General features: G+C 36.5%; 3 protein-coding genes across 3 annotated transcripts; 1 reads left to right on the top strand and 2 right to left on the bottom strand.

Annotated features, from left to right (window-relative positions):
- Positions 1-5208: 5208 nt before the first annotated feature.
- Positions 5209-8157, bottom strand: LOC149955539 (zinc finger BED domain-containing protein 4-like). Its single transcript, XM_090166677.1, has 6 exons — positions 7948-8157; positions 7147-7680; positions 6916-7042; positions 6372-6658; positions 5924-6299; positions 5209-5732 (listed from the first exon to the last, which is right to left on the bottom strand). The coding sequence occupies exons 1-6, from the start codon at positions 8155-8157 to the stop codon at positions 5209-5211; spliced, it is 2058 nt and encodes a 685-aa protein (XP_090022803.1).
- A 27952-nt stretch (positions 8158-36109) lies between these two features.
- Positions 36110-36544, bottom strand: y (L-dopachrome tautomerase yellow). Its single transcript, XM_090166676.1, has one exon. It carries the CDS (start codon positions 36542-36544, stop codon positions 36110-36112), a length of 435 nt encoding a protein of 144 aa, XP_090022802.1.
- Positions 36545-38651: 2107 nt separating this feature from the next.
- Positions 38652-40826, top strand: LOC149955537 (glycine receptor subunit beta-type 4-like). The gene is made up of 2 exons (XM_090166675.1): positions 38652-38903; positions 40515-40826. Exons 1-2 carry the CDS (start codon positions 38652-38654, stop codon positions 40824-40826), a joined length of 564 nt encoding a protein of 187 aa, XP_090022801.1.
- The last annotated feature ends 31263 nt before the right edge of the window (positions 40827-72089 follow it).

The raw sequence follows: 72089 nt of genomic DNA, 5'->3' as shown, positions 1-72089 counted from the left end.
ATCGTAATTTTGAGATATTTGACTTTTTCAAAACCTAAGTTATAAGATTTTAACGTGGTTTTTAATGCGAAAATTATAAAATCCAAAACCATTTTTTAAGTCATAAATAGTTAAATTTTTATGACTTTTACCTGAAACTTTTACAGTACTTTTGTACATGCCTTAGTAAAACTGATGCGTAAAAATCAAATTTTTCCAAAATTTGGTGGTTATAAGGTTTTGCCATGGGACAGCTGTTTTGGTCTTGACTGAATATCTTAGTGAAAAATAGGCCTATTTCATCAGAACGAAATTTGGTTTCCGTGTATGATTTCCACTTTCTAGTTGAACGTTTTTTCGGAAATTTCCCAATAATAGAGTTCCCATTCTAGTAAATATAATAGAGTTCCCATTCTAGTAAATATAATAGAGTTCCCATTCTAGTAAATATAATAGAGTTCCCATTCTAGTAAATATAATAGAGTTCCCATTCTAGTAAATATAATAGAGTTCCCATTCTAGTAAATATAATAGAGTTACCATTCTAGTAAATATAATAGAGTTCCCATTCTAGTAAATATAATAGAGTTCCCATTCTAGTAAATATAATAGAGTTCCCATTCTAGTAAATATAATAGAGTTCCCATTCTAGTAAATATAATAGAGTTCCCATTCTAGTAAATATAATAGAGTTCCCATTCTAGTAAATATAATAGAGTTCCCATTCTAGTAAATATAATAGAGTTCCCATTCTAGTAAATATAATAGAGTTTCCATTCTAGTAAATATAATAGAGTTCCCATTCTAGTAAATATAATAGAGTTCCCATTCTAGTAAATATAATAGAGTTCCCATTCTAGTAAATATAATAGAGTTTCCATTCTAGTAAATATAATAGAGTTCCCATTCTAGTAAATATAATAGAGTTCCCATTCTAGTAAATATAATAGAGTTCCCATTCTAGTAAATATAATAGAGTTCCCATTCTAGTAAATATAATAGAGTTCCCATTCTAGTAAATATAATAGAGTTCCCATTCTAGTAAATATAATAGAGTTCCCATTCTAGTAAATATAATAGAGTTCCCATTCTAGTAAATATAATAGAGTTCCCATTCTAGTAAATATAATAGAGTTCCCATTCTAGTAAATATAATAGAGTTTCCATTCTAGTAAATATAATAGAGTTTCCATTCTAGTAAATATAATAGAGTTTCCATTCTAGTAAATATAATAGAGTTCCCATTCTAGTAAATATAATCTGGAAGTTTTAAAATTCTAGATTAAAAAGGTTGTCAGACAAATGTCTGGGTTTATAAAAATCCAACACCCTATTTAATTTCCCAAGGCAACCAAATTCATCCCTATTAATTGGTGCAATTTTAGTTTATCGTAAGAACCCTTACCAGTTTAAGAGTGGGTGCTAATGCCGTATACTAATTGGTCAATCCAAGTATTTATGTTCCGGAAAATATGAAACAAAAGCGAAGCCAAATTAAAATAAGGGTCAAAAGACTTTATTTTAATTTTTCATAAAGCCATTTTCTTTCCTTACTCAGAGACTTGAGCAACAACCGACTCTACAAATTTCAATTGAACGTATTCGTGGATTTGTCATCACTCACCTCCCTGTAAGTTTTTATTACATTATTTATAAATGTTACTTATACCAAAAACATATTAGATCAACTGGCGTAACTTAATCCGCCAAAAATATTTTAAACTAAAAAATTTACTTTTGAGAAAATTGGTAGTAAGCCATCTGTTTTAATTGGTCCGTAAAATAAGGAATATGATTGATTTACCCTTCAAGCGATTCTCAAAAAACAGTTGCGTTAACAGACCCGGATGGGGCCTGTTGAATCGAGTGCCCAAAATTATTCCAACTAAATAAACTGCTTATATTCAAATGCTCCTGAAGGTCCTTTAGATGCGTTTGCACTTTCTAATTAATGTGCGCGTAGGATTTAGTTTTAAGGTCTTTAGTGACAGTACACTGTAAAAGGACGAACTCATCTGGATTTCGTTGGGAAATTAATCAGTTTATAATTATAAGTAGAACAAAACCAATATTACCCCTTCGCTCCCGCGTTTTCGTTTATATTACGACGTAGCAGTGCGTTGATGATAATAAGTAAAAGAAAGATGATAATGTCGGACAGTGATTAGGATACTCAATGAAACTTTGATTGAAATGCTTTTATTGACATATAAAATAAAACAAAAATGAACACTATAAACGAAAAGTTAAAAATGGGATTTCTTACATAAATCGGGTGTATCCTCGAGATACCTGGCAGCCATGGTGAGTAATAACACTTAAATTGGGGCGGTAAAGAAAAATAATAAAGAAAAAGGAACTTGCGTTAGGCGCTTAAATTTACTTGGAGATTTTAGAAATTTTATAGGGGAGAGTAGCTCTAAACTTATGACTGGCGTGGAGAAGGTAAACATCGGTTAAGATACAGTTATGGATTGGGGGCTCAGTTTTTATACTGGTTGAAAGAAAGGGGTATTGTTAGGGACTCGCGACACGGGGTTTTTCTCGCTCTCGGGACAGGAAATTAACAAAACACTCTTAACTTAGTATTGGAGGAATCATTGGGGAGTGTCGATTTAACATGGTTTTTGGGGTTCTAGACTCAATTTTTAACTTGTCGGGGATTGGCGTATATGCCTAAACGTAGTTTTTCCGTCTCAGGGAATAGTGAGGGGGGTTTTTTAAGGATATTTTCAACGTGACGGTTTCGCTGTCAGGGGATGTTGTCTTCTTTCTGCTGGCTCTGTTTCTTGGTGTCTCGAATATTTGGTTACTGCAAAAGCGACTTTGGACGACTTTATTTCTCGATAAAGAAGGGGACGCTACCCATGATACTTCGACGACAGGTGGATTTGGAGGGGTGCCTTTAGTTGACTCGATCTGCTGATAGTTTTTCCATAACGGGGAAAACGTTCTTGGATTTTGGGATTCATTTGAAATTAAACGCGATGGGCATTTGACCTCTTTTGGGTTGACCGTTAATTTTGTGCATTATGCATCTTTTATTTGACTACGTTCTTGGGATATCGCGGCCTAAGCCCGGACTGGGTTGGGGATCTCTTCTAGTTCCGATTCTGTTCGAACTCTTCCTGTTAGAATCTTTATTCTCCCGTTTTCCTTCGCATTCTCTGGTTTTGTTGTTCTTCCGTCTAGGGGGGGGGGGGGGGAAGTCGGGTGTCGGAAGTGTAGGCTTGGTAGTGGTTTTTACTTGTAGTTATGTTTTCTTGGGGGGTTGGAAGGCGGCATGAATGGATTCGTGAAATTACGGGTTTGAATAAACTTTTCAGATTTTTAGGGGTTTTTCATTTGAAAAAAAAAAGTATAGTGTAACTAACCCTACGCATTAAAATACTGAATAAAGTAAAATCAAACCACTTTTGCATAGTAAAAATTAAAAGAACATTTTATTTAAAATGCTGGTCACGACTAGTTTCGCTTACCGTTCGGTAGCATCATCAGGTGTGTGAGTGAAAGCGAAACTCGGTTACAATTTCCACAAAGTGGCTAAAAAATTATTTGGACCTTCGTCACGATTAAAGATTAAGTTTGTTTTTTTGTGGTCTAAAATTTCCAACGATTCCCTGAGATTAAGTTTTATATAGTTATCAATTTTACATATTATTTTGCTTTCATTAAACATAATGGAGTGGCTGGGGTTATTTTTTATATGTTCGGAGAGGGCGGAAGAATAGGTTTATAAAATTCCTCGTTCATGTAAAGGCATATATATTGGCCAAACAAAACGCAACTTTAAATTTAGATTAAACGAACATAAAAACGATGTAAAAAATAATAAAACCTATTCTTCCGCCCTCGCCGAACATATAAAAAATAACCCCAGCCACTCCATTATGTTTAATGAAAGCAAAATAATATGTAAAATTGATAACTATATAAAACTTAGGGAATCGTTGGAAATTTTAGACCACAAAAAAACAAACTTAATCTTTAATCGTGACGAAGGTCCAAATAATTTTTTAGCCACTTTGTGGAAATTGTAACCGAGTTTCGCTTTCACTCACACACCTGATGATGCTACCGAACGGTAAGCGAAACTAGTCGTGACCAGCATTTTACATAAAATGTTCTTTTAATTTTTACTATGCAAAAGTGGTTTGATTTTACTTTATTCAGTGTTTTTCATTTGATTTTAATATTTAGAATTTTAAATTATATCCATCTTCTGGGATTTTTCTGGGGCTTTCTGACCATACCACCTCATGGCATACCAAGTATAGTAGGGGTTAATTAAGTATATTGAAGGCTTTTTAATTAATTGGGGATTTTTTATTAAACTTTATGTATAGGAAATTACCAAATATATGATTATTGGATACACAAATCGAATGATTTTTAAAAATACAAAAAAAAAATATAAACCAAAAAACTTCTTTCTTTTTTTCTCTCTCGCCATATGGCGCCACAGGGGTAACACCAACGACGTAATATGCAGCGAATAAATTCATATTTATTCATAATTTATATTATTAATGACGTACATCGTGGGCAAAGATGGGCACTTTGTGATATTTCAGTAACAGCTCACTCTTCTAATGAGCGACAATCAGGCAATAGGATGAACTCACCTCACGGCACACGATATTTTATCTAGGCAGCCTATAATACAAAATTTAATCAAGACCGCTCTGATAATATTTCCGTAAATGTGTAAGTGATGACGTTACTCTTATATTCTCATGGGAGAATAGTTTCGACTTAGATCAAAAAACAAAATCGCGAGGTGATACGACTAGTAACAATAAATATCACATCAATACGTTGATATTTTTCACTCGGTATTAGAATTATTTGAAATATATTTTATATATTGATTTAATAGAGGGAATGAATAGCGTCGGAATAAAAAGTTAATTAAAAGTAAGAATCTTTTGCGGAAGATAATACCGCCATTGGTTTTTGAACTTTTATTTTTTTTTCACTCGTTCCACGACACATTGCCTTCATAGTGTGAACTATTATCGTAAGCATATGCGTATTTATTATTCAATGTATCTTTGTGGTTAAGATATATTTTAACAAAGTGTAAAATACCTACCAATGTTTTCAGACGTTGGTATACATTGGAAGAACAGAAATAACTTATTATAATGGGTAAATAGTTATTAAGTTTTTTAACGAAAAGACAGACATTGATGCTCAAATTTATTTATTACTTTTTGATAATAATCATTACATATTATTTTGGATTTCAATTTCGTTGTCCTTCTGCAATATTTTTTCTATATGCGGCATTCTGTATTCTCGATACAACAAACAATCCTCTACTATATCAATACCTAGTCTCGCACGCCTTGGCCGTTTAAGTGCTCCACCCAGAGAAAACATCCTCTCGCAAGTAGCTGAAGTTGGCGGCGCGGACAAATACTTCTGCGCAAGAGCAGCTATTGCTGGGTATTTATTGCGGTACTGTCGCCAATAGGATAGTGGGCAGAATATATCGGGATTGATAGTTGGTTCTTGCACGTAGGAATGGATGATTTCCTGTAGGGAGCCTGGTTCCAGTCGTGGTTTCTTTCTACGCATTAGAGCGAAATAACTCGAGTTAAGATCTTCAGCCTCTATCGTCGTGCGTCCTTGACTAGATGAATCAAAAAACTCTGATGCAAAGGTCGTTAGCATTGCTATGGCATCGTGTTTTGACGGCGTTTTGAATTCAGGGTAGATTTCTGCCCAATTCGGAGCGTTAAAATCACCTATAATTAACACGTCATACATTTTAGAGAATTTGATATTAAAATATTATGTTTAAAAGTAAAAATAACCGGTTTTGGGTAACAACTTACGCACCAATATTAAAACTTCATTTAAGATCTACCCGTACAATATATTGTAAAGTTTGAGTTACTTTTACTTTCATCGTAGATATTATTACTAATACAATTACCTTCAAAAATAAATAACTTTTGCCTTGGGTCAACCATGGCTGGTATTAAATAGAAAGGGTCAGAGAGGTGGGTGCTAAATCGAGACTCCAAGTCCTTCAAGATATTATTTCTAAGTACTGGAAATTTGGTGGTATTATTGCCGTAAATAGTTTCAAAGGTTTCTAATAACTTCATTGCGACCATTGAAATTTGGGGTCCGTCTCCTTGTAGACAGTCTGTAGCTTCTTTCAGCGGCAAAAGCAAGTTGTGAATGTCTTTAATTTTAGTGAATAGTCCGGGAGACGGTGCACTCGTAACACCATGAGTCGCCAAGGAACTATCTTTGGAATTAATAGCTTCCATTATGGTTTTCGTTAATGCCGTCTTCATTCCAGGCTTCAAGAAATAACAAATATTTATAATGCAAAGAACGTTTTTACCGGAAACTTTAAGTACGTCTGATGATACCCTTAGAAAGCGCTCCATTGCGTGGCATAAAGAATTCCATCTCGTTTTTACCGGACAAACTAAATCCAAGCCGTCGGATTTGGTTCGAAGAATTTCGGTCCATTTTGTTGACCTCCGAAAAAATATTATTACGCCGTTGACGTAGTCACAAACGGGCTTGGACGACGTGTCATTTTTGAGATTGTTAACTACAACCAGCTGCAATGTGTGGGCAACGCAGCTTAGCCGAGTCCATTTAGCTTTTGAAATTGTATCTTGAACAAGAATCCAGCTGTCGTCGTTCCATGCTAAAACGATTTAATAGACTTTTAAACGACTTACATTTCAATGTTCCTGAGGTGAGGTAACTCTTTATACATAGACATAATAATACAGTAACAACAGGTACATATATTTGATTACACCAATGGCGCACCAGTAAATTACTTCTAGACCTGAGAGACGCTTGGTTAAAAATACTTAACACTTATTAGCCCTGAAGGGAGTCGGTCATCCAGCCCTTCCCCGTGCACCACTAGATGGATTACAGCCTCACTATTATTACCATCATCTAATTGCTCGTTGGAATCATCGTCATCAGACTCTCCATCCTCCCAGGGCTCTGAATAAAGGGCTTGAAGATTAAATGCCTTAATCATGTTGCTGGCGTTGTCCGCGCAAACTGTGACAATCTACATTAAAAAATAATTGAGTGTTATTCCGATTTTATCGATCGTGGGGGTGAAAAGTACTATTACTAAATTAGAAAATTGAAAATACGAAATAATAAAATTACCTGAGTAGAAGCAACCCCAAGGTTTCCAAGAATTTCCTCTATTTTTGAAAGGATGTTTTCTCCAGTGTGCGCTGCGTGGAATTGCGCAAAAGCGAGGGTGCGATTCTCTAAGTGGAATTTATCGTTAATAAATTGGCATTTTATCCCCAGTACCGCCTCTCTTGATCGCGAGCTCCATAGATCTAACGTCAAGTGCAAGTAAGACACACCGTTGAGCGACGTTTTTAACTTGGGTACGATATCTCCGGAAACAAAACCTTTTAGGTCCCTCGTTAAGGTTCGTCGAGACTGGAGTCGAATATGTGGCAAGAACATGTTTATAAAAGCTTTGAAAGCTTTTCCTTCGACAAATCCGAGTGGAAGGCCGTCAACAGCCACCAGATCTACCATGCATTGTTTAAAACATAATTGCTGGGCGGACGTTTGTGAAGTCTTCTTAACTGTCTTTGGGCAGAACCCATGGGATACCAAAAACCGACCGTTATTTTGTACTACGTCCTCGCGTGGAGAGAGTGAAACATCTTTGTGTTTTGACTAAAGTAGTAAAATAAAAAAATCAGCTTTACGGTGAAATGCAATACATCAAACTACTACCGATAAAATATGCCATCAGTAGCCTGGGTAAAATGTCCATAGACTAGTTTTTACATATAAAAACGTAAGACTACACAAAAATTCGCTGTAAGTGACGCTTACATTAATCCCCCGCCACCCCATACTTAATTCGAGGAAAGCCCCTAATGCTGTACTTAAAACCTACAAGCGATAGAACCATAATTACCTAAACGGAAAACAACGTACCTGTAAGTGCCGTTCAAAGTTTCCCGGTCCAACTCCTCTTTTCTGTTCATTACACAGTTTACATGTGAGCACTTTGTTGGAACCTGGTGTACTATTGCCAATAGGAATTGATCCATTGAAAACAAAATACGCGTTGAGATTGTACTGTCCAAAAGTACCAGAGTCGAACTTCGAAGTGAAGTCTGGGCATTTAATCAAACTATCAGCCATCGCTTGCTTGTAGCTAATGAAAACTAACCAAATTACACGGCGACTTTAAATACGTAAGTTACAAATGTATAAATCATGAGGTTAACGATAAAGCCGCAGTAGACTTGGTCATTTTTTAAATAGTAGAAAATAATTTATCAACACTACAGTTATTAATATATTTTGACGTAATATGTAGTAGGGATATTGTTCGCGTGGATTTTTTCTAAATTCGAATCCGACTTGTTGACATTTTAATTATTAAAGAAGTATAATCCGTAAAGGTGTATATATTTGATAAAATTTTTTATATGACCAAACAATATTATTTGGTAAGATAACAACAGTATTTGTCGACTTTGATATTGTTTCAATTGTTCACGCGATAATTAAGTTCATAATTTAATGAAAATTAATTCGCGGCAGTAATTTGTACATTGATCGCGATTATTAATCTAATACTATTCGATCACCTATTTTGTTCTTAAAACTCGTCTTCGTAGGCATATTTAAACTTAATATCGAGTGATGAATTAATATTCGAAAGCTTGTCATTAAGCTCAAGTCTGACGTCATTCGTTCAGTATATTCTAGCTGTGATTTTGGCGGGAAATAATATTGTGACTCGATATCAGATATTTGGCTAACTGATACGGAATTTCGATCCTCGGTGAGCGAAAAGTGCCCATCTTTGATCGTGGGCGTCATATTAAATTTTTTAACCGGGTTCGCCACTGTGCGTTAACTGATCTGATCAAATAATTATGATAAATCAGATCAGTTGATATGAATCAAAATGAAAGCCATATTTTTTAAACTCAAAACTAATCAGCTTTCATTGCAAATCGATAGACGATCGTGAAAAGAAATGCCTCACAGTTATCGAATTTATAAATGTCCCTGTTAAATTACCTTTGAATTGAAACAGATGTTCAATAACTACTTGAAAACAATTTTATAATAAACCTAATTTGGGCTCATAAGTACTGTGTGAGATATTTGGCCGAGTACGTTAGAGCTTCTACAAGTTAACACGCTCTAACGATGTGATATTCTTAAAACAGTTCCTGGTTCGAAAATAGAGTGTTATTATATATATCAAACCTCATTGCAGTAAAATTTTGATATTAAAATTGCTGGTAGGAGCGATATTTTTCTGGTAATTTTCGTTACAAAATCATAACGGTGTATTAATATTGTACCATGGCAGTTCATAAATTTTCGGCAAAGCATATCATAAGCGTGGTAACTGTAAAGGGCATATAATGTACCCCTCAGCCGGGCTGGAAATTTAGTTTTTCTAATAGTCTATCCATAGCTCAAAGGCCGAGTGCAATGTGAGAGTCCCAGCCACGCTCATCGTTGAATTGCACTTTCTTTTGAATATAGTGACCTCAGAAGGAATCCTTTCCGATCTTTAGAGGACGGGCTTTTCGATCACCTGAACAATCTAGAACACATGTAATCATTTGTCGTCTCCGTCTGGAGAAATTTCATATTTAACGAATAATGTTGGAGAGGTTAAGCAAAACACTGTTGAAGTTTTATCCGGGTATTGAGATTGCTTTCGTAACATTGCATGGCCTCCTTTTTCCCAACGAAGGAAACTTTAATGAAATTAAAAAATTGTACCGCGTGTCACGTGGGTTGCTTAACCTCTTAATTTTAAGGCCACATCCATGGAACTAATCAACGCTAGGGACGGTTTGCAGCCGTATATTTTACTACACCTCTCGTGAAAAACGTTCGTTGACAAGCCACCCCCCCCCCCCAGCTAGAAATTTGGTGATTCAATTCGGAAACGATTTAGTTCTTAACGCCGTCTATCGTTCGGTTTTTAAACTAATATATGGTATTTTACCCGCCAAAATAGTCAGTCGTCTGCTAAGTTTATAAATGTCGAGGTGTCGGACACTTTCCATTATTTTGTACGGGATTTCGGGATTTCGTAGAGATTTTGGCGATTTTATCATTACTTTTTGAAGTGATTTTGGGATTTCAATGTTAATTTACCATAGAGAGAGTTAAAAGATTTTGCCATTTTAGACAAAATGTACGGGATTTTGGTAAATGTCCGACCCCTCGATAAATGTTTTATAAATGATTTGTCATTTCTGACAATGCATTACTTTCCTATATATCATTCCAATTACTTAAATTAGCAAATCTCACTAGATTATCATCGCTGTCATATGTTAAAATAGTTTAATTAACTTCAATATCCTATTAGCCAAGGTCTTAGGCCAAGGAATAAAATCGACATAACTGAAAAACTTCCTCATCACAAGGTGCTCTTTTTTTAATATTCCCTAGGTCTACTTCAGGAATACCTAACGTTTCATACGTATTTGCACTAAGCATTATCACAGCTAAAAAGAAACTATTATAATATATTTAATATAAATATAATATATTATACATATGAAAGGTTTTACCACAAGTTCGCAACAGTACTGTACATTCTTAAGCCTTAACCAAATCATCTTAGTCTAGCCAAGAAAGAAGGATTAGACAAGGAGAGGAAAAGTGGGCTGCGTGGAGTTAGAGAGGGAAATTCCTAACTCCCACTCGGGTGGAAAGGGGGGTAGGAAATTGTCGTGGTAAAATGTTGTCACGTGGTCACTAGCGTGTTCGGCCACCAAAGAGGCGCACTAGGTAGTGTCCTCTCGCGAGAACTAGTGGAAGTAGCGATGGCGCGAAGTTAACGAAATACTACAAGGCCAAAAATATATGTCGTTTAAAACTTAATATGGATAAATATTGCGTATATAGGTCGTGCAAAAGCCATCAGTTATCGAAGGATTCGCGTGCTGATGATGTCGTTTTTTTCCCGTTCCAAAACCGAAAAAATAAACTATGCAAAATGTTTACGTTGGGTAAATGCTATTAATCGGGATGATATAACGGTTACTAGTGTGAAAGCTAATCATAACGATTTTTCTAAACATTTCATTAATGGGAAGGGTCCAACCCCAGAATACCCAGACCCAGTGAAAGATTTCAAACAAGTAATTAAGTTAATTTTGATATTTTACAAATTGTTTGTACACTTCACTAAATATTATGTTCTATTAATTTATAGTCTTCAATAACTCTCGATCACAACTATGCTTATTGCTTTACGGATACTGATATCGGAAATCATGATAGGATTGATGCTCAATCAATGGAACCTATTGAGGATCAACTGGTTGTAGCACAAGCCCATTTTGGTGAAACCGTGCAACCTAATTTGGCGAAAACCGTGAAGCCTAATTTGATGGAAACCATGCAGCCTAATTTGGTTGAAACCTCATAACCTACTTTATTCGCAACGCTGGATAGTGAAGATTGTGTGAATAATGTTGTAACATCATTTGTTGATCTTACAGAATGTGAGGAAGCTCCAGATATGACTCTATCGACGTACACCTTCTTAAAAAAGTAGCGCATGAATTTTTGATTCATCAAGGAAATAATTTTGATATATGTGAATGGTCAATTGACGTAGTTCAAGAATCCAAAACTTATTCAACTATTCCAAAACTATTAACCCTCCGAAAAATTTCAAGCGATAGCCTAGTATCTCTTGAAATATTACCAACACTAAAATCCACTGTGAAATTTTGCAACAAACCAATTTCTCGTGGCCACATTTTATTTTCTGCGAGTTCTGTAGATTTTGACAAAGAAATTACTTGTTTGGAAGATTTAAAAATTATTCTTTATGAAATTGAAAATTGGAGAACCTGCTACGGTGTTCAAGGGGAGTTATTATCTCATTTCAAAGACAAGTATTTGAAATCCGCCCGTTTCTGTTTTGAAAGTCGGTCAATCCGATTGGAAAAATGCCATCAGCTGGTAATGGGTGTAACAGCCAAAATTTGTCAAGCTTGTCACTTAACCAAATAAATATTGGTTAGTCGGAGGAAAGGAGAAACACAAAAAAAATATATTAGATGTAAAAAGAACTACAAACATCCGCTACATGTTTCCTGATCAGGTGAGCGGAAAGGTCGCTATTTTGAATAAGAAAAATGTTGCGTTGAAAAGAATGGTCAAGTTATTGGAATCCAAACTGAAAAAGAGCTTTAAAAAAGAAGGACATTTCTCAACAGAAGAAGAGAGTAGCAATTCTGAAAAATTAATAGCGAAAAACCCATTTCAGTCGAGGACTGTTTTCCATAAGATTTTAATGCGCGAACAACTAAAACTCATAACATCAAAGAGGAAAAGACCAAAAAATGGCATCCGGCTATAATTCAGTGGTGTCTTTCAATAAAGGCTAAGTCTTCAAGTACGTATGAAGCAGTCAGACAAATAATTCCGTTACCATATCAAAGGACCCCTTTCAATTACTCGGCAAATTTAAACACCACAAGTGGTTTCAATGATGAAGTGTTATTTGAAATGCAGCAAAAAATAGACATTGACAATTTGGAAGAACAAAAAAAATGTTTCGCTCTCATCACAGATGAAATACAAGTCAAGCAAGACTTGGTTTTTAATAGTACTGGTGAGTTGATTGGATCTTCGGTTTCCCCTTCCATAAAAACGTGTTGAGGTTAACGGTAATAGTTAGTGTAGGGAGCTGTTGGCTCGAACGCGTGGCATGCAGGGCTTGCCACCACCCTCCTACGCATTGTAACCCGGCTACCTGAATTAATGGCTTCAAATTCACTTGACGACTTAGGCCTAAGGTGGTGCCTTGGGTATTAGCCTAGCCTAGCTGACTTTTGACTTTTAACAAATTTGAACGAGTTCAGAAATAAGGTGAATGAGATGGAAGGCCGAATTAAAGAGTCTACTAATGATTCGAACAACCAGATCAACTTAGCTTCACACATCCTTCAGTTGATGGTTCGTGGAATAACGACAAATATCAAATTTGCTTATGCCTATTTTCCATCTAGTAATAACAATGCTGAAGCTTTATATTCGATACTGTTGGAAGCCGTAGAAAATTTTCATTCCGCTGGAATCTTCATTCTGGCAGTCGTGTGTGATAAGGCTAGTTCGAATCAAAAATTAATACAAAAATTTACAGAAACGGAACGAAGATTAAACCGCCACAAAGAAGGCTTCCAAAGTAAGAACCCATTTATTAGTAACGGAGAGCCACTATATTTTGTCTCGGATGTTTGCCACAATATAAAAACTGCACGAACTGGACTGAGCAACAGTGGAAAACTTAAAAAACAGAAAGAGACTAATTAGACGAGGCCTCAAAGACAGTAAAATTTTTGCGTTATTTTGACACATTTTTTGATATTCTGAATGTTTGAAATGTATAATCGTGTGTGTTCCAAAAGAAACCAGCTTTGGCTCCCTTCACAAGCAAAGATGATTGGAGATTTAAGGTACTTGAGGTGTTTTGTAAAAAAAAATTGTACTATAGGTGTTTTCATAAAATCCGGCTATTTTGTTCCCCCCCCCCCCGACAAATAATTTTCTCCTCAGTCTTTGTTGGGAGTTCAGTTCAGTACGTTCCAGTTCTAAAACCGCCGGCGCGACTAGCATGAATATACGTCAACAAGCCAGCAAACATGTTTCCCGAAAAATCAATAAAAAACAAAGACTACAGTCTGTTGCATGTCCCTTCCTAGAGTATACCAACTCCTAGGCAGTTCTTTGATAGGGATTTTATGAAAACACCTATTCTAACAACTTTTTTATTCAGTGGTTAGTTGAGAACTTCCTCGTTTATTTAGACGAATGGGAGGCCGAAGTCGATCAGCTGGAAGTTGATGATGAATTTGAAAAATCCAAAATGTTTCTCAGTAGAGAAACGTTGGACGGGATTCGAACCACCGGTGCGTATCATAAGCCTTTTTCATCTGTCGTTTCACAGTTTAAAACATTACACGTTCTACTTTCAGTTTTCTCAACTATTTAAATCATACAGTTCTTACTAGAAAAAGAAGCTCCGTTCGTTTTGACGTCTAGATTAAATCAAGACCCTTTAGAAAATTATTTTGAGACACAACGAGGAGCATGCGGGTCCGGTGAGAACCCAACCGTAAATCAATATGGTCAAGGGACAAAAAGAATAAAACTCCTGAAATCTTTAATGAAAAAAGTTAAAAAGGGAAATTGCACTGCCACGAAGACAAAAAGACTGAAAAGACGAAAAGCTGCTAGCGATGCTTTACGAGATCAAATTTAAAATATTTATGATGTTTTCACATTAAACACCTTTTTAAACACCCTTATTATTAGCTTTTTGGGTTATCACTTTTGAGCTCTTTGCGAATGCCACTGCTATTTAGGTAATCCCTTTTTACAGCTGGGAATGTATTTTTTACGCTTCGCGTTAAATCTTTCAAATGGCAATTAATCAGTATACTATAGCACTTCTGCTTAGCAGCGTTAGAATTTTCTTTCTCTTCCCCCCACAAACTATCCCAAGTTTGATTTATGGAGCAATTGTCTTTTAACTCATTAACGATACTCTTCTTTCCCACATCATTGTCTTTAAAGGGATTTTCTGGGTTTACAAATGTCCTAATCACTTTACAAATTTCATCAAATAATTTGAAAGCTTCACTAGAGAGATAGAGCAATCCCCCTCTATTTTGCTTCAAGCCCCATTCGTGAAACTCTTCTATCGCTTCCAATTTATTTACAAGACAGTTACCCAAAAATGTTGGACATTCGTACAAACTAATCAATTTGCTCATAGAATATCCCGCTATTTGGTGTATTACTTTTGATTCTTTACTTCGAATTTCCTGTGGGCTTAGTTTTCTTTAAGTTTCGGTTGAGGCTGACCCAAATTTCCTTCCTTTTCCAGATATTTGCTGTGTATTTCATTAAACAAGCGATTCCAAAATATTGTTGTCAAGACGTCCTTTTCCTTCGGTTGCGAAGTGTTAAACAATGGCTTATTTGTGAATGATTTCTTCAATTCCGAATTAAAATCAGAATCAGTCATTAGCACGTGTCTATTGCTAGTAAATTTTCCTTTATCTAGAATTCCAGTTTTGATAGGTAATCAACAGCTTCATCAGTCATAGTAGTAATTGTTGATGTCTTTATGTCTTGCATTGCATCCTTAAGAATTAAGAAGAAAATGATCAATTGAAATTGTTATAGCTGGTCCTTAGTTCATATTAATACTTACAATCATTCTCTTTGAACTCCCAACGTCAGTCACCTTGTATAATTTAGAAGCATTAGCAAGAATGCTACTTAAATTTTCAATTAAAAATTTCCTGTTAAAAGTAATACCTATGATGAAAGAAAATTGATTTGTGAAAAGGCCAATCTGCTTGTAAAGATTTCAGAATAATACTAATTTCTTACCTTTATCTATTTTCCGTTGCTGGTTCTTAGTAGGTTTTTAATATTTGCAACTTTATAATAATTATGATAGATAAAATCCATTTTTAAAAGACCAAAAATTAAAACCGTCTTGCAGTTAAAATGTATTCAAACATCGAACACGTGGGTTTTATATGCTTTTACTATAACCAAGAGCGTCTAGAAAATTGAATTTTGATAGCGGAGAGAGGGCGCTACATTGTGATCCATTTTACCCCCGTGACAACATTTTACCACAAAACACCTCTACCCTCTTTCTCCCAAGTGGGAGTTTAGACCTATGCATTTGGAACCGCGCCAGCCCCACTTGGTCTAGCAGGCAACAATTTGCTTTTCCCTCTGAGTGACGTCCCTCTCTCCAAAAAAAACTGAATCACCTTTCCGGCGTTGTCAATGAAATTTTTTTCAGATTTTGCTGCCTGCAAACCGTCCCTAGGGTTGAATAGTTCCATGCCACATCCAACATTTTCAGAGGGTCACAGAAAGATGAACAGAAAGGGGTCAGTTTTGGCGGAAACCATGGTGTTGAAAAATTTATAATAACGAAAACTACATTCGTTAATATTAAATTTTCGTCAAGCCATTTTGGCTAAAATCGAAATTAGTGGAACTCTGAGCATTTCATTGTCCGAAATTGTCGTACGATGACTCGATGGATTCGTTAGTGTACACGTAAACGCGATTTAAATACAAACTATGAATCTAAATAACGAACTCAAATAACTGTTCCGAACGACCGTGACAGAAATTGAGGTCAGATGAAAAACAGAAGAGACTACTTGGAATAGTTAAGTCGCTAAAGATTTTCATATGGGGTGAATGTGGTCAAATATTTTAATGGGGGAATCCTCCATTATCAAGATGACTTGAGCCTAAGGTGGTGCCTCGGGTATTAGCCTTGCTGATTATTGTTATTTATATCTTTCTAAACAAATTCAACTTGGTTTTCGTCAAACTGACAAAATTAAAATGGCTGTCTTACATGTATCTCCCTCACCTACATACAGATACATGCCCGAATTTTCCGTGTGTGGCTTCGTGCTGAGAACCCAAGTTTGCGAGCCTAAATCCGACGGAATCAGCAGTGTTTAGGATATGCTGGACAATCCCGTTCTGTGGCTAGGCGTTTGGCTGATAGCCTGGGTGGCCTGCCTGGGCAACGTGTTCGTTCTCGTGGGGCGGCTCGCGGCGAAAGAGCCAAACAAAGTGCACAGTTTCTACATCAAAAATCTCAGCGTGGCGCACTTTCTCGCAGGCATTTATTTATTAGCCATCGCCGCCCAAGATACATGGTACAATAACGTCGTTTATTTCATAAATAGAAATTAGGAAACTCTACAAATATTCAGAAAAAAAACTGCTCCATATAATGATTTTTATTCGTCAAAATCGGAATACTGAATATTTATGTCTATGGGTTCTTATTCCGCCTCTGGACGTTGGCAGTTAGTTAGAAATAACTCTACCCTATTTTCGAGCAGGTTTCGCGGAGACTACCTTCATCATGACAGGATCTGGCGAAAAAGTTGGTTCTGCCATCTACTGGGGAGTGTTAGAACGATTAGCGGAGAGGCTTCCGTGTTCATTCTGGTCGTGATAACGGTGGACAGATACATGTCCCTTACATACCCTTTGGACCTACGCAGGAGAATCAACAAAGTAAGTACATGCACTAGAGCATTAATCTCTCGTTTCTAATTTAGATTGCATCACGAGAGCTTTTACATGAAAACTACCCATTATCCCTATCAAACGCTGATGGAATGCGTATTCCTCTAAGTTCATCCTATCTTATCGTCAATGAACGTCAGTTACCGATCGAATATCACGATAATAAAATTATCAAGGAGTTATTACAGATTGATTACGGAACGATTACGAGAAAGATTACGAAGTGATTACGGAACGAATATGGAATGATTACGGAGTGATTACGGAACGATTATTGAATGATTACAGAATGATTACGAAACGATTATTGAATGATTACAGAATGATTACGAAGTGATAACAAAATGGCAACCGGAATATGACGATCATTTCAGAGCGTCTTCATTTCAGCCAGAGTGTACACCGATTATGGCAAGTGGTCAGCCCATAGTTAATTTAGTTAAACAATCAGATTTCAAACTTTAAGGTCAGAGTTTTAAACTCCCTGCAACAGAACGCAGTAGATTGACTTATTTCAAAACTATTAAGTAGGGCAACTTATCATTACGATTTTTTTGTATCAGATATTTTATGCCATAAAAATGCGCCAAGCTGCGGTGGTCTGACAGTCTGCCAATCTGAAAACACTGTGGTGCACTAGAAAGACACCGCACTCCCTAGCAGATTTTCATGGCAAAAAAAAGAACCAATGGAAATGGTTTTAAATAAGAATATTTTTTTCTCTCCAAATATGGAAAAGGCACATTTCGATAGTTAGAAAGCCTAATCGTTTATTTTCTTTTACTCTAGGTTTCTTTCTTGACGATGGGGTTTTCGTGGCTCGTGGCGTTGCTGCTGGGATTCTTGCCGTGGACGCATCTCCCATATTTTTCGGACACCTTCTACGGGCAAAATGCCGTGTGCTTCCCATGGAACATGAATCAGCCTTTCGCGCCCACCTGGGAGTATTCGTTATTCGCCTTCTGCTGTTTAAATTTGGTGGCTTTCATGGTCATTGGCGTCACCTACTTCAAAATATTCGTCACCGTCGTAAATTCTCGTTTAGCCCCTCGCTCCTTGTATCAGTGGCAAGAACAAACCATCGCTAAGAGATTCGCCTTTATCGTAGGCACAGACTTCATCTGCTGGTGCCCGATCATTATCATCAAATACTACACATTAGCAGGTAAGTGTTTGCTAGCCCTAAGACCATTAAAAGACAAGACATTCATCATCCGCTTCACGCAGGTTATCAAGTTCATGAAACCCTTTTCGGATGGGTGACCGTGTTTCTACTGCCGGTCAACGCGGCTCTCAACCCAGTCTCTTACACTCTGACTACTCTTTTCTTCAAGCAGCATTTTGGCAGGGTAGTCTTTACTTGGAGGTCTCCCAGTCTGTCACCACTGTCTGACGAGTCGTCATGCTCTACCACCCGTACGGTGTGGTACAATAATCGCTTTCAAATCACCACGATATAAATAGAAACAACAAAGTTGTCACGTTGACGATTGAAAACAAATTATTTGAACACCCACTTAAATTCTCAAAATTGAACGACTAAACAGGCCAACTTGGAACAGATTAGTGCTCAACTTTGATCAAAATGCTGCCAACTTTGAACATTAAACCTTCCAACTTGGAGCGTATAACTTTGACAGAAAACCTCTTAAGTGAGAAACTGATCAAGTTTGATCCGATACGAACATAAACTGTCGTGACAAAGAGCATAGAATCTGTTAATTTTTAAAAGAAAATCGGACAGCCATGGACAAAAAGTTTTTAAGATTGAATCGACCAATATTGTACCAAACATAGCAGCTTTGATCCGTAAGAATCCTAAGACGGAGAAGAAAATCAGAAGAGTAAAAAGTAATAAAACCAAATTATAAAGAAACAAATTCGTTACGAAATGGTTTTGTATGACCAAAGTTGGCTTCCCGGATGATAGTTTTTTAAAAACATCAAACCGAACTGATGCTCAATAGTGATATGGAAGGTTATGATATTATTCCGGAAAGAAATATATTTTTAATTTAATCTTTTAAAATAGTGGTAGTAACGCTTTTTTCTGTAAATAATTATCTTATCAGAATAAGTTTTGAAATGGTTTTATCATAAAAATGTAGCTCTCTTTTATGTAGCATAGCAAAGCAAAGTGATCTGATCTTGTCAACCTCCAGGTCATTTTATGACTTGCATGTAGAATTGGCCAGTAGCGTCAAATGTGGGTAGACTATTGTATAACTTGCCTACTAAACGTCGACAAAGCCGTCCAACGGTTGAGTGATGATACTCTAAATAGTGCCAAATTATTAAATGGTCTCGCGTAAAAAGGGTAAAAATGAACAGAACTATCTGAAGTGCCTAGATAATATTAAAGATGTTCGCATTGTTTATGACAACAATGAGGCCTCCAACTGAAAGCTTTAGAAACAGACAGTGATCTCGTTGGCCTTCATAGCTACTTAAGCTAAAGCACTCTTCAAAAAATTTGTTCGTAATCGGATGAAATGTTATCCAAAGTGTTGAAACTGATAAGCCAATATTGCACAAATTATGTCTAACATTATATCTTCCTCTAATCCATAGTTATTTTAATTTTTAGGGAAAAATTGGCATTTTTGGGTTCTTTAAAGGACATTTAAGCTTTCAATGCCTATTTAAACTACATTATCAGCTACTTATATGTTCAATATTAAAGAACATTTGTGTTATATGCTTTTAAAGCCTTTAAGTATCAGCTGTTTAAATGTCATATATTTACAGCTTAGCTACAGCTAAGTTTTTATTCCTTTGCAACAACGATATTGCAGGCGCATTACAGCCACGTTAAAATTGTTTACAGTAGCGATACAGCTAGCCTATTACACCTACTTTTCAGTTACTTGACAACCTATTTGGATTAACGTTACAATTATTGCAACCTCATAATTTATTTTAGTGTACAGTGTCACGGAAAAATAAATGTTTTATATGTGCAGTGTGTCCATATCATGAATAACCATGAACTCGCTTCATACTTAGTGAAAATATTAAAAAAATTGTATTGAAATACAAATTACAAACACAAGTTGATCATTGAAATTTACTACATGTTGTCCCATAAAATTTAAGTTAGCTTGACAATATCAAAAAATGTTGCTATCTCGAGTATTTCAAGGAAGTTAATTTAAGTATTCACCATCAAAACAATATTTAAATCCTTGCTCAAAAAGTCATTCACATTTTTCCTTATGTGCATTTAAATTTATACTAATACTAATATGGAAAACTAAATTATTGTACATTTTTGCACGTAGGTATAAAACATGTTTCTAGCCAATATTAACATATTCTCAACAGTTATATTACCATCCGAGATAAAAGGTTATTTTACAAATTACAGTCCATAAACTCTATCTGAAAATAATAAATCAGATTTTGCGTACAGTTGTACAACTGAGAAACCCTTAAAATTGTTATATACATTTATGCGATGGTAATATCGACTTGGTTTTCATATGGCAATCGCACTCCGAACTTCACGCTTTAATCATTTTGTTTGTATAGTAAATCCAACGAAAAATGTTAAGGTAAGTAATTCATCTTAATATTTAGTAAGCTTTATACAAACATTTTCGAGATTATATAGTTAATTTACTTGTTTAAAACCATTGATAATTATTTCTCGATTTTTGAACATAGCAATGAGAACCTTATACTTTTTATCGGGGCAATATCTAACTAAACTAGGGCATCGCAAAAACCGAAAACGGCTCTTTCAACAAAGACCTGAGCGGAGCGAGTTGGAAATTCACTGGTTAATTAGGCTTAAGTTAATGATACCCTCACCCCAGCAGAAAAGGAAAAGCGGTGGAAAAGAAAACTGCGTTTTATTGGAAATGGAAAAAAAACAATACGGCGTTTGCCAGTTTGCCACACAGCTTGCCCTATGTGGTAGTGCTCCAAAGGAGCTTAAGTCTTTCAAGTTCAGTTTTTTTTGGCACACAACCCACTTTTGTTGTTGATTTCTATAAGGCACCCAATGTTACAACCCGGGTCAAATATAATCCCATCAAAAGTCTTAACTCGCGACACGGCAACATAAGTCATTCCGAGGGCAAATTCGTTAGGCCCAAAGTCCGCAACTGCTTTCTCCAGAGTTAAACCTTGGGAACGGTGAATACTTTAAAAAAAGATCTTCCGCAATAAATTTCATTTAAAAAAATATGTTAACTTCCGCAATAAATTTCATTTAAAAAAATTTGTTAACTTCCGCAATAAATTTCATTTAAAAAAATATGTTAACTTCCGCAATAAATTTCATTTAAAAAAATATGTTAACTTCCGCAATAAATTTCATTTAAAAAAATATGTTAATTTCCGAAATAAAACAAAATAAAATAAAAAGAAATGTTAGACTCCCAGTCTCTTTCCCACACCCGTTCACGACTGGCGCTTAGTGCTAACCCCTCTCTTCCCCCCACCGATCGACGACGATTTTGCTCCAGCCGCTTAAATCGGGGATCCCCTCCTTTTTCTACTCACCCAGCACCCGACGTCCACGACGATTTTTCTCCAGCCGCTTATCGTGCCTCCCCCTCTCTTTACCTACCCACCCAGCACCCGACATCGGACAGCAAGAGATTTTTCTCCAGCCGCTTATCGTGCCTCCCCTTCTTTTTCTACCCCCCCCCCCCCAGAACCTTGCGTCGGACAGCAAGATTCCCTATCAACTTTCCACAGTGAGAGCTTCGCTCAATTATATCAATAGACTGGAAATAGTATTTAAATTTTGAATTAAGTCCTTAATTTTACCAGAACAAAACCCAATCGAGTTACTTATGTGATCTATTTTCTGGGTATAGGTCCAATTGGTCGATTGTACCCTGAAGTGATCGAAAATTAAATGATCGATTAGCTTTTGATCGGCACAATTTTCGATCTGACTTAAATTTTGTAGAATGGATCGAACGTTTGTTTGATCAAATGGTATTTAAATACGGCTTGGTCGATATTTCAGTAGCAATTTTGCAGTAGGAAATGTTGTTTAAATAGATCGAATTATGCATTGATCGAAAGAAAAATGCAGTAACCATTTGGTTTAATAAAAAAGTGAACGGTTAAACGGAAATATGTTTAAAAAATCTATCGAACCACTGTGGTTTGGGAGATGAACGCTAGACTGGTGATCGCAACACCCAGGATCTTAGAGGAAGGTAAGCTAATTAATAAATTGAAATTTGTTGCTGTCGATGGAAATATGGGATTGGTTGGGTTAGGTTCGATTAATTATCGATTCCATCTTTCGCACCAGCTTTTGATCAAATTCAATTCAATCATTAATACACAAACCATTTTCTGGACCTTACTTCAATGTCCTCGAGTTAACTTAGTTTGATATTTATCTAATAAACGGTAGCAATTAAGATAGCTCACTTGTTTAATGGTAGATTTCTTCTAAACAATCATCAGCTTTAGATTTTGTTTGCCTTTTTTTTTGCACGCGTCGAATTTCCAAATCGCTTTTCAAGATGCCTTCTTCTGGAAAACTTCGTCGGATTTTATATCACTGCATGATGATCATTGTATACCTTTGCGTTTAGAATGGACTCAGCACACTTAAAACACTGAGGCATAATTGAATAAACGTATTACTTCAGTACAAATTAAATATCTTGATTTTTGTCCAGATTTAGGTGAAATGATTGCAAATTCATTCAAGTTCAAACCATTTTACTGAAATAATTAGTTGGAGTCAAACACATGCAATTGTAACTAAATTACAGTAGTTCGTAAACTTGCCAAAAAAATAAGTGTACTGTTAGGACATCGCTCTGGAAACTGAAAAACACAATATCATAATACCTTTTAAACCAGAGGAGGTAGATGACAATTTGACTTCCCACAAGTACCATTTACCTTTTAAACCAGGGGTTGTAGATAATAATTTGACTTTCCCTGAAAACCGTTATACCTTTAAACCAGGGGTGGTAGATGATAATTTGAATTCCCCTAAGTACCATAATAAATTTTAAACCAGGGGTTGTTGATGATAATTTGACTCATCATAAATACCATAATACCTTTTAAACCAGGAGTTATAGATGATAATATGACTCATCCCGAATACCGTTATTCCTATTAAACCAGGGGCTGTAGATTAATTTTGTAGCCCGATTCAGATTATCCGTCTTAATTGAACTACGGGTAACTGTGGTTTACAAATCCAACTTTAAAATTAAACGATAATCTTTACTTACATAATAGTCCATCACGCTGATGGACGAATTAGACATTACAATGCCCCGATATAATTGGCAGTTTGAGCCAAAATTAAAGATCACCAATAACTGTTGATACGCGAGACGTTTCATTGATTTACGTTATTTTATGATTTTAAGCTCTTTCAACGTCGTGGCGGCGGAAGGATGGTATTTGGAGTGGTACAAAAGTAAAAATTCGGGGTGGTCCACAGCGCTCCGAGAAAGTTACATATTTTGTTAAGCCAAAAATGATGATAATTTCGGTTTTCTGTTGGTTATTTTTAAATATGTCCATATTTGCTAGTGGTTTTCACCACAATAGAGAAGCACTTAGCAAATAACAAGTCTATTTCAGTATTTAATTAAATCACTTTATAATTTAAAGAATTATATATTTCTGAGGGTTTTATAAAAATATAAGCCAAAATGTGATTTATGAAATTTTGTAGGGGCAATTTGGGGGCGGGAGGTACAAATACATTGATTATACCTCCCTGAAAGCTAGGAGGTTATAATATACCCCTGTACTACCTTATTCCGCCGCCACTGATTAACCGTAGTAATAGTCATTTTCCTAAGCCTATGCAGCTGAAAAACAACAACGCATCGCCAGTTTATTTGTTTTCAATTTCGTTCCTCCAGCATGTACGTTAGTGAATTGCAAGTGTGAGGTATCGTTGTGTTTACGAATACATAAACACACATTAATTACTTTTCGAGTATTATTTAAAATGCAATTTACTTAAGCCTTTACACACACCCATGGACTACCAAAAGCAATCCTGGGTTGCTTATATAAATGAAACTGAATTCATGTAATAATTCTCAAAAGCAATTTATTGTTAAAGAATGGATCTAGGACGAAATAATAATCAGGTAAAATAGCCCAGACAGATGAAAAAATGACGGTATCGTCGAAGAAACATTGAGGGTTATTTTAATAAAGTATAGAGCTTGTTAAATAATTATAATAATTAAGTATAATTTAGTACAAGAGTTCGGTAACTAGTGCTTAAAACCGCGGTAAGTTACCTGTTATTTTGTCCAATAAAGCCGCATTCAAACTATCCAACTTTAGTCACTTGACTATGTCTGTCTGACTAGTCAGCCCGACTAGGCAGGTCAGCTTTCGCGTTCATACTATCCAACTCGTCAGCTTGGTGTTGGATGCGTTTTGTCGGGTAGTTTAGTTCGAACGTTAGACGCATGAGGTCGTTTATATATCATTTACCAATCAGAGAAAGGAAATTTAGGTAGAAGCTGTCTGCTTGTTTTTCTGATTTGGGAATGTTGGCTTTGGCTCAATATGGTGGCTTGTTAAATTTATTGTTTTGAGTAATAGTAAATATGGAGTCTGATGAAAAAAAGAAAATTGCTTAATTAGGTATTGTTTTGATCGTAAATAAACCAAGGGTGAAAAAAGAACGAACAATTAGATTAATTCCGTTATAATTAAAAAGGGAAAGAAATAGTTATAAAACTTACGGTTTCTTTTACTATCAAACTTTCTCCAGACAAGGATCAATACGTCGAAATTTAACGTCGCCCGCTCACTGCGATTTCACACGTGATCGCATTGACGTCTCTTTTTTTCGGTTTCTATTGGCTGATGTCACCTGACTAGCTAGTCTGCCTGATTTTAATCGCCTCTCTTCCCGATTCAAAGTCGGAAGCTTCCCCGACAAAAATCTTACCAGGTGAAGCATTCACATTACCGGACTTGTCGGTCAGACAAAAATGTGGCAGCTTGTCAGCTGACTAAAGTTGGATAGTGTTAATGAGCCTTGAGACCAACATTTATCGTGCTGATCTACTTTGCTGCTTACCCTCGAGCAAGCATCAGGGCTGCTAGCAACGACTTGGGATTATTAAGGGTTTATGTCTGGATAGCTTTAGACCACCGACTTTTACATCCCTTCCAAGCAAGCTGGGGATATGGCACAATGATTTGATTTTAGAAACTAGCTCATGAAAATTACCCACAAATATCCTTATTTTCTACGACTACTGGTAGTATCTGATGAATGCTCTTTCTCAAGAGATGACTCTTTCAATCACCAGAACCAACACATGTGGAGAGATATGAATCATCACCATCATGATCAATTTAGTCTAAACGTTGGAAGATCCGGTCGAAAATCGTGTTATTAGATTCGACCTCGTCTTAAAGGGCAGAACTATTTGACCTTCTTACAAAATGAAATGGTGATCGAGTAAAAAGAACTTTCATTGGCCGATGTTCGATGACTTTGGACCCAGCATGTCTGTGCTTCAGCACATCAACAGCGTGATGTTGTGGGATATCTCAACGCGGAGTTCTCCCAGCGATAAACTGACCGAAACGCTTGCGTTCCTTGACCTGCAATATCGCCAGACTTAAACCCGCTTGGCTTCTTCCTGTTGTGTTTCATCTCGGATCACGTATATCTAACGCCGGTCATAATATAACCATTGACGCTTGCCTATCGTGAATGATTCAGAGATCATTCCGCAATATGGTAACTCGGTCCGAGATCTGCATCGCAGCAGAAGTAGGATTTATTGAACAGTACCCGTAATTAATTATTTTGAACTTTTAACTCTTTTGGGCTTTATTTCCGTAACATTTTTGGTTAATGTCAAAAAAACACAATATCACTGTTTTGATCATGGACAAATAACATTTCCTGATGTATCTCGTAGGCTTTAATGTTTGATTCTTTGATTGAATAAAAAACTTATAAGCATTGCGCTACTTAGTGTACCAAAAAATAAATTAATTTAGAACTATGGCTCTACAAAAGCTGTTTTAGGAACAAACTTTATATGTAGTTTCAAGAGTACGCTCTAAAACTTTATCATTGAAACTTTAGGTCTGACTCCTATCAATACCAAAACATTTTAAAGAAAACCACGAAATCTCTTTCGTTTTTTTTTAAATTACAAATTAAAAAGTTTAAGAACTCTATATTTAATAGTTTTTGGTAAAAATGCCCTGTCATTTCAAATCTCAATGCCTCAGTTACGAAGCTAAAGCTTCGGGATACCAAACAGTGATATTTCGGTTAGCTAATGGGCGTCTAGCTATGCATCAACATGCAAATGTAAATAAACTCGAAAATATTATGATTTCATCTTAGTATAATTCGCACCGTTAGATTCGATATATTAATAACGAGTGAAAGCACTCTTTATTGAGCATTTATATTTCTGGAAACGTTACGTAGGCAATGTTTAATCCCTGCGGTGCCATGGAAAAAAACCTTCCTGGAATTCCTAAATTATATTAATTCAATCAATCATAACATTCAATAAACTGTAGAATTCCCAATTAACGATTAACTACCTTTTTTTAAGTATTCCTATAACCACAAATCCGCTTTGGGTTGACAGAAGCGTTTATAGACTATATTTTTCAGTTTCATTACACCTTCCCACGTGGATTTATTTCACATTAAAAATAAAAAATTAATCTACTTTTTAAACTTATCTGTTACGAGCCCCTAACATATGTTTCAGCTTGACTTTCTAAAATTGATTAGAGTAATAGCCCTTGATAGCTGTTTAAATACTTCTACCCTTCGATAGGATTACTAATAATAATACAATTTTTTTGGTTATTGTCAAAATTAGACCATTTTTTTTTCTTAACTTACTTAAAAACAATTGTGGAATTATTCCTATCTTCAAACCAATTAAAAAATTCTAAATTAGTAATGTATACTATTTTTAAAATACAGGAGGCTATTTAGCTCGAAAAGTTAATTTAGCGTTAAAATACCTTTTACGGAAAATTATTAGAAAATTGTCCCACATTTCTAAAGATATTCTCAACAATACCAAACGTTTTTAAAAAGAATATTTGAAGAAACTATGTTAGAATTTTTCTAAAAGTTTTCAATAGGAAAATTTCGTAATGGAGTTCGCCCTTCAAAATGTTTTTCTCGAAACTATACTAAAATCTTATGATAAAAATATCTACTCGACCTTGAGAATGGTGATCTCGACCTTTAAAAAGGTGATCTCCTGGATCCGAAAGTGTTCCAGTTCCATTTATTCTCGCCAGCCTTTCACTCGAAGCATATTTAAACACTAAAAAAGACTGGCGACACAAGGAAGTTATTATTTAGTATTTATGGGGTATAACTTGGCGGTCCTTAAAAAAAAAATTCAGAGTGAGCGAAGTGAGCTCCGTAAGATTTTCTAAAAATGTTGTGGTCTATATAGTCAATAATAATATAATTTATCTTTCATATTGAGATTAATTTTTGACTAAAAGAAGAAAATTAACCAAAATTTTTATTGGCTTACTGTACTTTCATAACTGTGTGTTTTATATATTTTTAAACTCCATGTATAAACTGTGGCTTTTTTGAAAATATAAAGTCGGCTATAGCACAAATAAAACTACCCTTAGGGTCACTACTAAATATCCTTAATATTGTAACAGTGACGTAGTTTTAGTTTAAATGTTTTGAGAATTCCAACGCTGATATAATGATCGATGACTCTGAGATAAATTAGATTTGCGTGTAATTCAATAATTTTCCAATATAATCGTTCGCAATTTAAATTAAATCTTTTCAATTTCTAAAAAAGGGGTTGTTTTCCAAAATACTATCAGTTTAAATTTAAATTTTTATAATCAAAATTGTATATTTATAGTTCTGTGTTAAAAATTATTTTCAGCAGATGCACACTTTCTCGGTAAGTCCATTATCTATTGGTTTATTATTAATAAACTGTTTAATTCTTTAAACAACGGTCTCTATATCATACCAAGATAAACGGGAAATTCTACATGAGTCCTCAAAAAGATGATGAAAAGCCTGTAGATTCTATATTTTATAGATTTCTAATCCCAAAAATGAGTACGAAGAATACGCAAAAATGTTGTTAATTTAGTAAACTAAAATTGTAAATAATTAAACACTTGGAGCAAAACGGGACTTTGCTGTTTCGGGAGCCTCGACCGTGAAAACGTAAGAACAGCGATCGATGAAATGATGCGAAACGCCCTCCTTCTTCATACGCGTGGTTTCTCTAGTTTTGTTGTTCAAAATAAAATGATAAAACGTTTATTTTTGAAAATAAATAAATAATAATACTAAACGATTTATTTAAAAATTGGACCTCGAATTGGCGAAACTATAAAGTCCAGGGGGGCTGAAAAGATGGTAGTTACGCGACTTTTTGCAGAACTGCAGCGCTATCTATCCTAAAAAATACGAACTATTATTCTTTTATTTTGCTAATCGCGGTTTAAATTTTAATCGATTCATCTAAATTATCTAATTATTATTATTATTATTATTATTATTATTATTATTTAAAACATTTTGTAAAAGAAAGGTGTAAGTTATTTATCTGTCTGCAGCATCTGGAAGGAATATTTTTTCTTTACCGTCACACGGCCAACTATCAGCACAAGTTACCGAATCGAAGTTGGCTGTGAAATGGTAGTCACGTGATTTTGTTATCCCATTTTAACAAGTTGGTTAAGACCAGATTTACTTTATAGTTTCGCCTTTTGTAATGCCTAATGGGAAATCGATTCTTACAACACTATTTCTAAGTGGTTATTCAGCCAAACCGTCCATCCGAGATAATGCGTGTTTAGAGAAACGTATTCAGATTTTGAAATAAATGTATAGTGAAATACATTGACTTCGCTTGAGCTGCAATACAAACAATTTTTGTAATTATGACACAAGATTCGAACATTCGAGTAAAAAGGTGTTTGTTCAATACTAACATCCCAGCATGCACTAGTAATCACTGACGAAATTGCAATGCATCGATCCAAATAACACAGTAAGTTAAGTCCCCACTTGTAAAAATTCGCGATATAGGATTAGAAGTGAACAGAAAACTCGGAAAAGATCGTCACATCATTTACGAGTGGTTATTACCTAATTTTAATATCTAAAATATTAAATATTGCTTTACATTTACGGCAATACATAGCACACTTCTATCAGTAATTTTCCAATAAAAACTGAATACTTCGATCGAGCCTTAATAGAGCGAAATCGAATTGCATTTGAATTTCTGACAGAAAAGAAAAATTGAGAATTGATTTTCATTTTGCAACAAAATAAATTACTATAGCGGTACTCAATCAAGCACTGTTTAATTTGTTTGTTTTTTTTTAATTTAAACGAATAGGGCATTGGTGCACTTTTTTCATATTTCAGAGATGTATAAAAGTAGTATATCTTTTTAGTACTTTGATACACGTGGCGGAAGGTGCTTCGAATATGCATTGCCAAGGGTGCTTACTCGAACTATTCATTCTTCTTCCGCTCTTGATCAGCATTCGCGTCGCATGCGAAGATGAACCCATCAACTGGCAGAGGCACAAGCCCAAATATTGCATAGACGACGATAATTTTACATACGCCAAAGGTAATAATATTGTACCATATGCATAAAGGATTTTATTTGGTACTGAAAGCATAGATTTATAATATACATGTTTTACGCGCGAATTATTCACCTAGAGGCTATTATATTGAAACATGTATACTTTCACATGTTCGATGCAAAATCTAATCATGGCATAAATGTCACTGTGTGTATTACTTTACCCAGTTATTCGAAACGAAAAGATTTCTCCTATTTAAAATTTGATTTCACATATTAAAAATTTGCCCATGAAATTGATAATGTGATGTTATTCGCCCTTTATTATTATTTCTTAAAAAAATCAATGTCAGTCTGCGAAGGTAGACGTTACAAGCGAAAAGCATTAGCATGAAAGGAGAGATGTCTCTAAAAGATGTATAATCAACGTCTGGTAACAGTAATTATTCGATTCCCATAAAAATAAAGCTTAGAGATGAACTTGCACGCTAGTCATTTGTCGAAATTACTATATAATATATTGTGTTAGAACTTATATACCGGGGCACCTGGTTAATCAATCATTCTAGAATCACCAGGGGTCACAATATAATGCCCGGAAAAAAACGTCCATATACAAAAGAGAACCCTACTGCTGACGAAAGCCATCCAACCCTTCATAAGGCGCAACGATGAAACAACCACCACCCTTTCGCGCACAGCCGGATAATAAACCAGACATTCAGCTCATACAGTGGCCGCGCACAGCGGGCACCAGATATCCTAATGGGAATACAAAAGGCCAGATAGCAAGGGCCGCAGCACCTCATACGGAGACCCGTCTCCAGAGTTACGGCTAGCCTAAGCTGAAGCTCAGCTTCCGGCCCCTACCTAACCGAAGTCGGAGGTGGGTAGGACCTCTGAACAAGGGTAACATCTTCCAGTGTACCACCACTTTGTGAGTTACCCGAACTCCGAAACACCGGTAAAGCCAACATTTATTGCACCTCTTGGTCAGTTAAGATACTTCTATTATAAGTTAAATTATTTTCACATATTTAATTAAAATAAAATAGTTTGATTGGTGCCATGACTGTCATTGCCTCTCAGGACACCCACATTCACGGCACAGTGTTTGTAGGTGGCGATTTCGGAGAAAAATTCCCGTGTTGGCATAGTCACCTACAGGCGTAAGAATGTTAACTGCTTTTTGAGCAGGAAGGGAACAAGTTTTCTGTGCATAATTAAAAAAAGACAGCCCATAAGCTTTATTTTTAAGTTCAACAATTTGGTACTTTGAACATTTTGAAAATTGAAAACCAGCCTTAAGGAATCAAATTGCGTCAACTTAAGTTGACCAGGTTTGACTAAGGTATGATGTTGCTTCTCTGGCTAGCCAGTCTAGCCTGGTAACCGATCAACCGAAAATATTTTAACCATTGATCCCACTGTTACTACATAGGGACACGGCACATGAGAGTTGATTTTATTTGAAGGGCTAATACAACTATGGCAGATTAACTACCACACGAGCTCTAGGATTGCAATTAATTACGGTACCCTCAACCTTACTTTAGCCTCGTGCAAGGCCCTCCTAACTTTTGTGAATGTTAAGGCCCCTTGGCTTTAGTCTACGCAGCCTAATGTTTAATCTGCCACTGCCTAGCAAGTATTTGCATTAGTGACCGATATGACTTTTGTTACGAGCACAATTACGAAGCAAAAAAATTTCAAAAAGAGCATTTTTCTACACGATATTGGTTTTTTGAACAGCGGCTGGAATTCGAGTGTACGTTTCCGTTTCCATTCGAGGCATTTACGACATCCGGGAGGATCAAATGGAACTCACCATGCAATTGTTTCTGTACGAGTTTTGGTTTAACCCGACTTTAGAGCTCGAGAAAATCAACATTAGTATAGAGCAACGCATTCCGAATCATTTTTCCCGGTGTATATGGACTCCTGATATTTTTATCAGAAACGAGAAAGTATCGTCTTTGTACGATATTACTTAAATCAATCAGGATTTCAAAGTTTTTCCAGATGGTACCTTATACCGTTATAGCAGGTATTATTTTATTTTCATCAGGATAGCTTAATCACTTCCAACTTATTAAAACTATATATGTATTTCAGATACCGCGTAACATTAGACTGCCCGATGGACTTTAGACTCTACCCAATGGATGTTCAAACTTGTGTTCTTTACATGTCTCTATGTATGTATATACTCAAGAAAAAAGTCAATTTTTTTTTGGTTTGGTACGTTTTAAATTAGGATAATGCCCACGTACGTCTTTTGTATAAAGGAAGGTAACATAGTCTTTTAAAGTTAAACGATTTTTATTTAAAATTACGAATCATATTGAACCAGAAAAAAAGACTTTTTCTTCTATCTAAAATGCATTATTTTTTACGTACATGTCAATTAAAAAAATTGCCCCTATAGTTTATTGAAATGTGAAACCTGAGCTCATTTTTAAAAAAATAGGATGGCAAAAGCAGGTTAGAAATTTTAAAGGAAGAACGATTATGTTGTTTTATTTTACGCTTTCTTAACGTCAGTCAATGAATGCTAAAGCTTAAACCAAATGATTTCAAATAAAAGATAATAGGTTTTATAATTTTGCATGAGCAGATACCTTATGTTTTAATTAAAACTCACAAGTTTTCAGTCGATATGAAGTAGTCGAGGGGTCCGAATTTTGCGGGATTGCGAATCTCAAAGTAATTTCTGAAATCAAACTGATTTTGAGTTTCTAGAACGTGATTTTCGGGGCGATTTCCGGGTTTTTAGGCTGATTTTGAGATTTTGGGTCTGATTTTCACCCAGATTTCAGGATTTTAAATTTGATTTTAAGAATTATAGAATCATTTTTCTCTAGAGTGCGAGGGATTTTACAAATATCGGACCCTTGGAAGTAGTATCACGTGCATATAGTTTGTCCAATTCATACAAAACTATGTTATCCCAATCCACCACGCTTCTTCCCCCTAAAAAATCAACAAGGTATCTCATTAGTGTTCGAAAAACGCACCGGTGACGTTTTTATTCGTTACACTCGTTCTGTGGAAAACTTGATCAAAATATCCACGGATCAACGTCATTCTAACTATAATTATAAATAATAACATTCCGGCTTTGTTCTTAACCAATTTAGTTTCTTCTAAGAACAACGATGCCAGATTAAGTTGGATGGGCGAAGAAGGAACTCCTCCTTTCTTACTGAAGCGAATCCCGGCCGCTTCTGTGACCTCTAACGTCCAACCTTTGCAATTCACCCTTAGTTTCCCACCGAAACTCAGAAACTACAACTTAAGTTTTGTCGCTGGTAAGAAATTTCTTTTTCTTTATAACACTGAATACGTTTTTGTTGAAAAATTAATTTTTAGAATCAGGAAAAATCATCATTCTCGCTGAATACGTGGTATTGTCCAAGCAGCTTTGATTATTGAATACAAAAAATGTTTACTTTCGTGGAACATCAAAATTTAGAATTCCAAAATCGCCATTATCAATTACCCTTTACCAAGAGCCACGTAGCGGCCAATACAATGAGCTCATAAACTACTGGATTATTAAAAGACACAAAGCGTTTGCTTAGTAGATGAAAATCCTGTAGTTTATAAGCTTCTCATGTAAACTGAAAGAGCTAATTATTAAAGATGCAACAGTTAAATCTTACCACCTCCCTTGGTTCACCGAGCTAACCGCTGTCATTTCATCGACGACTACGAATTATCGAATGTTAAGAGCGAAGGGTATGCTAAATGACTACGAGATATTACCATGCCAATGGTCATTTATTACACACATTAAACACTTAAGCAAATACAATATGAAGCACCTACTCAATTTCAATCAATATGGACTAATACCGTTGCAATTCACCGATAATCCCAACCCACATGCATCATAATTCCCAAACCTCATTTCAATAAACCCCGACACTACTTCTATACAAAATCATAAAACGATACTTGTAAAATCTTTTAAAAACTATTTGTCAAGCCAGCCATTGATAACTTTTAATTGTTCTTATCACAATTGTCGATACCGACCGCCGATGCGTCACCTTCGGAAACGGAATTTTAAGAGTTCCGTTCGGTTAGCCACAGAAGAAGACTAGACGATGGAAGATAGCAGTGACGAACGAAGGCTCGGACAACGAGACATGTGGTATTCGCGCATAGCGCGACTTACGAGCGAATGACTGATTTTTACTTATGGTTCAACTACGAACTCTTTTAAACGTACATTTGACCCAAAGGTCCAAGTCCCAATCTAGGTTTTTAATTTTACGGAACACTGTTAAGTTGAGATTCCGCATTGTTGAAGTTTTATAGCAGCAGCGCTTCGCAGTCATTAACAAGAACTGGAGTAAACGATAAACTGGTTTAATTTATTTATATAATAAGAGCAAGTTACATGATAGAAAGCTGGTTAATTAGTGACACACTGATACGCAGTGTAAAGGGTTTTTATATTAAAACCCGAGGGGGAAAAATTTAAAAAACAAATATAAAAATATAGCGGAGAGATAAAAGTAAAAAACACCCATCCGTGGTTTTGTTTTCTTTCCCGCTCTGTTGTTGAACAATCTTCGTCGGTTATCTCCAACACTCTCCCTCGACGAAGATATGGTTAAATGCGTGAATATCTCGGCACGTAATGGCTTCGTGAAAATATCTGCCAACTACTCTTCACTTGGTACGTAAGTGACATCAATCTGACCGTTGAGCACAAGTTCTCTCACGTAGAATTGACGGACGTTGATGTGCTTTGTACGACGATGAAATTCTGGATTCCGGATCAATTTGATAGCTCCGGCGTTGTCAATGTGCATAACTGGAATATCATTTTCTCTTTCAATGCCCAAGGACCTTTTGACGGCTTTGATCCAGCCAATATCTTTGGCTGCTTCTGTAGCGGCAACCAATTCCACCTCGGTAGTGGATAATGCAATGGACTGTTGCTTTCGACTTGCCCAGGTAATAGGCATTGATCACATCAAGCAGACAATTCCCGAGGTTGAGCATCTGTTCTTTCACATCCGGCATAATCGGCGTCGCAGTAGGGGACAAGTTCCGATGTGTCATCCGATTTGAACAAGAGACCCAGGGTTGTCGTTCCTCGTAGATATTGAAATAAATGTTTTATAGCGCTCCAGTCTGCAACTGTTGGGTTTTCTATAGCTTGAGATGTACGGCGAACTCGATGTCAGGCCGTGTACCCATTGCAACATATCGAAGGCTTCCAATGGCTGAGGTGAACATCGTTTAAGCTCCTAATGTCTTCTTGCCATCTTCACTCGTATCTGGCACAGAGGCTGGTGTTTTTACAGCTTTACAGTCAAGCATTGTTGAATCTTTACAAGACCTTCTCCATGAAGAAAGGCTGTCCTTACATCAAATTGCTTTAAATGTAAATTCTTCTGAGCAACGATACTGAGGAATACTCTCAGGGTCTCAAAACGGGCAACTGAAGCGAAAGTCTCTTCATAATCGATCCCTTCTCGCTGTGCATATCCCTTGGCTATGAGTCTGGCCTTATACTTGGAAATCGTACCGTCTTCGTTTGTCTTTGTACGAAACATCCATCTATTTCCAATGATTTTCCGGCCCGGAGGAGGATTGACCAAACTTGACGTTCCTTCATGGAAGAGAGCTCTTCAGACATTGCCGTTTGCCATTTCATGGATTCGGTGCTAGAACGAGTTGCTTCGGCTGTCTTTGGAAGATCGTCACTGAACAGGAACACTTTGTCTACAGGAATGCAGGTAGTGTGTGCCCTTGCCCTCAGTTTTGAACGATCTCGAAGGACGGGACCGGTGACTGCAGTGGGTGATTCGACGGATCTGGATGTCACGTCTTCGGGAACATCGACGGATCTGGATGTCATGTCTTCGGGGACATCGACGGATCTTGATGTCACGTCTTCGGGAACATCGACGGAAATTGATGTCACGTCTTCGGGAACATCGACGGAAATTGATGTCACGTCTTCGGGAACATCGACGGAAATTGATGTCACGTCTTCGGGAACATCGACGGAAATTGATGTCACGTCTTCGGGAACATCGACGGATCTGGATGTCACGTCATCGGGAACATCGACGGATCTGGAAATCACGTCTTCGAGAACATCGACGGATCTGGATGTCACGTCTTCGCAATGCAAATCGTCAGAACTCTGCAGTCCCTGATTAGAGACATCCGTACATTCTCCAGGTTTAGTTTCGAGTATACACTTCTCAGGATCGAACTTGACATCTCGAGATCAAATTACTTCATTTAGCTCTGGAACGTAGACTCGATATCATCCATGTTATCTTCTTAACCAACGAGAATGACTTTCAAAGCTTTCTTAGACAGCTTCCTTCGCTTCTCCTTTGGCACATAAACGTAAAAATCGGTTCCAAAAATGCGCAAATGCTTGACTGAAGGATTCAGCTTTCCAGTTCGTACGGTGTCTTCCCTTTGATGCGAGTTGGGTCTGTGCGATTTAGAATAAACGTCGTCGTGTTGATAGCTTCAGCCCACAGCTTTCGAGGAAGATCGGGTTTCAAATACAGTATCGCTCGAACAGACTGCATGATTGTTCGATTATCACGTTCAGCTACTCCATTTTGCTCAGGAGTGTATGGCATTGAGGTACGATGCTTCAGGCCAACTTCTTGCGTCGTTATTCGGTGAAATTCATCAAAGACGTACTCGGTCCCGTTATCCGTGATAAGTTCTCCTACGGTATGCTCATGGTTCTTGCAGAATACGAGAAAGTCCTTGAAACGATCCACAACTTCAGATTTCTTCGCCAAGAAATATGTGATACGACAGCCAGAGTACTCGTCCTTAAAGTGAAGATAGTAGAGCTTGCCCTTCATTGATGGAAACGGTGATGGCCCCAGAGATCTGAATGAATTCGTTCTCCTGGCTTCGTGGCTTTATTTAACCGAGTGCCCAAACTGTGACGAGTCATTTTTCCAAAGATACATCCTTCGCATTGCTTATCAGTCTCCTGATTGATAATCTCGTAACCGAGTTTCTTCAGGGTAGCCGCTTATGTCTTTTATCTTGATGGTCCAATCTTTCGTGCCAGACTTGGAGGTCTAGCTTTTTCTCGTTTCTTGGACCAGTGGCAAGATATATGGAACTCGATGGCTGCTCCACAGTCATATCCACCCGGAACAGTAACTCGACTTTCCCAGGAAGATGTAAATGCTTTCTTCCCTTGATTTTCTCATATAGGCCGCAGGAGGACGCAGTGGCTTGAAATTCCAAGTTGGTGTTTCGTTTCATAGCGCTTTTTAGAGAAAATACGTTGCATGCAAAACCGCTGATGTGCCAAACGTTGTGGATAATCTCGTGACGTACGCGAAAGTCACCCTCGCCGTCCGCTGTCATCTGAGCATTGTTCGCAACTTGTAAAATGGCTGGACTGTCAAACCTCCGGAACTGAATGAACTTCGTAGCGTCATTGGTGATGTGTTGCGTAGCTCCGGAGTCGAAATACCAGGCATTATCTGCCGTAGTGTGAGCAACGAGGCCATTTGCCGCAAAAAGACCACCGCCGTTGTCGGCGCGAGTGTTGTTTCTGTTTTCTCCAGTTTTTGATTGCCGGTTGGTTTTTTCCCTCCTGTGCAGTCCCTCGAGAGATGTCCTAACTTCTTGCATAAATTTGAAACATCTCGGCCGATTTCCTCATGGCGTAGAAGACCATCCATCGTGGCAGGAATTAGAATGCTGTGAAACAGGATACAATGAATACAGGTTACCAGGATAGCAAAGACTTGAGTTGAATTGATCATCATAAATAGTAGCGTGGCGCAGTGTAAGCGTGCTGGGCCCATAACCTGTTGATGTTTGTCGTTTACCCGAGCTCTTGTTCATCACTGCGAAGCGCTGCTGCTATAAAAAGTCAACACGGATGGATAGAAAAGTAATAATAATGCTACCATTTTCCACAGAGTTACCTGGTTTTGATGTCAATGTTCATCCGGGAATCTTGGGTCACGTGAAGGTGACCCACTCACTTATCATGGGTGGAGTTTATACTACCAAATCCAAAAATTTCAAGTACTTACAGTACAGTTCTACAATTATTTGTGATTTACAACTGATACTAAGAAATTTTAAAAGTTATTTGGAAGATGGCTTTGTGGCTTATTCATCATGGCTTGGCAATTACCCCAATCACTAACCCATCAAAATACACTAATAAGTTATATAAAAAAGTAAAATCCCTTGAAAAGTAAAAATATTCCCCAAAAATCTAAGCATACACTTTCAAAACAAATCATATATTCGTCAAAACGAAAGGTAAAACATTTTTCTCGAAAAACTCGGACGTTTGGCAATTTGACCATCGGCACGGTATTTTTTGAAGAAAGGATTAAAAGAGAGGTTGGGAGCTCCTTGACGGCCATTAAGTGTCGGAAGGGGGGAGCACTTAGGACGGCGACCAACAAGAGCGATTCTTATCTTCGCCGACCGAGCGGGTTCCAAGAAATGGGCACCACACAACTTAATCTCAAACGTAGGGAGGGGTTATTCTACTACTTTACCCCCCCCTCGCATCAAAATAGGTCTCGTATTTCAAATTTTTTATTTTAACTCCAAAATTTCGTTGCAAAGATCGTCCATTTGTGCACCTCCAGATTGGTTTTGTTCTAAGCAAATTACTCTGCCTTTTTATCCCATAATCAACGAATACATAATCTCCAGTTTTTATAATTTTGAAAAGATTATGTGGAATCTCTTAATTTCAAGCGGCGTCTACATGTCACGAGGAAGGTCTCAGAATACCTCTGTAAAATCAATCCCAGATGACTAAAAATAAATAGAATCTTCATATTCACCATATTTAAAATACATACTCCACGATTCGTTAAGATATTTATATAAAATATGAATAAAACATTTTAAGGCAATTCAACAATACTGGAATACTCATTGGAATTCCAGCGTCATATAACGGCGGGATTGGTGAACATGTACATCCCCAGTTTTTTCGTCGTCTGTTTGTCGTTCGTCTCATTCTGGATCGACGTGAAGGTCATACCGGGCCGGGTCACTTTGGGAGTGACTGCCCTCTTAACCCTGGCAACGCAGATCGTCCACGCGCGCAGTGGATTACCGGATGTGGAGTATTTGAGTGCCATGGACGTCTGGTGCCTCGTCATGGTCTTCTTGTCCCTAATTGAGTTCACTCTGGCTCATTCATCGTATCAGAGAGACAGCCAGGTAAAGAGTGCTATTCAAAACAATGATAATTTTTTGTCATTTATTTCGTCATTTCAACAGGTTTATATTTTTATCAGGTATCAGATGCAGTTGTTTTTTCGTAATTTTTCATTTACCGTACTTATAGGCTCATTTAGTAAGATCATATCGTTGTTGCCTTTGCCAATGAAGGATCGAAATTAACTAATTTGAAGTTTCGTCATTATGAACAAGGTTGTCAATAAGAACCTTTATACGATTTATCTAGTTTGAGCCATAAGTTTGAGCTTTCGAAGTATATGAAAGCCCGTACAGCATGGAAATTAAATATTAAATTATTAGTTTTAATAATCGAAATTTTATTATACCAGAAATTGTACCCACATACGTTCACTAAATGAAGCTATAAGCTCCATGTTCATAAGAATAGTGAACAGTACAGATGTACAAGGGTTATAAACTTGGTCTATTTAAGTTCATATGAGCAGGAAACTAGAAGGTTATTTCTTCCCAGGGGCCCCGAGACCTAAAAGTTATGAATTTCAAATTAAGTTCATTAGGTTTTTCACAAAGAGTTTTGCATTTGACTTCTGTTAAGCGCTCGAGATCACCCCGATTTCGTATCGTTCCCAGATCTGATTTGATTAATATTCACGTGTTCCATGCATTTAATGATCTAGATCCGCTCCGATATCCACAAATTAACGGATTGAAATCGCTCTCGGGGCAAATTTTTTCTAATGCCGTTGATTCCGCTCAAGACAAATGATTTGCTTTCGCGAATCTTTCATTTAGTGTCTCCCTTGATCGGTGCCACGACAAAGAAGTCAGAGATGGATTCGGACAGAAGTCAAATGGAAAACGCTAGTAGTTTCATTCTCCAAGTTCTTAGGTTTCCCCATTCCATAATATTGGTTGAGGTTGACTGTAACGGTTAGTCCAAAGAGCTGTTGGCTCGCGTTGCATTTTGGTTTTGCCAACACCGTGTTTCGTACTGTAACCATGGTCACCTGATTTAAAGCCATTAAAAGTTGGAAGCTAGCTTAGGCCTACGGTGGTGAATATTTTTATTAATACATAATAATATTAATAATCAGCTGGACTAATGCTCAAAGAGGACTACACCAATAGCCTCTTCGCTACGAACCGGAGCGGCAGACATCACCCGTTCGTCACAAGCGTACACTAAAATAATGCAGAACACGATTGTAAGACCAATAACTAATTATAATAGTATAGTTAAAGTAAGAAAGGTGATCTTACCAGAATTATACAATTGATATATTAAGAGAGAGGTTAAGAACAATACCGTAAAAATGAAACATGTACCTTCGTACCTTCGATGCAGTTTTCAAAGGTAGCGAATTCCCCGTCAAACCCCAAATATTTAGATTACAACGAATCACGACTGATTTTTCTTCGATTTAAAAATTAAAACGTTAATATTTTCGTTCTCGTAGGTAAATAAATCGTAAGGCAACTTTATTTGTTAAATTACAAGACAAATCAAGTTAATTATTTGTTTTATTGGAAACAATAAAGCTTTTTTAAATTACATTAGGTTATAAATATACCGGAAATTAATCGATATTATTTAATTGTTAAACAAACATTTATTTTGAAATTTCATAGATGAACGAAAATGAAAAGACACTAAAGACGAAATATGGATCAGAAACTAATGACAACGAAGACACTCAATCCTCTGGAAAGATAATTAGGATGGCTTTCGAAGAAAATAACTCTAAGATTAAGAGAAAGACCACGAGTGCCAGTGCTGCAACTACGATGAACCATTATGATAATAAATTCGACCAGATAGCTCGGTTTCTATTTCCCGTCTCAGCCTTGCTATTATTCGCGGTGTATTGCATTTATTACCTGTGTTTCGCGAATAGCTCCAAAGTTTATGATCCGTTATTGTTGCGCAGAGTATTTCTTTGAAAATTCTTGTTCGAGTTCGGTTTCTACATTTCACATTTTAGCAATTGGAAAATATATCTTTAGAATTTTGCAGAAAACCGAGGCCGGGCGTAGCAAATTTATATACTTTAAAAAAAAAACAGAAACACCGCGAATTTCTGACGATATAGGTTTTTATTAAATTGAATATGAACTTAAAGGGCCCCACCAGCGTGTGAAAAATTTGGTTGAAAATCCAGTAGCTCCGCCCATTATGTACCTCGTGATAGAAAGTCTGGCTAATCATTTTCCAGTATTTTCCCGGATCTTGCGCGGGAAATAAGTAAAATTTAATTGCCATTGGGGCCCTTTAATCCCAATATCGCCTTCTTAAGAGCCTTTCGGCTTGCGAATAACGTCACTTTAGCGCCTGTTCAGCTTTGTGGAAGAATACTCTCTTTAATCTATTAATTGGTCAATAATGCTTTGTTTTTATTGCGGGAATGACGAGCGGAGAATGATTATCCTGGTAGAATTTACCCCCGGCAAGAGGGGTTAAAGGGGAAGGAATAACTTCAATCGCGCCGACGTAAGAGAGCCAATGAGATCAGGTGGATTGGTAGCGACGCTAAAAATCGCCTCAACAAAGTCCTATTCCTCAGGTCTAAATAAATATATTATTGATCAGTTTATAATGAGACGTAAAGAACAGTTTAAAATCACGATTTAAGTTATTTAAAAATCCAACGTTTTGGAAGACATTTTGTTTCGTTGACAATGTACTTTGCATTTGATCTATTTATTAGTTGATAATAAAAGTAAGCAGAGCTTAATTTCAAAAAATAATAAAAATAAATCATATGACATTGATAACCGATAAAAAAAAATTGTATCTATCATTTGATGTTCCGATTAAATGAATTTGCGTATTTGGAGCCAAATGAAAAACGACGAATTGTTTAAAATTAGTTTATTTAATCTAAATCTATGATATAAAACTATCTTGAAGGAGGAAGAGTTTAGCTCCGACTTGGCTGAGGATGGCACTACGCAAAATTAGGGGCTTTTTCGCTTCTTTTAATAACGGCGCGCGACGCATCCTCAGTTAATGGAAGTGGGAAAGTCCCCAAGTGTTGTGTAGCGCCATTTTCAGTCTAGTCGGAATAAAAATGTACCTCGTTCAAATTACAGTTATATGCAATTTAAAGAATTAATATAATTAAAGCTATTTAAATTGTAGACAATAAATATTTTTCTCCCAAATTATATTTCTTTATGATTGAAATAGATTAAAGACAAACTCCCAGAACTAGTACACAGAGAATCAATATTATAAGATTCATATTAATTATTTAAATATTATTTCTGGGTTCTTAGATTCCATCTGTAACTTAGTCTGTGTCCCAAATTACAACTGTTTTAGAAGCAGACATCATATCATGTAGAAAGATCAAAAATCTTCTCAGGATATTTTAATGTAGATCATGGAGTTTGCAAATAAAATAATTTTTTTGACTTATTAAAATCTTTAATTATATTATAAATATACTATACAGGGTTTCTAAAAGCTATCGGTCAGGGCATTTGTCTCAAAATCTATTATATATCGCGTTCTGAAGGAACAGATATTTACTAGGATTTTAAAGAGAACTGTTATCAAAAACAATTTTAAATATAGTTGAGTTTGTTTTGTTACCACTAATAGGTTTTACAAAAATTGTACCAAAGCTTTAATAACTTTTACAACAATGTTGAAAAGTTTTCTTCTTATTATTTTAGTTTTTATATTCAGGCTATTCAGGGTGTAGTATTTTTTGGATATCGATGTGTTGTATATAAATAAAGATACGAAACGAAAACCATCTCAAAATGCACAAAATCAGTCATCTTTGACTGGCTCTAACTCCAAACGATGCTAGCCAATTTCGTAGATCTTTTCACTATGGGTAGACAAGAAGTCATGTAATGTAATTACGGTGGAAAATCGTTGCGATCTCTGTTAGTTCGGCAACCATTGACGTTTATCTATGTTAAAACAATTTCTTTAATATAGCCCAAAGCTAGACAAGATTTGGGCGGTTTTTGGGCTGGAAAAATTAGATGTTTTAAAAAAAATCCGAAACTTAAATTTGCTCACAAAATGGTTTTGTTTTGTATTTTAAGAATAGCAACCTATGCAAGATAAAGAAAGGCTGAGTTCACACCTATTCGAAACAATTTAAATCGGCGTTTAATTACACATTTTACATTGTTAATTCATTGCACAAATTTACGTTTTGCCATTCTGTAAATGGTTGTTCGTCCTCGGATTCCTCATCGTCGCACGGTGAATTAAACGAATGATTTATATTTGGAAATTGGAACTTCCGGTTCTTGGAGTAAATCAATTGCTTCTTTCGGAAGGGTTAGACGATAACGCCTGTCAAATCTTTTACTTAGAGAGTAGTTTGACACGATTGGATCTGAGGAATCAAGAGCTAGACCAAAAATATCGCTTAGATTGTCCTTTCGACTGGTCTTTCGAGCGTGCATTTCCCTATCGCGACGGTATATCTTGTTCCTGGATTCACCAGCTTGCTCACTCAACATTCCTACCGGTAATGCTGATGTTTTTATAATAGCTTCTCCATGAACGAGAATCTTGTGAAGAGTAACAGGCATATAGAGCCATTTGTACACCTCAACATATCTTTCAGCAAGACACCGACAGTATTGTCCAAATTTGGTTGCGTCTATACGGGAAGCGCTGACGAAATGACGAAATGACGCAAAGAATGACGTGTAAATTTTGAATTAACCATTTTTCTATTCCGAACATATCCGAGACAATGTCCTGATTCTCTGGCGAAAAGGCTCTTCTAGCGGTATTCCCATCATTACTTGTCCCGGCGCCACCTGGATTCGGATAATCAACTCTAAGCGATAGTTTTTCCCACATTAAAGTTTGGATTCTTTGTTTTCTTTGGATGAACACTGGATTGTTTACACCGCCTTTAATTCGCCATGTTTTTAAACCTTCAACGTTACGATAGCCCAAATGAAGGCAAAATTCAAAAAAATTAATCCAGGCGTGAAGTGGACTAATTCCGTAATTAAGTTGGCTATCGTTTACGTGATGTCTTGTTTGGAGGTTTATTTGATTAAATTGTGTTGGGGTTGCACTGCATATCGAACAGGTTTGCTGAGATTTTCCTCCAGAAATGATACTTAAAACCTTTCCATCAATTACCGTCAAATAGAGACTATTTTTGATCGATACATTTAGATTGTTTGAAATTGTTGAATTAAGCGACTGAATATCTTCAATCTGTTGTTCAACCCAAACCTTTTCTTTCAAAATGGAGTCTTTGCATTATTTTAAAAATTGAATTCTCAGAGGCCTGCAATATCTAATAGACTGTAGAGATGGATTATTCCAAATGGTATGTCCAACGCTTGAACAAATTCGTAAAGGAATCACTGTTGTCACAAATAAGGCCAAGTCTGATAAATCTTCTAAACTGTCGAATTTCTGCTTGTACATAGATTGGGCGGTGCTTCCATCGAAACCCCACGACGCGATCATAGTAAGATCAAGGTTTTTAATATTTAAAGTTTCGGCGTAGCTTTGTAAAACTTCAATTTGAAGCTTCAGAATTCGTAGAGTAGTGTGATCCAAAAGATCTTGTAATAAAACTGACGCGGTATACTGACACCACGATCGGTTTTGGTCTACAAAGTGACTTGGCTTCGACGACTTTATAATAAGGAGGAAATAGAATAGATCCGTGGGATGTGGCTGTTTGGCGTAACATTTGATAAGTTGAAATAGATAAATTTCCATCCATAATTAGGGCTAAAGCTTCTTCAGCAGTACAAGTTGTCGGGCTCTGATTCGGATTTTTAGTAAGCTGCTGAATTCTTTTAAACCTATTTGGACTTTTTAATAATTCTTTCAAGACGTGGGACAACTGGTTTTAACCTTGATATTTTAAAACGAGTTCCGTGGATTTTACAATTTCTTCTGTTGAGTTTCCCGCTACCGCTGTCGCTAGATCACTAACTCTTCGCCTTTTCGTTCTAGACGACGCCGAGGCGTAGTCTATTTGTGGCCTCCCAGCATTTGCAGATTCTACATTCGAAGAGGTTCCTGTTACATCAAATATTGGTTGATTTCTTGGTGCCTTCAGTATCTCTTTAGGAATGGTATAGTCCGAATCCAGCCATGAAGCGTGAGCCATCTTAAAGTTTTTCATACATCTGGAAGCGTCTTTCCACCACTTATCAAAGCGACACTTTTCCTTTCGCAAATATATTTTAAGTATTTCAAAGTCATCAGTTGAACAATTACCTTTTAAGTTGTCTCCTAGCAAAGAAAGTGTTTTCTGGGCGCACACGATTATATCTTTTTCGAATTTAAATTTATCGACTAAATCGGACTTTTTAATGGAGATAATCAATTCCAGCTGCACCTGTTTATTTTCAATAGTGCATTCAGTCATATTAGTAAGTTTCCGTGTCTGAGTTGACCTAGTGGACCATCAACTACAATTTATTCCTAACTAAAAACAATCGTATCGCCTACTTTTGGAGGCCTACTTCAACGGTTGTGTAAAACCAAGCAAAGCAAAAGTGAAAATCGAATAAAAATTTCAATAATATAGACTAAAAATGTTATTCAAAAATAAAGACGATTATAACGTTTGCGTACAAAGTTCAAGGTTGTCTCTTACATAGGCTGCTATTCATAAAACAAAACAAAACCATTTTGTGAGCAAATTTAAGTTTTTCGGATTTTTTTTTAAAACATCTAATTTTTCCAGCCCAAAAACCGCCCAAATCTTGGCTAGCTTTGGGCTATATTAAAGAAATTGTTTTAACATAGATAAACGTCAATGGTTGCCGAGCTAACAGAGATCGCAACGATTTTTCACCGTAATTACATTACATGACTTCTTGTCTACCCATATTGAAAAGATCTACGAAATTGGCTAGCATCGTTTGGAGTAAGAGCCAGTCAAAGATGACTGATTTTGTGCATTTTGAGATGGTTTTCGTTTCGTATCTTTATTTATATACGAGACATCGCTATCCAAAAAATACTACATGATATGAATAGCTTAATGTATCCAATGTAAAGGTCAAAATTGTCAAAAGCGCAATAGGAAGCTAACTTGGCCGCATGAAAAAAAAAATTACATTTGACAAATCCAGGTATTCTGAATAAACGAAATATGTAAAACTATTTATGATAGGTACTCTCTAGAATTTTGGGCAAAAAATCGGGCTTTTGGAACACTGTGCATGGTATAGTTACGAAATGTTGATACCGGTTGAACAACAAAATCTAAAATGATAATATGACGTGATCGAGCTAGCAAGCTTATAAGCAAAGTGCTCTAGTTTGTTCCAAAGTCTTACTTGGCCACACGAGCAATTTATCTTTGTCCCGTAGACAACACGTGATGCCAACGCCTTTTAGTCGTCTAAAGACCACTAATTTATTCCGTTCATAGTCTTGACAAGGCGTATTAAATTAATTTGTTTTCTAGACGAGGCTTGATTTTAAAACTGAAAACATGCAAAGTTGGTTTCTAAACAGATCCGTGGCTCGGTCACGTTTACAGTGGCCGGCTATAAGTAACGTCTTCAATGGTAACTACTTGGCCTGCATAACCTTCCGTAAGATAGCCCTAACATCATTGATTTTTAGGGTTGGTTAAAATTAGACTTGTTGCAATTGGTATTCTGCCTCTTAGAGCTTTGCGATTTCAGTCAGAGGTTTTAAACGGCAATAGCTCCGCAATTATAGTACTTTCGAAATATGGATCGACTACGTTGAATCTGAAAATGATGGTTTCAGGGTCGTTACACCATAATTTTAGTATGTTAAAATTTTGAATTTGAATTTCTTCCAATTTTTTCTGAGTCGTGTCGTATGAAAGATATTATTAAACTAATAACAGTGCATTTGTAATTATCTTTCAACCTTTTTCCATTCTCGAGTAAAATGAAGTGTTCAACGTCATTTCTAAAGTATCATTTTTCAACGTTTAAAAACATTTATCCTGTACAAGGCTCCACGAATAAAGTTTTAATGTTTTCTTTGAGTTATAACAGTAGTCTAAGCAATGTTTAAATTTTTATTAGTTTAAATATACATGTTTTGAAAGAATTACTGATATTTATTATGTTGTTTAAATAACAAATACACCTTGGACCTTAGAGTTTTAAAACATTATGGACACAATGTTTCTCTATAAATTTTAAAATATTCTAGATCTATTAGAACGCAAAATGTTTTGTAAACTGTTTCTGCATCGCAACTTAGGAAAAAATCCAGTTAGTGTAGGGAGCTGTTGGCTCGAACGCGTGGCATGCAGGGCTTGCCACCACCCTCCTACGCTTTGTAACCCGGCCACCTGAATTAATGGCTTCAAAAGTCGCTTGACGACTTAGGCCTAAGGTGGTGCTGATTATTATTAAATGGTTTTTGTAGTAAAATCTTCAGACTGTTAAAATCATTTTCTGAGAACTATCTCATCCACCGACTTTTAAAGCCATTAATTCAGGTGGCCGGGTTAGAATACGTAGGAGGGTGGTGGTAAATATAATGTAATTCGTGTAAGTATATTGGCAGCGATAAGAAAAATATTCCTTGAACTTTTTCGCTTTGCGCAAAGCTTACTAACCAGGCACGCGTTCATCATTTTTTCAATGACGTAAAAAGCGGAAGTGGCGAGCACTGTTGACGGTTAATAGTCCTAAACTTCATGTATATTTTAAAAAGGTTAGATTTAGACATGAATTTCGTCCATTTTAATATGGTTCTTATGGTTTAACATAAATGCGTGTAATTGCCGAGAAACGTTTCTTGATTTTGCGGGTCCACAGCCTAAGAAGCATTCCTTTGCAAATAACAATCTCTAGCGAAAATGCCAAAAACGCAATTATAATTCCTCCAATGACTAAAGCAAAAATGCCGACCACGTGCGTCAGCTCCAACACAGTTATGGCCTTTTTTGGGTATTGCTTTAAACAAAGTTTGTACTTGTTGTTGCTTTGCTCGATTCGATGAAGAATAAGACCAGCTTCCACAATTTTGGATGACCTACGAAAATGATCAACTCATTGTATATTGTTGCAACATAATGACTTTTAAGTGTACGTCTGTATCTTATTTTCATAGAAAACATTTCAATAAGGCCTTTCTACCTACGGAACATACTTATTAGGTGTTTCTATAAAATGTGGGAGGTTTTTTCTATGACGCACGCTATTGTTATTGAAGATAGGGGGCACGCGCTGTAGTCGATAAAGATATTGGAATTGGAAGTAAACGTGCGAAACGCGCGTGCTAATAAAGTAGTAAAAAGGTTAAGCTCGTTATGCACAGAAAAACATTAAAAAAAATTGTTTTATTTTATGGAAACACCCAATAGTGTGAATAGAAAGCCTTACATTATTTGCGTTGCCATGGAAACATAATACAAGCTTAATTATAAATTGTCAAAGTAAAGCCAGAAGGCACAAGAAATTGTACTTTTTCCATCGATAAATTTGATGACGCATATTTTGTTAAAGAGTTGGAAGTGACGAAATTTACATCAAATCTTGTTAGCAAGAAAATGACTTATGTTATATTATATTACATTCCTCAAATATCCAAAAAAGCCCAAATAACAAAAAATATTTATATTTAGTAGTCTGCCTCTTTTGTGTTTCAAAACCCGTCGTCAAACCCAGTGTTGGGTAAAATACTTCACTTTCGGTATTTAAAATAAAATACTAAATACTCCTACGATTAAGTATTTAAAATAAATTACATTGACCCGGACTTGGACGGTACGGCCGTCCAAAAAGCTTTCCACTCAGCGGAGGTGGTTTCCCTCGAGGCCTCGGCGTTGGAGCTTGTGAGTAGCGCCCGATGGTGAACACTTCCCAAGGCATCATTTTAGTTGAGGAAAACAGCCAAACAGTGGTGATTAACCGCCAGGGCTCCTTGAGCAGCGGTGACCAGCCCGAGGGCGTTATCGGTCGCTCTGGGCCCTTTACGGAAACCTGATTGCTCCGGTACCGGAGCACATGATTTACCTCCAGAAACCAAGTAAGTCGGACTACAACAAGCCGCTCGTAGATCTTGTCCACGTTTGGAAGGAGGGAGATGTCCATGTAGGAATTGGGGTCTCTGGTTGGTTTTCCCGACTTTGTGGGTGAATATAAATTACGCGTTTTTCTTCCGCTCGCAGCTTGATGGTGTTTTGTCCGGATAATTTAATTGTATGGAGACTATTTGGTGGATAAAGTATTTTCGCTAATAATATTCAGTATTTTGTTCAAAATAAAATAAAATAGTAAATACATTTCTTTAAAAGTATTTAAAATAAATACTAAATACATTTCTTTAAAAGTATTTAAAATAAAATACAAAATACTGAAAAAGTATTTAAAATAGTATTTAAAATACAAGTTTTTAAATACTACCCAACACTGGTCAAATCGACTGTTTTATAAGCGGTTCAAACATGAGTTCGTCACCAAGAAGAGCGTTCAGTCAACGTGCTAGCACAACATGAGTCGGAATAAGGAATTGAAAGAGGTTGCCAATTGATCTTTTTATCAGCGGTTCAAAAATGTATTCCGTCACCAAAGCCGCGTTCACACTTTCCCCTTGATATAGATTCATTTGAAACGTTTCGAAGGAGTTATGTGAACCAGGCTTAATAGTCTTAAGCCGATTGAAAACGTTTTCTACCGCTTACGTGTGAACGTAGCAAAAAAAGCGCTTTCAGTGGGCGTGCTTACATTAAGCTTTTATTTCAAAGCGGTCCTTATAGCGACTGTTTTTTCGCCGATACAAAAAGCTGACGGTTTCGTCCACAAAGTATCATTTTGGGAGCCATAATTCAGCAGTAATGTGGTGCGACGGAAAACCAACTATCTTTAACCCAATGTTAAAAACCTACGACATGACGATAAATAGAAATCATTAAACTTACATTCAGAAGTTGTCTTCATATACTATATCTGTATAACTGACTTCAGTGGCGTAGCCAGGGTGGGCACAGGGGGCACATGCCCCCCCGAAACGTATGGTCGTACGTACAAATATTTATATATATTTTTTTTTCAATGGTGTGCCCCCCCCCGAAACAAAATCCTGGCTACGACACTGACTAACTTATATATGAGGACCTTGTTCCATGAAAGTGTAACTTATGTAAATATAAACAGGGAAATTTCAGAAAAATAAAACACACGTCTTTCAATCCTGCTCCCAACTAAATAAATAAATTAAAAATCAGCCAAGCTAATACCCAAGTCCACTTACGACTTTTAAAGCCAATTACCAGTGGCCGGGCTAGAAGGTATCACAAGGAGCGGCCATGTTTGGAAAACAGGATTCGCGTTTATTGTAAGGTTTTTTCCTGATAGAGGGATAGGAAGATGAGTTTTCAACCGAAACGTCCCTGCATCAATTAGTTGACGTGCTAGTTGTAGAACCTTTTGCTTAAATTTATAACTTAATAATTACTCACGATATGGTTAAACGTTTGAGCGTTTCGTAGGGGATAAATTGGTTGAAGGCGACTGCCTTGGGCTTGTAGAATGTGTCCAGCTCAGACACGTGGTATCCGCAGCGGTATTTCAGGTCCATTCTCTTGGACAAGAGGCTCGTGACTGCTGACCTTTCCATCACGGCGGCGTATTTTGTGTTAGATAGAATGATATTCATTTGTTCTTGCGTGTTAAAGAAATCCAAAGGTACCAGCGACATCTGGCGATTCATTTCCACTCTTTTCCACACGTACTGAGATATCTCCGTCATTCCCATCTGTCACATTGAAATCGGCGAAATAATATACAGGGTGCTTCAATTTTCTGGATCAGGAAATTTTTATCAAAATTTATTTACACTAGTAATTTAAAATGCTTAGGGTATATTTAATGGTAAGTGAACTCTTAAATTTCTAAAAAATTTAAAACATGTCGTAGTTATTTTCTACCGGTAGGTGGTAGACAAAACGAGTCAAAGAGAAAGTTGTAAAGCATCCTTTGAAACTTAAAATTAAAATTGGTTCTGCTGAAATAGGTGTATTTTTCACTGACAAGGAGTCGACCCGAGGTGTAACACACCGATTTGGTTCAAACTCGGGGGTTTGGTAGACCTTCATGTTACTTGAAAAACCCTAAAGGGAAATGTCTCCATAAGCAATCGTTTTGGCATGGCAACCAAAAATGTTTTTGACAAAACAAATAGGAAATTTTCCCATTGAATATAACATGGGAATCCGACCAATTTTAAGGGGCCCTCTGTAAAAAATTTAATCAATTTCGAACTTTTGTATTATTTTTTATTATTATTATATTTTCTATTTTTAGCATTTTAAAAAATTTACATTTTTTGACACGGGGTACCCTTAAAATTGGTCAGATTCCCATGTTATATTCAATGGGAAAATTTACATTTTGTGTTGTCAAAAACATTTTTGGTTGCCATGGCAAAACGTTTGACTATGGAGACATTTCCCTTTAGGGTTTTTCAAGTTACATGAAGGTCTACCAAAGCCCCGTTTTTGAACCAAATCGGTGTGTTACACCTCGGGTAGTCTCCTTGTGAGTTTAGAGGCAATGAAAAAACAAGTTGGTGAAGAAAATGTACGTTTTTTACGTGTCAACATTCAACAATTTAATTTTATGCATAGATAGCTTCGAAGATTTTATTATAATAACTATACCATTAAAGTTTAAATTCCTAAAGTAAATAAATTTAAAGAAAAATGGCCTGATCGAGCAAATTGAAACCTCCTGTAGAAAGTATATAAGTTATCGCAATGCCAAATACTCACCTTCATTAAACGTTCCGTCGAAGAGCCGAGTTCGATGAGAGGAATGGCGTCGGGAAACAGTTTGAAACTGTCGAAGCTGTCGATGAAAGCTTTTGGTTTCGTCGCAATGAGGCGCGACAGTAACTCTCCCGACATACTCCAGCCCAGAACGCTGCAGCCAATGATCCACGCCGTCAACAGGGTTTTATGGCTTGCTGTGTCACTTTTGCCAATACGAAGAGCTTAATATGAAATTACACAATCGAGGTTATTTAAAACCGACAATTTAGATTAAAATACCGAACACTCGAGTCACTCGAATGCGCTTCAAGCAGGCACGTCGGGGGTGATTGAGGGGCAGGTCATTTCCTTCATTAACGACGGGGGAGATAGAGGGGCAGGTCACTTCCTTGATTTACGACGGGGGAGATAAAGGGGCAGGTCACTTCCTTGATTAACGACGGGGGAGATAAAGGGGCAGGTCACTTCCTTGATTAACGACGGGGGAGATAGAGCGGCAGATCACTTCCTTGATTAACGACGGGGGAGATAGAGCGGCAGATCACTTCCTTGATTAACGACGGGGGAGATAGAGGGGCAGGTCACTTCCTTGATTAACGACGGGGGAGATAGAGGGGCAAGTCACTTCCTTGATTAACGACGGGGGAGATAGAGGGGCAAGCCACTTCCTTGATTAACGACGGGGGAGAGAGAGGGGCAAGTCACTTCCTTGATTAACGACGGGGGAGATAGAGGGGCAAGTCACTTCCTTGATTAACGACGGGGGAGATAGAGGGGCAAGTCACTTCCTTGATTAACGACGGGGGAAATAGAGGGGCAAGCCACTTCCTTGATTAACGACGGGGGAGAGAGAGGGGGGCAAGTCACTTCCTTGATTAACGACGGGGGAGATAGAGGGGCAAGTCACTTCCTTGATTAACGACGGGGGAGATAGAGGGGCAAGTCACTTCCTTGATTAACGACGCACCCCTCGAAATATTAAATCCGATTCAATCGTGATTATTTTGATGAAATTGAATTTAATCACGATTATGTGGATTAATTAATTTAATCATGATTAGAATGTTTAAATCTGATTTAATATTGATTAAATGATTAAATCTGATTTAATATTGGTTGAATTATTAAATCTGATTGAAACGATTAAATCGTGATTAGTATGATTAAATCGCGATTAAAAATTAGAACGAGAATCAGAATGATTATATTGGTGATTGGTATTTTTATAACTCGTGTTACAAAGCTGTGATGTTTTCGGATGTTTTAAATAAAATGTGATACGTTATTTTTCAATCATTTCAATCAAACATAATTGCGATGACACCATCAATGTTAATAATTAATATTAAATTATCGTACTTTAGTTTTGATTTTAATTATGAAATCCCGATTTGACCGATTATATTTATTAAATCGTGATTAAAATGATTAAATCTTATTAAACTTATTAAATCGTGATTAAAATGATTAAATCTTATTAAACTTATTAAATCGTGATTAAAATGATTAAATCTTATTAAACTTATTAAATATAATTAAAATGATTAAATCTTATTAAACTTATTAAATATAATTAAAATGATTAAATCTTATTAAACTTATTAAATATAATTAAAATGATTAAATCTTATTAAAATGATTAACTCTAATTAAACTGATTAAATCTAATTAAAATGATTTAATCTAATTAAACTGATTAAATATAATTAAAACGATTAAATCTAATTAAACTGATTAAATCTAATTAAACTGATTAAATATAATTAAACTGATTAAATATAATTAAAATGATTAAATATAACTAAAATGATTAAATCTAATTAAACTGATTAAAACTAATTAAAATGATTAAATATAATTAAAATGATTAAATCTAATTAAAACGATTAAATCTTATTAAAATGATTAAATCTAATTAAAATAATTAAAACTATTTAAAATGATTAAATTGTATTAAAATGATTAAATCTGATTAAAATGATTAAATCCTGATTAAAAAGATTAGGTCATGATTAGAATGATTAAATCTCGTTGAAACCGTTATTAGATTGATTAAATAGTGATTAGATTTTTTAATCTTGATTACCCTGATTTAATCATTTTACTATGATTAAGACGCACCCAAAATGGAAGTGACCTGCCGCTCGGGGAGATATAGTCAGACCTTTGCCGTTTCGGTTCCCCCTAAATGTAAAACACCCGTCTTCGGATCCCTCTCCCACAAAATAATGTGTAACTTAATAATCAGCTAGTCATCGAGCGACTTTTAATGAAATTATTTCAAGTCGTCGGGTTATACTCACAATTGTCAGTGTTGGCAACAACTTAAAAAAACAACAAAAAAATCCGGCTTTATTATAACTTAACCATACACCACTCCATGCGGTGTATTCACTATAAATTACCAAATTTAAAAATTACTAGTAAAAACAAAACAGGTATAAGAAATAATGTAAAAATCATTTATTAGTGATAAATAATAATAAGTGATTAACAATAATAAGGCACCACCTTAGGCCCAAGTCATCTAGTGACTTTTAATGTTTCAAACATAGACATAATAAAGAAATAGACCCAAGATTCTACCGGGGGTAAATACGGGAGCGATAACTAGCAGACAACCGGTATTTGTTCCGTATTCCTGTGGTACCACGTTTAAGCGACGCCTGTCGATTAAGCGAGAAAATACAAAATCATCACGTGACACGTCACACATGTTCGTGTTTGTAATCTTTTAGGTACTCTGACGTGATTCGCGAATATTTTGGCTGTGAGAATTTAAAATAAGGTAAATTTTTATTATAATTTTTAAATAAGTCAATTAATTCTTTCAAAACCCAAATAAAAAGCAGCAGATGATCTTATAATTAAAAACAAAAAATTCTAATTGCGAAATGATATTTTGTCAAAGGCTTAAGTATCTATCCGGTTTGTTGTGGTTATGGCTTGTTATGGGAATATTCTGAGATTCTAAATTGTAAACAAAAGTAAATGGAATTTTGATGAAAAGGATGATTCTACCTTGGATTAATAATGATTCTACTAAAGGTATGTAGCTATTGTCCTTGAAATAAAATTAGCTTTGACAATTTAAGTCTGATGGCTTGACCCTTCATTTCTAGATTTTTGTCCTTCGCTAATTTGTGGAGTCTGAGCTTGCAATATAAATTAATAACTTTCTTAATGATGATGTTCGATTCCAACTTCAGCATCAAACATGTTCGTGGTGATCTGGTAAGATGTCCATGCCAACAATATTTCGTAATACAGCAAGTTCTAGTTCTTAGACTACATTTCTTTTATAGAGAGAGGAATATCTCTTCATAACAACTGAACAAAATTGGCTAAAAACCAAGGAGATCTTACTCAAATTATAATAACATAATTAAACCTACACGAAATGATCCTTGGTCAAAATTTAAAGGTGAGAAGTTAGCATCACAGGCTTTTTCTATTTCACTTTCAACTGGATGTAATTTCTTTAAATTAAATAAAAAAATTATTTTGACTATTTTTACCCATTTTAATTCTATGGAAACCAAACCAGAGTTGGAATGGCTTTTAGTGTGACCCACCTTTTGCCATTTACAATTTGTATATCCCGTTCTAAAAAGTGATCATTACAAATTAAATCATGATTTGAATGTGTCGCGATTTACAGCAATTGTCCATTGAGAAAGTATTGTAGGTTTCGTTATAAAAAGATTTTAAATAAGAATGAATATTCATCAAAATAATATGATAATTTAATCCTACTTATGGAATGAAACCTTTTCCGGTATTGTTTTACTTGTTATTGCAATGCGTAAAAACACTTAAATTAACCTTTTTTTACCAAATAAAAACAAGATTTTTAGTAGAAAACACTTTTTCTATAACTTTTTAATAAAAAAATCACCAAAACGAATTATGAAACATGTTAGCTAACATAAAAGTACTACCCGTTTATCAAATTCACCCCTAAAGTTTTTGAATCTGATTTTAAACCTGATAAATATTCCTAAGCGTTAGGTACTACATGGCCTAGGCCAAGCGCTCACTACTCCTCGTAACGTCTCTGTCCTGGCTTCCACAAGCCTTTGCTTCGTAACGGAGACAATGCCTTGTGGAAGGCAGGACGGATACGAAACAGAGAGCCAGTGGGCGCCTAGTCCAAAGCGCCACTTAAGTTTAGTGGCGCTTTATAAGTAGGATTAAACTATCATATTATTTCAATGAATATTCATTCTTATTTAAAATCTTTTTATAAAATAGGTTTTCCTTATCTAAACCTACAATACTTTCTCAATGGACAATTGCTGTAAATCGCGACACATTCAAATCATGATTTAATTTGTAATGATCACTTTTTAGAACGGGATATACAAATTGTAAATGGCAAAAGGTGGGTCACACCAAAAGTCATTCCAACTCTGGTTTGGTTTCCATAGAATTAAAACAAGTAAAAATAGTCAAAATAATTTTTTTATTTAATTTAAAGAAATTACATCCAGTTGAAAGTGAAATAGAAAAAACCTGTGATGCTAACTTCTCACCTTTAAATTTTGACCAAGGATCATTTCGTGTAGGTTTAATTATGTTATTATAATTTGAACAAGATCTCCTTGGTTTTTAGCCAATTTTGTTTAGTTGTTATGAAGAGATATTCCTCTTTCTATAAAAGAAATGTAGTCTAAGAACTAGAACTTGCTGTATTACGAAATATTGTTGGCATGGACATCTTACCAGATCACCACGAACATGTTTGATGCTGAAGTTGGAATCGAACATCATCATTAAGAAAGTTAATAATTTATATTGCAAGCTCAGACTCCACAAATTAGCGAAGGACAAAAATCTAGAAATGAAGGGTCAAGCCATCAGACTTAAATTGTCAAAGCTAATATTATTTCAAGGACAATAGCTACATACCTTTAGTAGAATCATTATTAATCCAAGGTAGAATCATCCTTTTCATCAAAATTCCATTTACTTTTGTTTACAATTTAGAATCTCAGAATATTCCCATAACAAGCCATAACCACAACAAACCGGATAGATACTTAAGCCTTTGACAAAATATCATTTCGCAATTAGAATTTTTTGTTTTTAATTATAAGATCATCTGCTGCTTTTTATTTGGGTTTTGAAAGAAATAATTGACTTATTTAAAAATTATAATAAAAATTTACCTTATTTTAAATTCTCACAGCCAAAATATTCGCGAATCACGTCAGAGTACCTAAAAGATTACAAACACGAACATGTGTGACGTGTCACGTGATGATTTTGTATTTTCTCACCTAATCGACAGGCGTCGCTTAAACGTGGTACCACAGGAATACGGAACAAATACCGGTTGTCTGCTAGTTATCGCTCCCGTATATTTTTGGCAAATCAAACTCCGCGTAAGGTGTCTATTTCTTTATTATGTCTATGGTGTCAAACAGGTGGCCGGGAAAGAAATTGTTAACAGTTTGTAGCAGTCCTACAAGCAGACAACATTAAGATAGAGCCCAGAGCCAGGCTGAGAAATAAGGAATGAGGCCAGTAGAGCCTAGGTAGTTTAATTAAAAAACTGGCCACTGGCCACATACCATTTTAAACCTTCAAAATCAGGATTTCATAATTTATGATCATATAGAGTGTAGAGAAGGCAGACTCACGAGTCACGACACCCAGTCACCTACACATACACACAATTGACACAAGGCCAAGCACCCAGCATAGAAGCAAAGACCAAACATTCCTACAAGCATACAACATTAAGATAGAGCCCAGATCCAGGCTGAGAAATAAGGATTGAGGCCAGTAGAGCCTAGGTAGTTTAATTAAAAAACTGGCCACTGGCCACTTACCATTTTTAACCTTCAAAATCAGGATTTCATAATTTATGGTCATATAGAGTGTAGAGAAGGCAGACTCACGAGTCACGACACCCAGTCACCCACACACAGTGGTGGATTTACCATAAGGCTGAAAAGGCTGGAGCCTAGGGCGGCAGATTTTAGGGGCGGCAAATTTGGGGACCGAATTTTTTTAGCCGGTTTTCTGATGTCTTGCAACTAAAGAAGTCTACAAGAAATTTTCCGGTGACTTTCAATTTCATTGTTCATTCAACGTACCGAAAATTTATATAAGTTCTCTAAGTTCTATGCTAAGACATCCAGTTCCCGGCCCACAACCAGTAATCGGCTTCTGCGTCTCTGCCTGTACTTTGTATGAGTGAGAAGAAAGCAAAATTACAGTACCCCCTGTCATACAAGTCCGACTATAGTAACTGGTCAGGGGCGGCGAAATAGGGTACGCAGAGTACGCAACTGCGTACGGGCGCCAGGGTTTTTTGGGGCGCAAAAAATTCTAGGACTATTAGGTAAGCAAATTTTTTTAGTTGGCCCAGTGGCAGCGTTGGGAAGTTGTTTTAATTTAATTTAAAAAATAGAAACATTTATCCTGCAAAATGTATCTGATACACGTTAAAAAATTAAGTTACGGAGTTAAATATAAATAATAAATAAATTAAATAATAAATATAAATGCATCTGTATTAGTATTATCGAAGATTCCAAATACGAATTTTGTTTTCCTGAGTCAGGCGGCTATTAGTTTTTTATTTTCTGTATTTTTTATTTTCTGTATTTTTTATTATGGCATTAATTTTACATGGCATTGATATATATAGGTATTTGTTATTGTTAACCAAGTTTATTCACTATTCATATCGAATTAACCTTTGAAATCGAAAATTTTACATAACCGAAACGCCCGAAAGTAAAACTAAACTAAAATATATTTTTAACACCTTTGTAGTTATTATCTATATTCTTTACCGAAAATTCAAACACGTGTAAACAATTTTATTCTCTTAAAAATTAAAAAAGCTTAATCAGTATCACATGTGCACTTTAGGTATTGTAAGAACTTTCATAGCTTCATGCAATTTGTATTTTTTTTAACTGTTTGTAAGCAGGGTTCGAAATAAAAAAACCCATACAAAAAACCCGCGTTTTTTTTTAAAACCCTGAAAATTGCGGAGTTTAACGGTTAAGTGTAGCATAGCCGGCTGTATTAGAGAAGGCCAGGAAATAGAATTTTCGGAGGCGGCGACATGAGTAATTTTTTCCTGCCGCTAGATGGTACTTATTGGAGTAGTAACTAAAGGCGCGCGATTCAAATATTATATATATTTATCTTTCCTGTAAGTTTTTGAACAAGCTATTTGAAACCCATTTAGGAATACTATTTTCGTCTATCATATTGTTAGTGTTGTTCTACTTAAATAATGAAACAAAATAATTTTATTTTGAACTTATTTTAATAAAACCATTTAATTTTTAAGGAATTTATTATTTCTTTATAAAGTTTTAGCATATGCAGCTTTTTCGCTATTATATTAAACTTTAAGCCCATTCTAGGGACAGGAACTTTGTACTTTAAAAATAAGAACATTTGTTTTTGATTTACAAAATCACATATCACAAACCTTAATTTAAAGTTTAAGATATTTTCTAGATAAAGGCTTTTTCTTATAGTTTACATAACAATGAAAAAAATATCTCGGTATAATCTCAAAAAAGGAAGATATAAATATTACATTATGAAACGAATTATTACAAAACTGTACTTACATTTTTTTGTCGGTACTTATAACAATTAGACAGCTGACACCGCCGCCTAGCTAGCAGACGCTCACCGTGGAATAAAAATTGTAAAAATCAAAAAGCAATGACATCATTAAATATTTCCTACTCCAATAAGCACCATCTATCGGCGGTTGGGGTCTGGCCGCGTGCCAGTAAATATTTTTTCAACCGCCGAGATTTCCCGGCCTTCTCTAATACAGCCGGCTATGAGTGTAGGGAGCTGACGGTAAGCTCGCGTGGAATGAAGGGCCACTCGTAAATAAGGCAATAAAAGTCGTTTTTTTATTAAAAAAAATATACCCAAAAACTATTTCCTGTGCAATTTTAACCAAGTTGTTGTATTGTAAAAAAAAAATGGGAACTGGCAATTGTAAAGGTAAGGGCGGCAAAATGTGAACAGCCTCCTTTTGGGAAATGTGTAAATCCGCCACTGCCCACACATACACACAATTGACACAAGGCCAAGCACCCAGCATAGAAGCAAAGACCAAACAATCCTACAAGCAGACAACATTAAGATAGAGCCCAGAGCCAGGCTGAGAAATAAGGAATGAGGCCAGTAGAGCCTAGGTAGTTTAATAAAAAAACTGGCCACTGGCCACTTACCATTTTTAACCTTCAAAATCAGGATTTCATAATTTATGGTCATATAGAGTGTAGAGAAGGCAGACTGACGAGTCACGACACCCAGTCACCCACACGTACACATAATTGACACAAGGCCAAGCACCCAGCATAGAAGCAAAGACCAAACAATCCTACAAGCAGACAACATTAAGATAGAGCCCAGAGCCAGGCTGAGAAATAAGGATTGAGGTCAGTAGAGCCTAGGTAGTTTAATTAAAAAACTGGCCACTGGCCACTCACCATTTTTAACCTTCAAAATCAGGATTTCATAATTTATGGTCATATAGAGTGTATAGAGGCAGACTCACGAGTCACGACACCCAGTCACCCACACATACATACAATTGACACAAGGCCAAGCACCCAGCATAGAAGCAAAGACCAAACAATCTTAGGGATTAATATAGAATTTTTTAAATGAACTAAAATCATGAAGGGAAAGAACTTTGAATTAGTTAAGTGGTCACCAGGCAGTGGCGTAGCTGATGGTCCGCAGGGTCCGCGTTGCGGGGGGGCCTCGAGCGGGTACCGCTAACCATTAAAAAATTAAAAAGGGGGGCCTCATAGAGATTTTTGCGGGGGGGGGGGGGGCTCGGAGTTCTCAGCTACGCCACTGTCACCAGGGCCACTAACACCCCAAGCTTTTTAATTTTCAAACTGGAAATTGGCCTGTGATAGTGCCTTATTTTTCACACTGCCCAGAGCGGACATTCCTCAGATATGTGCTAGACATATTGACATAAGTCCAACGGCTAAACAATTTGGCTTTTAAAAAAATCCGAATAAAATCCAATTTATTCCAAAAAAGCCACAGGTCGGGATTTTCATTAATTTATCCTTATTTTTGAAAGCCCTGGTTATACTACTCTAAGCATGTGTGAAGGCGCAATTACGCCAATTTGGCCCGATAGAGGGATAGGAAGAAGCGTTTTCGCTCGCGATAAATAAATTCGATGGCCAATTGGAAACATCCCCGACATTAACTAGTCCAAGCTCAGTTCTTCCAGATTTTCTTTTTAATATTTTCTTCTAACGGTTATAAGCCTTTTCGGTTAACCATTAACATAAAACCGAGGGGCAGCTCACTCCAATGATTATTTGAACACCCTCGTATGATTAAATTATGATTAGATTAGATTAAAATTATATCTGTAGCTTTGGCTGTACAAAGATTAAAATGATAAAATTTATGTTCGTGATTATTAGGACACCCTGTAACAAAGTGATCTGCCCCTCGCATAAAACCAGATAACGATCAACGCGTAAAGCACACTTGAAGCTAGATTTTTGACCGTTAAGCAGATGGTTCATGTAAGAAAATATCAAGTGGTCTGCTAAGTAGAAGAAAATACAGCACTACGTGTATGTACACTCAAAAAGGCAATGTTGTCCTATATACATTTTCTTTGGTCAAACCTCGATATTGATGATCTATTTTAAGATGAACTTTGTCTGCTATTTCAAATTTAATGACAGACTCGTTAATCTGATACTTCTACTTAAAACCGTGAATACTAAACAAATGTGATTTTTATATTTATAATAGTACTATAATACTAAATTTAAAAGTTTTTAGTTCAAATTAAGCCTTGTCAATATGATCAGGTAGTATTTTGTTTACATAATCCAATGGCCTCCATTCCACTTACGCCACCACTTTGAGATTTAAAATAATGTGATAAATGTTGTTAATTATGTCTATGATGATTGATTGATTATAAAATATTATTATTACTTATCACTAAATTACAGTTAAGTGAGCTTTTGTACTCTAAAATTTCAATTCCGTAACAACCAGTCCGCTAGATGGCGTCAGCTGCTAAATGATTTATATTTTATAAAGCGCTATATCAGTGTATAAAATCTAAACTGGAGGAGTCAGTACTCAGTGACCGTATAAATTATGCGTGCACCATCAATATAGATGTTACCATGCATTTACTCATTTTACACATAAAATGAATAAATTCATGATGTTACCATACCCTTCAAAGCATCAGCAATTCACAGGGCATGACTTTACGCCACGCCCCATGTCTTTTCCACTATATCAGAGCGGAAGTTCAACCTTGGACGAAACCAAATGGCGCGCTTGGTGCTTTTACGGCAGTAGTAGTGTCAAGTATTTGAATGATTTCTATCCAAATACTAAACACGTGACCAATATTAGCGGACGACGTTAGGCCTAGCGTTCTTAGCTTTATTTCCATTTTGACTAGGCATTTTTAAATTTATAATCTATTTAAACCTTCACACAAACTATAGATGCAAAAATATTAAAGCGAACTTCCTATTTAAATAAATTAAATCATTTACTATTTAATTTTTATTACAATACAATTATTACTGACTATTATAAGCTAGGAATATGAATGCCTTCCTCCTTCGTCTAAACTCTAAAGCCAATTTAAATTTGAATTTTTTAAAAGCCTTACTTCTATCAAAAATAGCAGAGCAGACGACGGAATGTGGGTTATCTGACATTTTTACGCATGTATTTTTTTATTTTGATATAAATATTTCGCGATTCTCTCGGAAGGAACACTGACGGGCGATTGAAATTGTGGAACCGGGGATTTTGCTTAGGTTTCGAGACCAGTAATTATTCGTCCAAGGTTCAACCTTGTATATGGCAAGAGCCTCTCTAGCTACCACGCTGTGTCTCGGAGAGAGCCCCGATGATGCCGCAGCTAGACCGAGTCGTCATTGGCTATTTTCGGTTAGGTGCTCTTTCCAATGGGGCTTGGCTCTCTACCTTCCTAGGTAGGGTGTCGGTCGGCGTTGCCAGAGCATCCGCTCTTATTCCCACTGCTGTGTGCGAAGTGGGGGCTGGTCGACCCATTGCTGCACCTTCTGCTGGGTTGAGTGGCTTGCGTCGAGGGTGCGACCATCAGTAGTGGGGTACTGCTACTCATGCTGGATTTGTCACCTGTCCGGGCTTGTGGACGCCGGCGTAGGGCATAATGATAATAGACCTCCGGTGGTGTGGTTTCAATCTTACCGGTACACCGGGCTATAAATCTGATGCATGCATGGTCCAGGTTATTAAAGCGTCATAGAGATCTCCAGGGCCCATTCTTATCACGATAAACGATAATGTAGGGGCGCTTTAGTTTTCGCGGGCCTGACCGCACCGCCGGCCCTACGGTGTTGTTATTTACGCCACTGAATATGGTAGTAAGGTATTCATGAGTGTATATGAAAAAATTCATGGTGTGATGTAATTAATTTTTTCGTCTATATTTAACCCACCTAACTGAAGAGGGTGCTTTTGTACGTTAAATTTAAAAAGAAATACCTCTAAAACATCGAATTCGTATTTGGATTCAATTAATATTCATAGGTATTTCATTTAATTTTATGTTCCATACATGAATTTGTTTTAAGGATTATAGAACCAAATATTTAGTGTCTATAAACTTCCAGACGTTCACTTTGGTCGGCTTTCGTGTAATTCTAAATTTTATTTAGTTTTTGACTCGAATATTTATTTTGTACAAAATACAGCGTCTTTAATTTATTCTCGAAGACCTATTGGTAAGATTAGCTTTTTGTCCCCCTTTCATTATGGACTTCTCTACCTTTTCGCGTGTTAACTCATTCTTGGGTAGCTATATTGTATTGCATTGGTGGCGCTAAAAGTTAACCATCTCTTAGACAGTTTTAGACTTTTACAAACTTTACAAAACGTACATGTCTTGGAAGGTGGCTCATAAATTAACTTGATAAGGCTCTTTCCGGGCCCTTGAAATTTATTTGTGGGTGGCCAAAATTATGAGGAGCAGGCTGCAGTCTGCATAGCCTACACCTGGCCCCGTCACTAACCCATCGAGTAATACTAAATAGAACGTAATCAACACTCTTTGACAATTTCCATATTTCACCAGTTAAAAGATAAGCGCTATTTACATTTGAAAGTCATGGCTCCCCATATTTGAACGAATGATTTTCCGATAACTTGCACGTGGTCATCTAGGCGATGTCTTAATGACGGATTCGTTATGAAATCGATAGCGGCGTAGATAAATACGAATATGATGAAAGATATTATAACTGACATCCAAACCTATAGATAAAAATTTTATAATTTCTAAAACGTGTCCAAATGCCAATTTTATTGTAAATATTATTTCACTAGTAAATGAAAAGCCTCGAGGAATGGAAACCACTGGCCCTTGTTACTCTGCGAGCCAACGATGATGGTCATCACATCGTAATAAATCGGATTGACGAAATTCACAGCTTCGGACCGCTCTTGCGTCACTGTAAACGGCCCAACTGCCAGATGGACTTCCTGGAAATAAAGTCAGGTCTTTGGAATCACAATTATAATTATAAATTGTTCATCGCCTGACACGTTATGTTTTTTTTTTAATTTTTATTGTAAACGAAGCTTTCTTTGTTTCTTTCAATTGTTAAAGGCCTAGGTTTTCTTCTGCCTGTCACCCTTTAAATTAACTTTCCTTCCAAACAAATACCCTGGTGGTAGGCCAACGTGTTCTTCGTTTCTTTCCATTGCTAAACGCCTAGGTTTTCTTCTGCCTGTCGCCCTTTAAATTAACTTTCCTTCCAAACAAATACCCTGGTGGTAGGCCAACGTGTTCTTCGTTTCTTTCCATTGCTAAACGCCTAGGTTTTCTTCTGCCTGTCGCCCTTTAAATTAACTTTCCTTCCAAACAAATACCCTGGTGGTAGGCCAACGTGTTCTTCGTTTCTTTCCATTGCTAAACGCCTAGGTTTTCTTCTGCCTGTCGCCCTTTAAATTAACTTTCCTTCCAAACAAATACCCTGGTGGTAGGCCAACGTGTTCTTCGTTTCTTTCCATTGTTAAACACCTAGGTTTTCTTCTGCCTGTCGCCCTTTAAATTAACTTTCCTTCCAAACAAATACCCTGGTGGTAGACCAACGTGTTCTTCGTTTCTTTCCATTGCTAAACGCCTAGGTTTTCTTCTGCCTGTCGCCCTTTAAATTAACTTTCCTTCCAAACAAATACCCTGGTGGTAGGCCAACGTGTTCTTCGTTTCTTTCCATTGCTAAACGCCTAGGTTTTCTTCTGCCTGTCGCCCTTTAAATTAACTTTCCTTCCAAACAAATACCCTGGTGGTAGGCCAACGTGTTCTTCGTTTCTTTCCATTGTTAAACGCCTAGGTTTTCTTCTGCCTGTCGCCCTTTAAATTAACTTTCCTTCCAAACAAATACCCTGGTGGTAGGCCAACGTGTTCTTCGTTTCTTTCCATTGCTAAACGCCTAGGTTTTCTTCTGCCTGTCGCCCTTTAAATTAACTTTCCTTCCAAACAAATACCCTGGTGGTAGGCCAACGTGTTCTTCGTTTCTTTCCATTGTTAAACGCCTAGGTTTTCTTCTGCCTGTCGCCCTTTAAATTAACTTTCCTTCCAAACAAATACCCTGGTGGTAGGCCAACGTGTTCTTCGTTTCTTTCCATTGCTAAACGCCTAGGTTTTCTTCTGCCTGTCGCCCTTTAAATTAACTTTCCTTCCAAACAAATACCCTGGTGGTAGGCCAACGTGTTCTTCGTTTCTTTCCATTGTTAAACACCTAGGTTTTCTTCTGCCTGTCGCCCTTTAAATTAACTTTCCTTCCAAACAAATACCCTGGTGGTAGGCCAACGTGTTCTTCGTTTCTTTCCATTGCTAAACGCCTAGGTTTTCTTCTGCCTGTCGCCCTTTAAATTAACTTTCCTTCCAAACAAATACCCTGGTGGTAGGCCAACGTGTTCTTCGTTTCTTTCCATTGCTAAACGCCTAGGTTTTCTTCTGCCTGTCGCCCTTTAAATTAACTTTCCTTCCAAACAAATACCCTGGTGGTAGGCCAACGTGTTCTTCGTTTCTTTCCATTGTTAAACGCCTAGGTTTTCTTCTGCCTGTCGCCCTTTAAATTAACTTTCCTTCCAAACAAATACCCTGGTGGTAGGCCAACGTGTTCTTCGTTTCTTTCCATTGTTAAACGCCTAGGTTTTCTTCTGCCTGTCGCCCTTTAAATTAACTTTCCTTCCAAACAAATACCCTGGTGGTAGGCCAACGTGTTCTTCGTTTCTTTCCATTGTTAAACGCCTAGGTTTTCTTCTGCCTGTCGCCCTTTAAATTAACTTTCCTTCCAAACAAATACCCTGGTGGTAGGCCAACGTGTTCTTCGTTTCTTTCCATTGCTAAACGCCTAGGTTTTCTTCTGCCTGTCGCCCTTTAAATTAACTTTCCTTCCAAACAAATACCCTGGTGGTAGGCCAACGTGTTCTTCGTTTCTTTCCATTGTTAAACGCCTAGGTTTTCTTCTGCCTGTCGCCCTTTAAATTAACTTTCCTTCCAAACAAATACCCTGGTGGTAGGCCAACGTGTTCTTCGTTTCTTTCCATTGCTAAACGCCTAGGTTTTCTTCTGCCTGTCGCCCTTTAAATTAACTTTCCTTCCAAACAAATACCCTGGTGGTAGGCCAACGTGTTCTTCGTTTCTTTCCATTGCTAAACGCCTAGGTTTTCTTCTGCCTGTCGCCCTTTAAATTAACTTTCCTTCCAAACAAATACCCTGGTGGTAGGCCAACGTGTTCTTCGTTTCTTTCCATTGCTAAACGCCTAGGTTTTCTTCTGCCTGTCGCCCTTTAAATTAACTTTCCTTCCAAACAAATACCCTGGTGGTAGGCCAACGTGTTCTTCGTTTCTTTCCATTGCTAAACGCCTAGGTTTTCTTCTGCCTGTCGCCCTTTAAATTAACTTTCCTTCCAAACAAATACCCCGGTGGTAGGCCAACGTGTTCTTCGTTTCTTTCCATTGCTAAACGCCTAGGTTTTCTTCTGCCTGTCGCCCTTTAAATTAACTTTCCTTCCAAACAAATACCCTGGTGGTAGGCCAACGTGTTCTTCGTTTCTTTCCATTGCTAAACGCCTAGGTTTTCTTCTGCCTGTCGCCCTTTAAATTAACTTTCCTTCCAAACAAATACCCTGGTGGTAGGCCAACGTGTTCTTCGTTTCTTTCCATTGTTAAACGCCTAGGTTTTCTTCTGCCTGTCGCCCTTTAAATTAACTTTCCTTCCAAACAAATACCCTGGTGGTAGGCCAACGTGTTCTTCGTTTCTTTCCATTGCTAAACGCCTAGGTTTTCTTCTGCCTGTCGCCCTTTAAATTAACTTTCCTTCCAAACAAATACCCTGGTGGTAGGCCAACGTGTTCTTCGTTTCTTTCCATTGCTAAACGCCTAGGTTTTCTTCTGCCTGACGCCCTTTAAATTAACTTTCCTTCCAAACAAATACCCTGGTGGTAGGCCAACGTGTTCTTCGTTTCTTTCCATTGCTAAACGCCTAGGTTTTCTTCTGCCTGTCGCCCTTTAAATTAACTTTCCTTCCAAACAAATACCCTGGTGGTAGGCCAACGTGTTCTTCGTTTCTTTCCATTGCTAAACGCCTAGGTTTTCTTCTGCCTGTCGCCCTTTAAATTAACTTTCCTTCCAAACAAATACCCCGGTGGTAGGCCAACGTGTTCTTCGTTTCTTTCCATTGCTAAACGCCTAGGTTTTCTTCTGCCTGTCGCCCTTTAAATTAACTTTCCTTCCAAACAAATACCCTGGTGGTAGGCCAACGTGTTCTTCGTTTCTTTCCATTGTTAAACGCCTAGGTTTTCTTCTGCCTGTCACCCTTTAAATTAACTTTCCTTCCAAACAAATACCCCGGTGGTAGGCCAACGTGTTCTGCTGTTGGCCTACCACCAGGGTATTTGTTTGGAAGGAAAGTAAATTTAAAGGATGCCTCTGTGCAAAGGGCGAAACTTGTCATTTTTCAGACTTCAATTATTTATTTTGAATTTAAACTATTTTGCGTAATTGAAGTGGTTTTAGGTTATATTTACTTCTTTTTTTTCGGAACAAATCTCAAAGTTAACAGGTGTGTCAAAAGGTTTGGGTTAGAGGAGCATGGTGAAATAACCAGTGGCGACACAAGGAGATTTGGGTCAGGTTAGTGGAGTCCCCTTATTTTATTTCTTAAAGCTAGCGAAATATGGTGACTCCTTCTCAACTTTTAAGTTCTTTACTTCCTGTAATAAATAACAATAGAATTTTAAGGATTTTAAAAGTGGATCCCAAATATTTTCATTAATTTTTATTTTTGGGGCCCCTCCATTATTTTACAAGGTACCGCCCCTGGTTATAACCTGATCATCCTAAAAATAATTCCGGTTACGAAGATGACCAATAAGCAGAACTCTTTATTTTCGTAAACAATTAAAGTACTTATCATTCGAACTAGCTAGTTAATGAGAATATAGAAAAATCGGTAATTTTTTGTAAAGAATTTAGGGTTCGCATTACACATTACTGAGGACCTTCTTCATTTCACGTCCTACAATAAAGAACTCGAGATCTAAACCAAAAATCTAATTAAATTTTAACGAAATTGAGTAAACGTAAAATGATTCTATTTCTATAAAAAGGGTTCAAAACAATTGTGTGGTTTCCAAGTGAGCAGATGTTAAAGAAGCTGTGCTTCTTTTCAGTTTTCCTAGCTACTCCACTCCACTGATTCCTTTTGAAGTTGTGGGTAGAGGAAAGGGAAACATTTCGTGACAGGCAAAGCTGCTACCTTCAAAACTTCGTGACTTCAGTTACTGTAGTCACAGAGGTTATTTCTACCGTTGCTCACGTCTTTGATGATTCATTGGAATTAATAATTAGCGTTTTAAATTTATCGAGTTAAACGAACATATTATAAAGAAATTATTTCCGTGCTCCATGAGGGTCAGGAAAAAACCGGTCTCTGAGCATTTTCAAATATCAACTAATCCAGAGTCGGATTACCCAAAAAGCCGCCTGGGCCTAGGGCACCAAGCTTACAAGGGGCACCAAGAGGTTTCGAACAAATTAGAAGTAAAAAACGTTTATCATTTACTTTTCACAAAATATTTTTTCTGGAGTAATTTTAGTAAATGCGTCCACATTTTTCGATACCATGTAAAGCATTCATTTATTAACGTCACTAAAATATCCGCAAACTCTACATTGAAATTGTATTTTCCATCCATTTGTCAATTATAAATTGCGGGAGTGTCTCGCTCGTCACTGAAAGGGGGCACCAAAACTAGCTTGGGCCTAAGGCCCCAAAAAGTCTTAATCTGGCCCTGAATTAATCCAGTGTTTCCTTTCTAGCTAGCGTCCAGTTTTGAAGTAGTAGCGACGGTTTAAAATAGAGGTCGGGTATGGTTAACTTTTATTCAATAGATAAAGCTCTCAAAATTATTCATAAAACGTTTTGATCAAGTAATTTATATTTCTGTATTATCCGATTAATTTTTTGATACATTTGTAAAATTTATCGGAAAAACGACGTTTTTTTCGATAAAAAGCTCAAATTTTACGAATAATACATGTTTTTTAATCATTTTCCGAAATATTAACCGGTAAATTTCTTTGTTTATATTATTTTCCCGAAAACAAATCATTTTAAACATGGATAATGATTAACCGTTACCGACCTCTAGACTTTAAAATGTCACTCCCATATATTTTACCGTCAATTAAAGTAATTGTTTAGGAAATTAATTGAAATTAAACTTAAACATTACAAATTTCGTTAAACGTATATTTTAATAATCGGACAAATAGGACCAATTAATTTCGGACATTTGAAAACAGAATTAGGAAAACGCCGCTATCACATTTACAGCAAACTTACGTTACGGTGAATCATTCCGATCATCCCGTTGAAAGAACCGTTTTTATTCTTGATGCCAAACTGTCTATCTGGAGGCTCTATGTATTTGAAGCTGTAATAATAGATAAATAAGCAGGTTAGATTAGGCCCAAGTCATTTATGTCATTGATCTTGGTGACCGGGTGGAAATGTGCAGAAGGTTGGTGGCAAGCCAACAGCTCCCTACACTTTGTAGGAATAATAAAAATAATAATCAGCTAGGCACCACCAACGTTCAGACTATGTGAAAATATGACGTTTGCGTCGATCGTGTCGGTTCTTTCGATTTCTTACACCGTTCAGACTTCTCAACAGAGACTTTAAATTTTCGCGCGTGTCGTTTACATTTTTTCATTTCGTTGCGGACTGCCTAGATGGCGTCTCGGTTTAAAGCTCAAAAAGTTCATAACAGACAATTAGCCTTATGCCTCATCAGCGCTGTTTCTAGGTAGTGGCGACCTTTAGAACCATCGAAATACTATAACCAATCAGAGGCAAAATTATTTCAATTTTTTCACCGTTATTACTGAGCTCTGATTGGATGAGCAATCACCTTTTATGTTAATCTCCGTGCAAGGTTGGTTCCTTTCATAACCGAAACAACACGACCGATGCTAACGTAATATTTTCACATAGTCTGAACGCTGCTTAGGCCTAAGTCATCAAGCGACTTTTAAAGTCATTAATTCAGGTGACCGGGTTACAATGCGCTGGAAGGTGGTGGCGAGCCCTTTATGCCACGCGAGCCTACACTAACTATTACCGTTAACCTCAACAAGTTTTTATTGAAGGGGAAAGCGAAGAGCTCGGAGGAAAACCTCTTAAACCAGTGGGGAGAGAACTTACAAACTCAACGCAAGAGGAGTTGTTCCGTAGTTTCACCCAGTGCCACAAGCTGGGATCAAACCCGGCTCCTCTTGCTGCGAGGCGAAAGTGCTAACGACTCCGCCACCCTACTTGCGTTGCAAAGTGACTTCGAAGTCGGAAACGGCAAAATGGGGCAGTAAAAAACTAATCGTTTCTAAGTAATCGTTCTTATATTGGCTAAGAATCATAGACTAATTTTCCCCTGAAACGCATACCGGGCTCATTTGTTTTTTAGGGCAGCGAACTAAACTAAAAACTACCAAAGTGGCAAAATTTATTTACCTGGCTTTTAATATTTTCATGTATCTCTCCAACAGACTTGCCATTGGGCCCTTGACAAGAACTTGGTTTCCTTCAGTATGTAATTCCACCCACGGGTCCCACTGCACAGAAAAAATAATTTTCATTGATATTAAGGATATAAATAACCACCATCTCTGTACAAATAAAATATAATCAAAGCTATGCATTTAACAGATATATTAATCTCTAAAACAGATCACCGCATCCTAGAACTAGGTAGATTTGCATTTAGGACCTCACGTGCAGCGGCAAAGCTAGGGGGCGGTGGGGTGGTCCGCCCCGGGTGCCACCGGTTTGGGTGTAATTTGGGGGTAGTTTAAGGGTTGGAAAAATCCATTTTGGAGCATGTTAACACGCGGTTTATTCCGAGAGACGCGTGTAGATAAATACAATTTTTTCAACGTTTATTAGTTAACGTTAAAATTAGTCCATTTAAAATTTTTGTTAAGTTTCCCTTCGCAACCTTTGGAGAAAATTGGGTTTTAAAATTTGGAGAATATTACCGAAAAGGTAGGCTAAAACCGCCATATTTGGCTATAAATTGTATTAGCCGGCAATTAAAGGAATGTTTGATAAATTGGGTAAAACTAATTTACAGATGGAAATTAAAAGTAAATAAGATTCATAGAAAGAAAAAAAGTTACTTTTTTCGGAAAAAGGTTTCATTATTTTTAAACGTATTTTACCTTTTTAATGAAAGACTAATCCTAAAAAAGAAAACTGAGAAATTTTATTAAATTGGTTTTTGTTCGAAAGGTTTTAAAGCAAGTGGCGGCTCGACAATGGATGTCGCTAGCTTAAAAATTGAAAGGCGCTACTATAATTGGTACCTCTCGCATTCATTGGATCCTTTGTCAACAACATAAATAACACTAGTTTTAAAAATTCGTTTCTACACGGGATATATAATTTAGTTTAAAGTCCACTAAATAAATCATAGGTTACCTAATTATAATACTTTACTATGGCTCTCCGCGACGTTTTTCACGGGATATATAATTTAGTTTATAGTCCACTAAATAAATCACAAGTTATCTAATTATAATACTCTACGTTATCATTTGGCTATTTGGAATTTTAGCTTCCTTTACCAATAATAGATGGTACCACGCTCTCCACTAAAAACGCATATTTAAAAAAAAAATTGGACAGATTCATGGCCACCTCTAATAACTAGGGTCTTTTCATAATACTGGGTGCAATGATAGAGCCGACCGTGATATTATACACGGTTTTAAACTGATATCAGTATTTATCGAAGGGCTAACCACTTCATAAAATTATGTACACCGATTACAGTCATATTAAATTGAGTAAAGCCTTGGGCAATACTAATTCTGTAATCAGTTTCGTAATCCCTTTAGTACC

This window comes from Leiobunum rupestre, chromosome 2, assembly GCF_980474605.1.
Source record: "Leiobunum rupestre chromosome 2, qqLeiRupe1.1.hap1, whole genome shotgun sequence".
Taxonomy (NCBI): Eukaryota; Metazoa; Arthropoda; class Arachnida; order Opiliones; family Sclerosomatidae; genus Leiobunum; species Leiobunum rupestre.
This window is presented reverse-complemented; position numbering and strand designations above follow the sequence as displayed.

Bases quoted from the DNA above. Each gene is read 5' to 3' on its own strand.
- LOC149955539 (XM_090166677.1), bottom strand. From the start codon at position 8,157: ATGGCTGATAGTTTGATTAAATGCCCAGACTTCACTTCGAAGTTCGAC. The intron at 7,681-7,947 runs GTACGTTGTTTT...TTACTACTTTAG, and splicing joins ACTTTGAACGGCACTTACAG to TCAAAACACAAAGATGTTTC. The intron at 7,043-7,146 runs GTAATTTTATTA...TTTTTAATGTAG, and splicing joins TTGGGGTTGCTTCTACTCAG to ATTGTCACAGTTTGCGCGGA.
- y (XM_090166676.1), bottom strand. From the start codon at position 36,544: ATGAAGGGCAAGCTCTACTATCTTCACTTTAAGGACGAGTACTCTGGC.
- LOC149955537 (XM_090166675.1), top strand. From the start codon at position 38,652: ATGTACATCCCCAGTTTTTTCGTCGTCTGTTTGTCGTTCGTCTCATTC. The intron at 38,904-40,514 runs GTAAAGAGTGCT...GAAATTTCATAG, and splicing joins CGTATCAGAGAGACAGCCAG to ATGAACGAAAATGAAAAGAC.